The sequence below is a fragment of the Lactuca saligna genome, chromosome 9, assembly GCF_052625555.1.
Source record: "Lactuca saligna cultivar CGN05327 chromosome 9, ASM5262555v1, whole genome shotgun sequence".
In the NCBI taxonomy this organism is placed as follows: domain Eukaryota; kingdom Viridiplantae; phylum Streptophyta; class Magnoliopsida; order Asterales; family Asteraceae; genus Lactuca; species Lactuca saligna.
In genome coordinates this window covers 84,868,913-84,941,001 of record NC_136425.1, presented here as the reverse complement: position 1 = coordinate 84,941,001, position 72,089 = coordinate 84,868,913, and the positions used below count along the sequence as shown (strand labels likewise).

General features: G+C 36.4%; 4 protein-coding genes and 1 long non-coding RNA gene across 6 annotated transcripts in view; 2 read left to right on the top strand and 3 right to left on the bottom strand.

The window, feature by feature from the left end:
- The window catches only part of ATVPS33 (Sec1/munc18-like (SM) proteins superfamily), a 7,511-nt gene extending 6,406 nt beyond the window's left edge, over positions 1–1,105 (top strand). Inside the window, exon 22 of the mRNA XM_078975162.1 lies at positions 664–1,105. Coding sequence (XP_078831288.1) covers positions 664–753 — 90 coding nt within the window. The 3' untranslated portion in view covers positions 754–1,105. The remainder of the gene's footprint in view (positions 1–663) is intronic.
- Positions 1,106–2,027: 922 nt separating this feature from the next.
- LOC145015065 (U-box domain-containing protein 14-like) lies at positions 2,028–4,763 on the top strand. The gene is made up of 4 exons (XM_078973510.1): positions 2,028–2,649; positions 2,789–2,905; positions 2,972–3,385; positions 3,534–4,763. The coding sequence occupies exons 1-4, from the start codon at positions 2,374–2,376 to the stop codon at positions 4,605–4,607; spliced, it is 1,881 nt and encodes a 626-aa protein (XP_078829636.1). The 5' UTR covers positions 2,028–2,373; the 3' UTR covers positions 4,608–4,763.
- Positions 4,764–35,069: 30,306 nt separating this feature from the next.
- On the bottom strand, positions 35,070–46,949 carry LOC145016549 (uncharacterized). Its single transcript, XM_078974830.1, has 11 exons — positions 46,712–46,949; positions 45,870–46,016; positions 45,343–45,510; positions 45,132–45,212; positions 44,780–44,995; positions 44,262–44,700; positions 43,605–44,168; positions 43,228–43,544; positions 42,044–43,117; positions 40,217–41,706; positions 35,070–35,189 (listed from the first exon to the last, which is right to left on the bottom strand). The coding sequence occupies exons 1-11, from the start codon at positions 46,947–46,949 to the stop codon at positions 35,070–35,072; spliced, it is 4,854 nt and encodes a 1,617-aa protein (XP_078830956.1).
- Positions 46,950–50,709: 3,760 nt separating this feature from the next.
- Positions 50,710–51,255, bottom strand: LOC145014154 (uncharacterized). Of its 2 annotated transcripts, none has more exons than XR_013665428.1 (3): positions 51,183–51,255; positions 51,023–51,085; positions 50,710–50,823 (listed from the first exon to the last, which is right to left on the bottom strand). It is a non-coding gene; the product is annotated as an uncharacterized LOC145014154 (long non-coding RNA). The 2 variants fall into 2 exon arrangements; XR_013665429.1 differs by lacking the exon at positions 50,710–50,823 and adding an exon at positions 50,893–50,936.
- Positions 51,256–51,301: 46 nt separating this feature from the next.
- On the bottom strand, positions 51,302–64,147 carry LOC145016548 (replication protein A 70 kDa DNA-binding subunit A-like). The gene is made up of 10 exons (XM_078974829.1): positions 64,106–64,147; positions 62,382–62,537; positions 61,993–62,260; positions 52,551–52,641; positions 52,362–52,483; positions 52,185–52,269; positions 51,956–52,091; positions 51,674–51,876; positions 51,482–51,592; positions 51,302–51,374 (listed from the first exon to the last, which is right to left on the bottom strand). The coding sequence occupies exons 1-10, from the start codon at positions 64,145–64,147 to the stop codon at positions 51,302–51,304; spliced, it is 1,287 nt and encodes a 428-aa protein (XP_078830955.1).
- Positions 64,148–72,089: the final 7,942 nt, after the last annotated feature.

Genomic DNA, 72,089 nt, shown 5'->3' with positions numbered 1-72,089 from the left:
AAAAAATTTGATGCAGACAGTCCTTAAGATTTAATTTTCTTACATAGGTGGTCCTTCTGACTAACACTGTTAGAAAAACTTCGTTAAATCCATGTGAAACGACTAATCTACCCCTCATTTTGTCTTTTCTGTTGAGGAGTGTGTTGGGTGCCGCTAGGCTTTTCGGTTGAGGAGGGAACATGAATGGTTTTTATTTTTATTTTTTATTATTTCATGCTGTTTTTATTTATACTTATAATATGTAGATATAAAAAAAACACGACAAAAACAAAATGAGGGGTAAATTGGTCATTTTGCATGGCTTCAATGGAGTTTATTTAACGGTGTTAGTCAGATGGACCCCCGATGTAAGAAAATTAAACCTTAAGGACTGTCCGTGTCAAAATTTTGAAACTTGGGACCCAGAGTGCGAATTTCAGTATACCCCAGGGACCATTTCTGTAATTTACTCTGACTATTATGATAATAGTTTAGTGGCTAGATCAACAAAAAATAAAAACACGTTACACTTTTGTGAGTATATATATATATATATATATATATATATATATATATATATATATATATATATATATATATATATATATATATTAACTGGTTAAAAAAGTATAATTATTTAATCACTACAGCATAATAAAATGTTTCTTATTTTATTATTTGCAGGAAGGGATGGCATATGATATTATTATAGGGACAACAAAGATCATAAATGGTAATACCTTGACCGAAACTTTCTTGGAGAAGTTGGGTTGACTTTCTTTTTTGGGGGTTTTGCTTATTCAACTTGTACTATGAGCATTGGAGCTTGTAACTTGCATCGAGTAGCCCAATCAGGAGATGATGACCATTACCGAATGTCAGCAGTCTATGATCCATGTCCTGGTGGTGTTATTTGGCATCATATCATTTCTGCTTTCTGTTTATATGCTTTTTGAGATGTCATTTGTTTTTTCATGTTATATGTTAAAACTTATTTGTTTTATTGTGCTACAAGTTTGTAAATTTCACTATGATGCCATTCTGCTTGAGATTTTACATTTTGTTTGGGATTTGCTCATAAATTACTAAGAGGTCTTGAGCTTAATAAAATGATTATTTGTTGGTCTCCTTGGAACTTGATATAAGAAACAAAATGCTTCTTATTATACCAATGATTTTCATGTGTTTTTGGTGATGTAAAAGTGCTAAAGCATGGAAGTGTCTTTTTCTTTTCCAAATCACCAAAATGTAGACTTCTTACCTAGAGTCTACACGTGTGAAGTGTCGACACTGACAGAATCTTCAATAATTGATCACTAAGTATTTAAATCTGCATTAGCACTTTTGAAAGAATTTGCAAAAATGTTTAACTTCAATAGCTACTCTGAATAACTCGATAGAGGATAACAATATGAATCACTGAAGTGATAACAAGGAAAAACCTAAGTTTTAAACAAAAAGTTGATAATCTTGGAATTATCTCAAGTAACTTTTAGCTTTTAAGAGTTTTTTTATTTTAGCTTTTATATAGTCTTACAAGATTTAAAATTTGTAACTATTTTTGTCGAACATTTCTACAAAGTGTACAATTTTCAGCTTTCAATTTGAAGCTACTAATTACTAATTTTCAACTGTTAACTATCGGTTTTCAGCTATGAAATATCTTTTTATGAATATATTTTATGTCTAATTATAGTTCCAAATTAATGGAAGCTGCCAATAAAGAGCAAGATGCCATACTCAAGAGGGAATATTTATTATTGATTATATATTACGTCCAACTTAAGTTATTGATGATGATGCGATCAATCGCATATTACAGTTTTTTTTAATAATTTATTATTATTATTATTATTATTATTATTATTATTATTATTATCTGTGTGTTCCAGAATTCGCATTTTAGTAGTAATTAAATCAACAACAACTTTCAAAAAAAATCAACACCAACTTTTATCAAGATTACCTCTAAAAACAAAAAAGGATTAAATAATCATTTCCTCATGGTCGTTATAACAAAACAACCTTAATTAATAAAAGACTTCCTCGTTTCCATAGAAAACAACAAAAAGAAAAACAGCTCGTAGCTCTCTTTTCCTTTGTGGCCATTTTCAGTTTTTCACCAAATCATCGACCATTTCTCTTTTGGAGCCATTGTTGACTCTTTCATCGTTCCGCTTATTCCTCAATTTCAACCAAACTAATAAGTCAACCATGAATCCATAACCTACCTTTTACAATTAATTATTCTTCATGGGATTTCGTCAATTCCTCATAAACCCAGAATAAGTCTCCACTTGCAGAATCTTAGTCCCTTTAATACCCAATCTTTCTTCAATCCCATAACCGAGTGTTTCTGTGAGCTCTTAACCGTGTGATTTTGGTGGTCTAATAATGGCCAATCAAGAAGGGGGTGATTTGGTGAGTCAACTCGTTGACCTGGTCAGGGAGTTTTCAGGGTTACCTGAGTGCAGAAACGCCGTTAAAGATATGTACGTGAATTTGATGAGGAGAGTGAAGCTTTTGAACCCTTTATTTGAGGAATTAAAAGATAGCGAAGAACAACTTAACGCTGATGATGATGTTCAAGGGTTACAGTCTTTGAAAATTGCCTTGAATTTGGCTCTGGAGCTTCTCAAATCAGTCAATGGAGGAAGCAAAACCTTTCAGGTACTTCACTTTATGTGATTTAATTCGTCTTATAATTCGTAATTGGTTGTGGGATTTTGGGTTTTTTTACGTCTCTCCCACTAGTTTTTAGGGTTTAGGTTAAACTTTATTTCAGTTTCTCATTCCTTTTATGCCACAGGCGCTGCAAATTGATGGAATTGCCGACAAGTTTCGTGCAATAACTGCACAGATTGAAGAGGCATTGTGCAAAGTTCATTATGATAGATTCGATATACCTGAGGAAGTTAGAGAACAGGTGTGTACAACTTGTGCAAATTCATTATTGAAGTCTATAACCTCTTAACTAATTATAATTTCTCAGATACAACTTGTGCACCTACAATTCAAACGAGCGAAAAGACAAATCGAGTCTCCAGATTTACAGTTCCAAACAGATTTGGCCATGGTGAAAAAGGGAAAAGAACCCGATCTAGAAATGATCAAACGACTTTCAGCAAAACTGCATCTCACGACAATAAATGATCTTAGGAGAGAGTCTCTTGCAATTCACGATATGGTGATGTCAGCCGATGGAGTTCCTGAAAATTGCTTCGAGTTAATGTCGTTTCTTCTTAAAAAGATAAACGATTTCGTGATGCTTGGAAATCCCAAACTTGATTCCTCTGATCATGAATTGAGCTTCGTGAGGCATAGATCTCCGGTGATTCCAGATGATTTCAGGTGCCCGATATCACTCGAATTAATGAAAGATCCTGTGATTGTCTCCACTGGGCAGGTATTGTGCTAGATTTGACATCCCTAATTGGGAAGTGTGTACAATCTTTATGGGTTGTTGGAAAAATAACATTTTTACAAATATTACGTTTTCCATTAATCAAATGTGGTTAATGTCGCAAATGAATATAAATCTCTCTATTTTGCAGACATATGAACGTTCTTGTATTCAAAAATGGCTAGACGCGGGACACAAAACATGCCCAAAAACTCAACAAACATTACTCCACACAGCGTTAACACCGAACTATGTCTTGAAGAGTCTAATCGCCTTATGGTGTGATAGTAACGGAATCGAGTTGCCACAACCGCAAGGCAACTCAAGAAACCCTAAAACCGCTAAAATCGGATCGGAATGTGACCAAACCGCCATTACCGGATTACTCGAGAAACTCGGAAACGGTAATTCCGACGAGCAACGGGCGGCCGCCGGTGAACTCCGGTTACTAGCGAAACGGAATGCCGATAGCCGGATTTGCATCGCGGATGCCGGTGCGATTCCGTTGTTAGTTGAGTTACTATCTTCCCAAGATAACCGGACTCAAGAACATGCGGTCACCGCACTTTTGAACTTATCAATAAACGAGGTGAATAAAGGGATAATCGTGGGTGTTGGAGCCATACCCGATATAGTAGACGTATTGAAGAACGGAACCATGGAGGGGCGGGAAAACGCGGCGGCAACGCTTTTTAGCTTGTCGGTTTTGGACGAAAACAAGGTGGCGATTGGGGCGGCCGGTGCGATTCCGCCGCTTATCGATTTGCTTCGAGACGGGACTCCGAGAGGGAAAAAAGACGCGGCGACCGCCATTTTTAACCTATGTATCTATCAAGGGAACAAGGTGAGAGCGGTACGGGCGGGAATCGTGATTCCGTTGATGGAATTGGTGAAAGACGCGAGCGGTGGAATGATGGATGAGGCTTTAGCGATTTTGGCGATAATCGCTAGTCATCATGAAGGGAAAGCGGCGATTGGGCAAGCCGATCCGATTCCGGTTTTGGTGGAGGTGGTTCGAACGGGGTCTCCTAGGAATCGTGAGAATGGAGTGGCGGTTTTGTGGTGTGTGTGTGCGGGTGATATTGAGTGTTTGAAGATGATGAAAGAGCTTGGAGCGGAGGAGGTTTTGAAGGAATTATTGGAGAATGGAACCGATAGAGCAAAGCGGAAGGCGGGAAGTTTGTTGGAACTTCTCCAACAAGTTGAGATTTGGGCGAATGTATGACATGTTGGTAGTGTGTGCCTGAATACATACTATGAAGAAGTAGTACGCATTAGGCACAAGTCAATTTGTGCTTGATACATAATATTGTATGCATTCGTATATATTTATACGTGTATATATGTACTATGGAATAAAAATCAGCAATCTTTATACGTATTTTTGTGTAACCATTTTTTTTTTAACAAGTGTTGATAGATTCGCAGAAGAAAACAAGATACTTTACACTACAAATCGTTTTGGAAGGGAGGTGAAATGTTCTTTGTACAAAGAACAACATAAATATAATGTAAAATTACTTTTCAGTTATTACAAATTTGATGTTCTTGTATAAACAACATAAATATAAGAGTAAATTGCAGAAATTATATGAACATAAATATAAGAAAATATAGGAGTAAATTATAGAAATGGCTTTTGGTGGTTATTTATTTATTGTGTAATGGACTCAACTTTTCTTTGTTAATCATCAGATTGATGGTTTAATTTTTTTTTACCATTTTTTGTATATGTTGGAATATGATGGTTTTTTCAAACAAATATAGTGGAAGCAAAATCTAAAACTTTAGAGAGAGATGGTAGAATGGTATACCTTTCTTGTTTATGACTAAATGCAAACAAATGTAGTGGAAGCAAAATCAAATTTTTTGCCACCATATTGCACCAATGATCACAAGTTCATGATTAAATGGCTAAACGCAACAAAATCTAAAACCTTAGAGAGAGATGGTAGAATGATATACCTTTCTTGTTGAAACTGTTTATTGCTTTCTTTTGGATGACTGAAGAGCCTAAACCAATACTCCTCTAATGTGGATGCATCTCAAGACAATGACCAAGAAAAAGACAACAACCCTTCTCTTTATTGATGTCAAATAGTGAAGAAAATGTTGATGTCAAACAAACAAAAGCAAAGTTTCCTGAGCCTAAACCAATACTCCTCTAATGTGGATGCATCTCAAGACAATGACCAAGCAAAAGACAACAACCCTTCTCTTTCTTGATGTCAAATAGTGAAGAAAATGTTGATGTCCAACAAACAAAAGCAAAGTTTCCTGAGCCTACGAATATGATCCAACATTACAAAATGTTGGTATGGATGTTAGAGAACTTTTGCACAAACATGAAGATATTCTGATTGTTGGATATTTAGGAAATAACCAAACCATGCAACCAGGTCTTCAAAACCGAGAATTGAAGAGAAAGCCGAGAGGGAGAGAGGATATAGTACTTTATTTATAAAACCTACAATAAGGTAAAACAAATTTACAACTATATATACAATACAAAATAACAACAATATAGCTAATTTGTAGGAATACTTATAGTTAATATGTTCTCTAAGGTTTATCGTTAATACTCCCCCTCAAGCGAAGAGGTGGTGGCAATCCAACATGAAGCTTGGCACGAAAATGCCTGAGTAGCGGGCCTGGTAGACTCTAGGTGAATATGTCAGCTAACTATAAAGAAGTTGGAACAAAACGAGTTTGCAATCTTCCAGAAGCAACTGAATCACAGACAAAATGATAGTTAATGTATACATGCTTTGCTCGTTTGTGAGAGATTGGGTTGAGCACTCTTGTTGTCACATAAGATAGGAGATCCAGAGGCAAAGCATGTAGCTCACACAAGGGATGAGTAATCTAAATAATTTCAGCAACAGTATTTGCCATCGCTCGATATTTAGACTCACAGATGGAGCGATAAACAGTTGGTTGCTTTTTAGCGCTCCAAGAGACTACGTTGCCACCTAGAAAAATAAAATAGCCATAAGTAGAAAGTCAAGTCTCGATACATTTTTCCCAGTCTGCATCAAAATATCATACCAACTTTGAGGATCCTAGACAAATGAAATAAAGTCCATAGGATAAAGTGCCTTTAAGATATCTTAAAATTCTTTTAACCTCTTGAAAATGATTAGTGGTAGGAGCATGTAAAAACTAGCTGCTTGATTTACGGAATATGACTAGTCAGGACAAGTGATGGTAAAATATTGCAAAGCACCAACTAAGGAACGATATAAAATCGAATCAGATCATGGTGAACCAGAATTGACAAAATAATATGATGTGGATAAGGGTGTTAAGGTTGATTTGGCGTAAAGAAGACCTGCTCGAGAAAGTATGTGATTAGTGTATTTGGCTTAAGTAAGAAACAAACAATTTTTCATATATAAGACCTCAAGACCCAATAAATAGTTTAGCCGACCAAGATCCTTTATGGAAAAATTTGAGTGTAGTCTATAGACTTGGCAATGGAGTAGGTTTTGACCCTGATCCGCTCCAAACCCATGCAAAATTAATGGGTTTGGATCATATTTTATGATTTGTTTACCCGTTAACGACCCATACCCGTTAACCCTTTTATTAAAAGGGTCGGGTATGGATCACTATCGATCCGATCCGTTTATGACCCGCCCCATCTAAAATTTTGAAATATAAATTAATTATTTGTAAGTAATAATACAGTTATCAATCTTCACATATAGGAATCAAGGAGTTAGACTGTTAGACGTTCTACTTCAACTTCCCAGTTCAGTTCCTAAATCCAAATGGCCGATTACAGTCGACTCCCAAAAGAATCGACTCTATAATCTTTTATAATCGAATATGAAATCAATATTCCACAATCAACACTTAAGAGCAATAAGAAAAGGGTTCAGTCAAGATTCAAGAAGAAGAAGAAAAGGTTGTAATCGAGTGATCGACATTCCACAGTCATAAGACATTGAAAGAGTTATTTATATATCTATAATTGATGTTTGTTTTGGATATGTTATCTGGTTTTAGTGATCAATGATCATGTTATATATGTTTTAATGAATAATTATAGCCTAAACTTAATATTGTAAATGGGTCGGGTAAAAGGGTTGAAATATGTTGATCCAGTGGATAAGGGTATGGGTTGAATCATTCAAAACCCTGTGGGTTACAGGTCATGTTTGGATCATCATTTGGAAACTGCTTAAAGGGTTTGGATCAAGGCTAATCCGCTCCAAACCCGCTCCATTGCCAGACCTAGTAGTCTAGATAGAAACTACTTAATGAGAGGTAGATGATTATTGGTTAGTATTATATCATCAATATAGACTAGTAAATATGCGATGTAAGATTCTTGTTTGAAGATAAAAGGCGATGTATCCGCTCTATTACAAATAAAAATCGAGATTGACCAGAAAAGTGCTAATTCGTTGGAACCAGGCACGCGATGATTGTTTAAGACCATATAATGCATTCTTCAAACGAAAAACATGATTAGCAAATCTTGGATCAGTGAAACCCAGAGGTTGTGTAACGTCCTAAAAACTTATAACCATTTTTTTTGTTTTTATATTAAATAAAGCATCAACCAAATGTGATTATCAAAACCATAAGGAAATTACAGTGTATCCATAATTATCCAAAATACATCAGAGTCAAATAAGTGAAAAGTCATGGTGTGTATGATGCGATCGTCCCGAGCTCTTCCCATTCGATCTGGAAGTACCTAAAACATAAGCTGGAAACCGTAAGCACACAGCTTAGTGACTTTCCCAAAATACCACATACCATACATATATGCTAGCTCAAGGCTATGCCGGGTCTATTTCATCCCTGAGTCTATTTCACCTCAAGTTTATTTTAACTCATATGTCAGCACAAGGATGTACCAGGTCTATTTCACCCCCGAGTCTATTTCAACTCATATGTTAGCACAAGGTTGTACCGGGTCTATTTCACCCCACATACATATAACAAACAGACATACATACATAAAACACATACAACATGAGTCACACAGACTATAAGCATATACAATCCCTAGTGCCCTATAGTATAGTGAGAAAACTCACCTCAGTCTGCTGTCAGTCAAATAGATGCTCGCGCTATTGAACCGAAGGATACCTACGCTAACCAATCAAAATGAAACCCTAATTAATAATCGAGTTATAAACCATAATCGGGACTTAATTAACTAATCTCGACTCCCCAGGGTAAAATACCATTTTACCCTTCCCTTAATTGGCCCAAAAGTCATGGCCCAAACTCAAAGGCATAAAAGCCCAATAATGTCCTAATTCCTAAAAGACACTTAAAGCCAAAATACAAGAAGGAACAAGGCCTAACAGTGGCCCAAATTCAAAAGACCTTTGGACCAACAAGGTCCCAAAACCCTAAATCCTAATGGAAGCCCAAGATCCAAAAGTCCACCTAGTTGCGGCACTAAGCCTTCCCTTAGTACGCCCGACATACTAGTTACTATGTCTGTAACGCCCGTAGATCCGGGCTAGTCAATTTAGAGATAATAGGGGTCGAAAACGAGTTTTTGACAAAGGATTATTTAGAATAAATAATCTTAACTAAGTTTTAGAATACGTCTCAAGGGTTCCGTACATATAAAGAACGTTGAAATCCGAGTTATAACGGAAAAGTTATGGTCCGTCGAAGTTTTACGACAAAATCGACATGACACCGGGAGACGTAAATAGTGAATTTATGATGGAGGAATTTTTAGCCTTATAAATATAAGCAAAAGTTTTAGTATACGTTAAACCGAGAACATACAAAAAAAGAACGCCCAAATCTGATTTTGTATGAGGAAGTTATGAATTTTCTAAGATTTGGCTTAGCAGTGCACAACCCGAAACTCGAATTTTAGATCGAGCGGTTTTTGGCCTATGCGACCTAAATGAGAATTTAAGTTCTCATTAATAGGAACTCAACGGTAAAATGACAGACGAAAACAGAGTCCGTATGTAGAAGTTATGAATTTTATGCGGACATTTACCAGTATAATCTCCTCGTGCTGTTAAACTTAAGATCGGTGGAAAGTTAGCTGACGGAGTCAAAATTAAAGTTGTAGATCTTATTTTTACCTACGCGTGGATATAAATAATGTCAAAAACGGAGGTCGTATGTGTAAGTTACGGATTTTAGAAGTCGAAAGTGTGCTGTGCGAAAATGGATGATGTGACACAATCTTGGTCATTGCTTTCTCCCCAAGTCTTGCCACTAGATGGTGATGTGTGACACCAAGTTCAACCATTTTTCACCCTATAAATAGAACCTCTCCCACCCTCATTTTCTTCACACCTTTCCTATTCTTTTTTCTCTTTACTTTCTCTCTAGAACCTCTCTCTAGCCTTGAAACCCCCGAAAAGCCTAGGGAACCTCCCTAGCACGAGGCGGAAGCCCTGGAGTGCTCTATGGCTCCGAGAAGAAGAGCTTTTAGGCTCGGGAACGCTGCTTCAAGCAAAGCCCGGTTTTCTATAAAACCCGCTGTAAGTGAGCTACGCCTACACTATTTTTAATATAGTTTTTATTTAATTATAGTAACGTTATTAAGAACTTATAATGAGTACTTGGGCTATTATTATGGGTTATATAAGTATTGTTTAACGCTTATATAATAGTAATAATAGCTATACTATTAATTATTCTCGATGAGTAATAGACTAAACTCTACTGGTAATAATACTAGGTTTCGTCGAAACTCTAGTGGTAATAATACTAGGTTTCGTTGAAGGAAATTATTTTTAATTAAGAAGCGAAGTGCTGTTTGAGTTCAAAATCACCACCTTTTCAAGTGAGTGCATAGTTACTTTCAGCTTACACATAGATATGAAGTATTTTATATAAATTACGTGCTGTGTGTGCATATTATTTGTATATTTGTTATCTATGGTGGATGAACAATTTTATACATGTCTTAAATAATTTAAACTGTATATGTATTTTATATCTACAAAATGTGTTGGGTAAAATATGGGTAGATGTAATAATTGTTGTGTGACAAAATAAAATAATGAGAGGTCTCGTTAGAGATGTTATTGATGATCCAGTCATCTAGCGGAGTATAGATGACAACCACAGACTATTCTAGACAGTCTAGTGGAACGCTAGCAGGCTCGCAACCTGTAGGTGTTTATTTGAATTGTGTGTTTATTTGAACTGTGTGCTCACCAACAGTACTCCATCCCCCACATGGTTTCCTTATTTGACATGAATTGCTAAGGAGCCCCCGAAGCATGTGTTGTCACCCCGATGAAAGTCCTTAGACTAAGTCCCTTGTGTTAGATGTTTTAGGGACGTAAAGTGAGGATAACGAGAATGAGTAATCAGGTTTGTTTGGTTTGATAAAGTTAATAAACTTATTTATTGTGGGTTGAAAACCCTATGTACTCACCAGGTTTCCCAACCTGACCCACTCAGTTTATTTATATCATAGGTGTTGATATAAAGTCACATTATACTGAGAGATTAAGGAGATATAAATCACTAGTGATAATGATGTAAGTTCTGTTTATGCTTATGTTTATGTATTGACGATGACATCCCAAATGTTTTAAAATGAATAAAAATACTTTTCTTCGGAAATGCCCTGATAACGTATTTATCATGTTTTACTGGGAACAAATTTCGCACATTTTTATTAAAAAGAGGTACTCTGATTTTTATAAAGCATAGACAAAATGGGTATTTTCTGACCGTGAAAATGGGGATGTCACAGTTGGTATCAGAGCTTTAGTTTAAGCAAACTAGGAATAAGGATTTATTTCTAGACTTAAACTTAGAATGCTAAGTGATGATCGTGAGGAATGTGTCTAATATATTTTAGGAAGTGCACCTGAATAGACACAAGCACTAGCTTAATTAGGGAGGATGCCTAAAATGGTTTTATGTGCTAAATGATTTGTGATGCTTTATGCTATTATTTGATCAGATCTATGGTCTGTTGCCGACTAGATCTGAAAATTTTATGTGCTCAGGTTTCTAAACATTTAATTCTGATATTAGAACTGGCATGTAACTTTTTGGAGTAATATAGAGGAATATGCGTCTAAATCTTCCTCTATCTATATTCTCGTCTCGATACACCAAACGTCTACTTTTGTGTATAGAATGTCATGATAAGGATTCAAAGCAGACTGAGCAAATGGAGGAAATAAGAGTGATATTTTAAGAGTGATATCTTGCCTTTAGAATGCATCTAATAAATAATACGTCTAGTACAGGAGAAGCTCACTTTCGATTAGAAGAAAGAAAGATTTTTGGTAGAATCCATGAAGTTATCCCATTGTCTGACATTTCCACCACCAACCGGGTCGAAGTAGAATTGTTGATTGAAGATACGCATGGAAGAAGTCCTAGCAGAGTCTAGGGAAAATTATATGATTGTTCGGACACATTTGTATGTGTTAAAGATTGTTTTTTGTGATAATGACTTGGAAAACGGCGAGTCAATACCTGAGAAGAGTATGAGTAGGTGTGAAAGGTAGTAGAGGCCTATACTACTGGAAGCACAGGACTCACACTTGGATCAGGGAAAGTCACAAGGTTACCAAGAAGCTAGTAATTGATACTGTTTTATTCAAATATGTCGTTACCATCGTTTCGGTAATGACTAAAAGGATGATTGTTATTTCGACCCTAGTGGTCATATCGAATTGAGTCCGACTACGATGAGTATGTTACGTGGTTCAGAGAACCAAGTTTGATGTAGCATCTGACTTAAGCTGGAAGATTGAAATAAAAGATAATCAAAGCGATCGGTAGAAGTATTGCTATAGTTGCTTGTAGATAGAAATGCTACCTTTAAGATGAGATTAGAACATGAAGGAAAGTATAGTATGTTCTGGAAGACTCTAAGAGACCTGAGTCTAAGAATTACAACATACGATGATAGGTCATTAGAATATGACACATCGTTCCATTGTAGTAGTAAAAGAACTTATCTTAAATTCGTATCCAATGAGGATTGAGCTTGTGACTTGACGGTCATAATTTGGAGTCTAACGTGAGATAGAGAGCAAGTGCAAGATCGAGCACCGCCTGCAGTCAAGGAGTCCAAGGGTTAGATACTCATTCGAAGAAACAAGGAAGTTACGATTATCACCTAGGATGAAGAGATAACATATGTAATCATTATACTAACCTGTTTCGTTTATGATTCCGGGACGTAATCATCCTAAGGGGGAGATAATTGTAACGCCCGCAGATCCGGGCTAGTCAATTTAGAGATAATAGGGGTCGAAAATGACTTTTTGACAAAGGATTATTTAGAATAAATAATCTTAACTAAGTGGTAGAATACGTCTCAAGGGTTCCGTACATACAAAGAGTCAGTTCATTCATGAGTCGATACTTACTATTATGAGAAACTATACAACTATACTATGATGAGAAACTATACAATGATACAATGATGAGAAACTATACAACGATACTATTATGAGAAACTATACAATGATAGTATGATGAGAAACTATACAACGATACTATTATGAGAAACTATACAACTATACTATGATGAGAAACAGATAGAGAATACTATAACGAGAAACAATACATTCAATACTTCTAGTACATACAATACATTTACAAATATACTATAACATAAATGTGAACCACTGTTTCGCGGCATGTCATCACTGCCATGGCCCGATTTGTAGCCAAAGTGTAACAGCCCGGAATTTCAGGTATTTCTTTAAATTATTTTTGGGGCATATTTAGGAGGGGACTCGGCGAGTGGGTGCCTGAATCGCCGAGTAGGACCACGGTCTTGGTCACAGATTCGCGACTGGACTCGACGAGTCCATTAGGGACTCGGCGAGTCGACGCTGTTCAGCTGAAACCCTAGCCGTTTTGATTCTGAATCGTATATAATGTCTTAAGGGCCGTCATGTCTCGTCTTTTGGCCGATTGAAGATAACTTAGGAGTCTGTGGGCATCTGGAGCAAGGGTGAGGGCTAGTGGAAGCTTGAAGAGGTTGTTAGACAAGGAGAGGCAAGGTGGTGATCAAAGGAGGTTCAAGGGGTCGAGTTCTGAAGGTTGGGGACACAGGGAACACGTTTTCCAGGTAATCCTCGGATCATATCTGTAGCTTTTACGTTGTATGCGAATCTAGGGTTTAGGAAACCTATTTAAGGATTTGATAGATTATAGTGTTGTTATAAGTGTTTAAATCCCAGTAATAGAATGTGTAAAGGTCCAGGAAGCCCCATATTTATATATTACGGAATCATGCGAATTACAGGAGGCAGTTGTTTGACTGCATGGCGAGGACTCGCCGAGTCCAATGATCAGACTCGGCGAGTAGCTTGAAGATTCACTAGGACTCGCCGAGTTGTTCTTCAGACTCGGCGAGTAGCTTGAAGACTTACTGGGACTCGTCGAGTCGTTCTTTAGACTCGGTGAGTGGAGTCGGGGTGTCTAGACTCGCCGAGTTGCCTTTGCACTCGACGAGTCCGGTCAAATTGACCGTTGACCTGTATGTAATTTAGTAGGGTCAGTTGTCTTGTTTGATAAGATCATTAATAAAGGTATGTGGTATTATAGGGAGCCTGCAGATTAGCGGATCGAGTGCGAGTGACTCGAAGGGTTTATAGCTTGCATACTACGAGGTGAGTCTTCTCACTATACTTCACCCGTAAGGGTTGACTGCGTGACCGGAAGGTTGTATGTGTTATATTTATGCTATGTCTAGAGAGGTAGATGCTTTATATGTGATGTATGCTTATATGTGATGTATGCTTATACGGGCCGGAAGGCGTGACTTTATGTGATAGAAAGAACGGTATGAGGTATGACTATGTGTTATGTGTGATATGTTATATGTGTTATATTTTATACTATTATGGGCCGGAAGGCAAAATATTATGGGCCGGAAGGCAATGTAATACGGGCCGGAAGGCAATATATTATGGGCCGGAAGGAGATTATGTTACGGGCCGGAAGGCAATGTTATGTGGACCGAAAGGTCCGGGCCGGAAGGCGTATGTGGGTAAGTCGTATACTGGGGAACTCACTAAGCATTTATGCTTACTAGTTGTGTTTATGTTTTACAGGTACTAGCGATGACCGTGGGAAGGCGCCGGCGTGACACGTACACACTGCCATTGTTGAAGATCTTGAGGAATTGTTATTTATACTTTTGCAATAAACTTGGAATAAGCTCTTTTGTCGAATAATGATGTTTTATTTTAAATGAAAATTTTATTTGAAAATTTGAGCTGTTACAATTGGTATCAGAGCCTTGGTTTGAGGGATTCGGGTGTACTTTCGGGTGCAACTGAACTCAGCCGTGGATTTGAGGAAAAACCTTTTTAAAATAATAAGGACACAACATTTCATAAATGGTAAGGCGGTAAAACAAGAACGGAGCAGTGTGTACGATCAGCCAGCGCCCGAACGGTAAAGATCCCCAGAATACCTTACAAAGTTATGTTATGCACTGAATTATGAATTGTTATGCATGCTAGAAGACTAGGTATACATGATAGGACTAGAATTGCCTGTTTTGTGATGCCTTAGTCTAGGGAGATTGCTTATATGAGATATTTGGTAGCGTGCAAGTAGATAGTGCATACTAGAGGTAGAGTACTCATTATTCGGGATTTGGGGAGGGAGATTTGGGACGAATACTGATACGGTGTGGTCGGTAGTATTGGGCCCGTACTACCGAAGGCACCGGATCAGTGGAAGACCCAAGTAAGAATCCCTGGAAATCGGAGACTGAGTAGGGCGCGTATCGAGTACAATTGTACTTGGTGGAGTCTCTGATGATTTTATATTGTATTTCAGAGACATCATGGTCATCACACGCAATGGGGCGAGTTCGAGCGGTGCGAGTGACGAGGAGATTCGTCAGATTATTCAGGAAGAGGTAGCTGCGGCAGTCCGGGCTGAGATCCCGGAGATGTTTGGGTCTATTAAGACCACCCTGATGGAGGAGTTTGAGGAGCGGTACGCCGCACTTACTGAAGCTGTAGTCGCTGCCGCTACCGCAGCTGTGGCTGCTGCTAGGCCGCAAGGGGCTGATTCGTTGTTATTCAGGGAATTCAGCAACACGAAACCCCCTGAGTTCGATGGGATGCAGGATCCGATTGCGGCTATGAGGTGGATCGCCGACATTGAGGGGTGTTTCTATACTTGCTCATGCCCGGATCACTTGAGGGTACGGTTCGCCTTGAACCAGCTCCGTCTGGGAGCGAAGGATTGGTGGAAGTTCGTGACGGCGAACTTCACTCAGGCGGAGATTTCAGCGGTAACATGGGAGAGGTTTACAGAGATGTTCAGAGACGAGTACGTTCCCCCGGTGGAGAGGGAGCGATTGATTCAGGAGTTCTTGACCCTTAAGCAGGGTACTGATTCCGTGGCGGTGATCACGCGGAAGTTTCATGAGAGGGCAATGTTCTGCCCCGAGCTGGTATCTACGGAGCAGTCACGGATGAGCCGGTATTTGGGCGTTTTGAAGAGGGAGATCCGGGAGTTTGTGTCAAACTCCACCTATCGTACTTTCACTGAGCTTCAGGCGAACGCCAGGAAGCGCGAGATCGAGTTGGAGACTCAGGCGAGGGAGGAGGCTGAGTCTCGGCAGGTGGATCGGCGGCCGGCTCAGTCTCAGCCGGCAGCCAAGCGGACTAAGTTCGCTGATTCGAGGATGGGAGATCCGAAGGGTCGCACTTGCGTGAAGTGCGGCAGGAGTCACGAGGGGGTGTGTCGAGCTGGTGGTTGCTACAAGTGTGGCAAGGAGGGACATATTGCCAGGGATTGCCCTAAGGGGTTTATGGTTTGCTTTCACTGCAACCAGACAGGCCATCGGAAGGCCGAGTGTCCGCAGCTTCGTCAGGGAGCTACACCTACTACCAGGACTACTGAGACCCGACCGGCGAAGGTCGAGGCCCCGAGGGCTCGCGGGAGAGCCTTTCAGCTGACTGCGGAGGAGGTCCGCATTGCGCCCGATGTTGTGGCAGGTATGTTATCATTCACGTATTTACTTAAAGGTCGAAATGCTATGCTTATGTTAATGTATGTGTAGGTACTTTCCTTGTGAACTCTATGCCTGCTCTAGTGTTATTTGATTCGGGTGCGAGTAGATCGTTTGTATCGTTAGCTTTTAGTCAGCACATCGACATTAGTCGTGAGCCGTTAAGTCGACCTTTGAGTGTCTCTATTGCGGCCGAGAGGGTGGTTTGTGCTACGGAGGTCCTTCGGGGATGTGTGCTAGAGATCTTCGGGGTCGCGTTCCCGATTGACCTAGTTCCTATTGCGATGGGGGACGTCTGTGTCATCGTAGGCATGGACTGGTTGAGCCGATTCAGCGCTGTCATCGACTGCGAGCGTCAGCTGGTGACTATACGAGACCCTAGTGGGGGAGTTCTTACGGTATACGGCGAGGGTACCCGTTCGGGATCAGCTTTTTGTTCGGCCGCTAGGGCGAGGCAATGCCTACAGCGGGGATGTAACGGTTTTGTGGCGTATGTGATGGATACGCGGGAGATTTCCGAGAGACCGAAGACACTGAAGGAGGTTCCAGTGGTGCGCGAGTTTCCAGATGTTTTTCCCGAGGATTTGCCGGGAGTACCTCCTGCGAGGCAAGTGGAGTTTGGTATCGATCTAGTTCCAGGGGCTGCGCCTATTGCGAAGGTGCCTTATCGTCTTGCACCTCCAGAGATGCAAGAGTTGTCCTCGCAACTTCAAGAGTTGTTGGGAAAGGGATTTATTCGGCCGAGTAGCTCGCCGTGGGGAGCACCGATTCTGTTCGTCAAGAAGAAGGATGGTTCACACCGGATGTGTATCGATTACCGGGAGCTGAACAAGGTGACGGTCAAGAACCGCTATCCGTTACCAAGGATCGATGATCTATTCGATCAGTTGCAAGGGGCATCTTGGTTTTCCAAGATTGATTTGAGATCAGGGTACCATCAGGTAAGAGTGCGGGATGAGGACGTCCAGAAGACAGCATTTAGGATGCGATATGGGCATTACGAGTTCGTGGTGATGCCTTTTGGGCTCACCAATGCCCCAGCAGTGTTCATGGACCTCATGAACAGGGTATGCAGGCCGATGCTGGATCGGTCTGTGATAGTATTTATCGACGACATTCTGGTGTATTCGCGGTCTAGAGAGCAGCATGAGGGACATTTGAGGGAGGTCCTTGAGGTACTGAGGTCAGAGAAACTATATGCAAAATTCTCCAAATGCGACTTCTGGTTACGGGAGGTCCAATTTCTAGGGCACGTTGTAAATCAGGCAGGGATATTGGTCGATCCGGCCAAGGTGGAAGCGGTGATGAGTTGGGAGGCACCGAAGTCACCCTCTGAGATCAGGAGTTTCCTTGGGTTGGCGGGGTACTATCGGAGGTTCATTAGGGACTTCTCCAAAATCGCGGTGCCGCTCACCAGATTGACCCGGAAGGGTGTTACATTTTCATGGGGACCCGAGCAGCAGACTTCCTTCGAGACACTTCGTCAGAGACTGTGCGAAGCCCCAGTATTAGCTCTCCCGGAAGGGATGGAGGACTTTGTCGTATATTGCGACGCATCGATTTCGGGACTGGGTGCAGTGTTGATGCAGAGGGGCCATGTGATAGCCTATGCATCGAGGCACCTGAAGCCTCACGAGGCGAGGTATCCCACGCATGACTTAGAGTTGGGGGCAGTAGTGTTCGCCCTCAAAATTTGGCGGCACTACCTGTACGGAGTTCGTTGTACCATATATACGGACCATAAGAGTTTGAAGTATTTGATGGATCAACCCAACCTAAATATGCGTCAGAGGAGATGGTTAGACGTGGTTAAGGATTATGACTGTGAGATCCTATACCACCCAGGTAAGGCTAATGTGGTAGCCGATGCATTGAGTCGTAGGGCGGAGAGCACTCCATTGCGGGACGTATGTTTGAGATTGACGGTGATGACTCTGGTATTAGATGCTATTCGTGGGGCACAGGCCGAGGTTGTGAAATCTGGGATGCAGAAACAGGAGCGGGTCGTCGGGTTGATTTCAGAGTTCGTTATGGATGGACGGGGACTTCTGACGTTTCAGGGTCGGACCTGGGTACCATTCGTGGGCGGTACGCGTGTTACTTTGATGGAGGAGGCACACAGATCGAAATTCTCGATCCATCCCGGTGCTACGAAAATGTATTTGGATTTGAGAAAGGAGTACTGGTGGCCTTGCATGAAGAGAGACGTCGCCTGGTTCGTTGAGAGGTGTTTGACCTGCCGTAGGGTTAAGGCCGAGCACCAGAGACCGCACGGTAAGTTGCAACCCTTGGAGATTCCTGAGTGGAAGTGGGAACAGATCACGATGGATTTCATCACCAAATTGCCGAGAACTGCCAGGGGAGTCGATGCGATTTGGGTGATTGTGGATAGGCTAACAAAGAGTGCACACTTCCTTGCCATTAGCGAAAGTTCTTCAGCAGAGAAGTTGGCAGAGTTATACGTGAGAGAGATAGTATCTCGGCATGGAGTGCCGACCTCGACTGTTTCGGACCGCGATGTACGTTTCACTTCCAGGTTCTGGAAGAAATTCCATGAGGAGTTGGGTACTAGACTGCATTTTAGTACCGCATACCATCCCCAGACCGACGGTCAGAGCGAGCGGACGATTCAAACATTGGAAGACATGCTTAGAGCGTGTGTGTTAGACTTCGGGGGTAGCTGGGATGCGCATCTGCCGTTGGCTGAGTTTTCCTACAACAACAGCCATCATTCGAGCATTGGTATGCCACCTTTTGAGTTGTTGTATGGTAGGAGGTGTCGGACTCCCATTTGCTGGGGAGAAGTGGGACAGAGAGTGATGGGCAGTACAGAGATCGTACTTCAGACGACCGAACAGATTCAACAGGTGAGGCAGAGGTTATTGACCGCCCAGAGCCGACAGAAGAGTTATGCGGACAGACGTCGGTCCGAGCTCGAATTCCAGGTTGGCGACTTCGTCCTCCTAAAGGTTTCTCCTTGGAAAGGAGTGATTCGGTTCAGAAAGAGGGGCAAATTAGGGCCCCGGTTCATAGGTCCATTCTGGGTAATTGCAAGGGTAGGTCGGGTAGCTTATCAGTTGGAGTTGCCAGCGGAGCTGAGTCAGATTCACAATACCTTCCACGTATCACAGTTGAGGAAGTGTATAGCCGATGAAGCGGCAGTGGTTCCGTTAGGGGATATTCAGGTGGATGCAAGCCTGAATTACGCTGAGAGACCAGTAGATATCAGGGATCAGAAGATCAAGGTTCTACGGAACAAGGAGATACCCCTGGTGTTGGTTCAGTGGCAACATCGGAAGGGATCGGAGATGACTTGGGAGCCGGAAAGTGAAATGCGGGAGCAACATCCGGAGTTATTCGCAGAATGAGACTTCGAGGGCGAAGTCTAGTTCTAGTGGGGGAGAGTTGTAACAGCCCGGAATTTCAGGTATTTCTTTAAATTATTTTTGGGGCATATTTAGGAGGGGACTCGGCGAGTGGGTGCCTGACTCGCCGAGTAGGACCACGGTCTTGGTCACAGATTCGCGACTGGACTCGACGAGTCCATTAGGGACTCGGCGAGTCGACGCTGTTCAGCTGAAACCCTAGCCGTTTTGATTCTGAATCGTATATAATGTCTTAAGGGCCGTCATGTCTCGTCTTTTGGCCGATTGAAGATAACTTAGGAGTCTGTGGGCATCTGGAGCAAGGGTGAGGGCTAGTGGAAGCTTGAAGAGGTTGTTAGACAAGGAGAGGCAAGGTGGTGATCAAAGGAGGTTCAAGGGGTCGAGTTCTGAAGGTTGGGGACACATGGAACACGTTTTCCAGGTAATCCTCGGATCATATCTGTAGCTTTTACGTTGTATGCGAATCTAGGATTTAGGAAACCCATTTAAGGATTTGATAGATTATAGTGTTGTTATAAGTGTTTAAATCCCAGTAATAGAATGTGTAAAGGTCCAGGAAGCCCCATATTTATATATTACGGAATCATGCGAATTACAGGAGGCAGTTGTTTGACTGCATGGCGAGGACTCGCTGAGTCCAATGATCAGACTCGGCGAGTAGCTTGAAGATTCACTAGGACTCGCCGAGTTGTTCTTCAGACTCGGCGAGTAGCTTGAAGACTTACTGGGACTCGTCGAGTCGTTCTTTAGACTCGGCGAGTGGAGTCGGGGTGTCTAGACTCGCCGAGTTGCCTTTGCACTCGACGAGTCCGGTCAAATTGACCGTTGACCTGTATGTAATTTAGTAGGGTCAGCTGTCTTGTTTGATAAGATCATTAATAAAGGTATGTGGTATTATAGGGAGCCTGCAGATTAGCGGATCGAGTGCGAGTGACTCGAAGGGTTTATAGCTTGCATACTACGAGGTGAGTCTTCTCACTATACTTCACCCGTAAGGGTTGACTGCGTGACCGGAAGGTTGTATGTGTTATATTTATGCTATGTCTAGAGAGGTAGATGCTTTATATGTGATGTATGCTTATATGTGATGTATGCTTATACGGGCCGGAAGGCGTGACTTTATGTGATAGAAAGAACGGTATGAGGTATGACTATGTGTTATGTGTGATATGTTATATGTGTTATATTTTATACTATTATGGGCCGGAAGGCAAAATATTATGGGCCGGAAGGCAATGTAATACGGGCCGGAAGGCAATATATTATGGGCCGGAAGGCGATTATGTTACGGGCCGGAAGGCAATGTTATGTGGACCGAAAGGTCCGGGCCGGAAGGCGTATGTGGGTAAGTCGTATACTGGGGAACTCACTAAGCATTTATGCTTACTAGTTGTGTTTATGTTTTACAGGTACTAGCAATGACCGTGGGAAGGCGCCGGCGTGACACATACACACTGCCATTGTTGAAGATCTTGAGGAATTGTTATTTATACTTTTGCAATAAACTTGGAATAAGCTCTTTTGTCGAATAATGATGTTTTATTTTAAATGAAAAATTTATTTGAAAATTTGAGCTGTTACACAAAGTCTCCTGGAGGGAGAGCATGAATTTGCGTATAAATCTATATTGGATTGACTATCCTACACCTTTGCTACTAGTTATAGTGGGACCTGCAGGTCTTTGGGTGCCAAATGTCATTACATCCAACATCTTTCATCGTCGTGTTTATAGTCGATAGTATGGTACAATCAAATCACATAATACCTTGATATAAATCCGGTTTAAGGTAGTTAGTAGCAGTAGTTACTATAATACAACACTACATTACTACATTAATTTCCCCTTTGCATTCACTTTGTGATCATTTCACATAAACGATAATGTATAAACTATATTTTGTTAATGATAGTTACACTTCAGAAAATTGCACACTTTTACAAGAAACGAACATACAAAACAGTCGGGCCTTGTTAGAAGGCTACTTTTAGTAGAAAATATAGGAGTTACAAACATTTACAAACATTCACTTACTTTTACTACAAACTCATACTTTAAACATTGTTACAAACATTTTGATACAAACAATGATACTAATATGCTTATGATCACAAACATTAAAGCTGATAAACTCTTTCAGAATAACTTGTATTCTCAGGTCATCAGTAGACATGTACCGATGCTAGCTTCTGAGAAGATGGAGTGCATTCAAGACTCATCTTTTATTTTGATTCATATTTTTGGTGTCTTATAAACTATATAGAACACACTTGTATTAAGTTATATTATTAATGCAATGGATGATGTTGTTTTCTTGTTTACTATTGTTCTGTGTTGTGATACTGTATATGACGTCCTCCACCCCCAAACATTTTCGCCGTTCCGGTTTTGGGGTGTAACAGTTTAGAACTCATTAGAAGGACCTTTAACAAGGCTAAAAGGAAATAGAATTACGTATGAATTTTTGTTGATTGGCTTGACTTTACAAGGTAGATATTTTGGGTTGTCACACATAACACGTAATGGGCCGACATTGGTGCCTTCGAGCCATGGATATTGTGAGAAGACTCACCTCGCACTGCTAAATCATACAGAAATACTCTTGGCTGCTAGCTGTCAGATCCACGAACTATCAATAGCAATGTAACACCTAATTAACAATTGGGTTCCAATCCATAACCACAACTCCCTACTTGAGGTAAAAAGACCATTTTACCCCTAACCTAGCCTTGTCCAAAACTAAGACCCAGACTCAGAATCTGAAACGTCCAAAGGCCAATAAATCAACCAATGGCCCGATTTTCTAAATTGGGCGCAAACCCCTTACACGGGCCTTACCTTAAGGCCCAACCATTCTTTCTAGTCCAATACACTTTGCATTCCGATAGCCCATTAACCAATAATCATCTAAAGCCTAATTATGGCCCACTTATGGCCCAATTTTCCAAAGTGGACCTAGACCTCTCCAATTGGACTTGCCCTAAAGCCCAATAATTTCCTTAGTCCAAAAGCATGCTTCTAGATGACCCACAGAGGCCCACAACAATTAGGTCCAAGAAATGGCCCAACCCGAGGCCCAAAAATGTGAAGTCCATTATGGCTGAGTACGTAGGGCATACTCAGCTATACGTTGCATATACTTTCTTGGTGGCTTGTACGCTGTGTGTACAGGCTTGTACACATAACGTATTCCTTTCTTAATTCCATTTTTGCCATTAAGCACTTAATGCTTAGCCCAAAGGTCCAAACCAGATATCTGAGTCCTAAACAATGTCTAGACCCATAAAGTCACTCACTTGATGACTTTGCATGGCCCAAAAGAACCAAAATCAAAATATAATATTCTACTATCATGAAAATGGACCTAACTCATGCATGAATGGATTTAAACCCCAAAGATGGCAACTTTATAACTTAAGAACCAAAATAAAACCAAGAGTGGAAACTCTAAGCTTCAGAAATGATATGAACTCATAAGATCTCATCAATGGAACTAAAAAGGTTCATAAAACCAAACCAAAAGAGATCTAAGCTAAGAAGCATCAAGTTCAAGACTTTATACCTCAAATGAGTGCCAAATGCTGATGGGATTTTGGATCTATAAGCCTTCACTCCTCTAGTGAAGCTTCAAGGATGACCACCTTCCTTCAAAGCACTAAAATCCACCTTACAATAACCTTCGAAGCTCAAAACACACAAGCATGGAGTCAGGGTTCGAGTGTAGGGTAAGGAGGACAAAGAGGCTGGTAAAATAAGGGGTTCAAGTCCATAAGGATGCTTAAATAGTGGCCAACCCCGGAAATTAGGGTTTTCAAGATCTTACCGTACGCCCTGCGTAAGCTTATGTACGCCCAACGTACACCTTCAGATCCCCGATAAACACCCTCGCATGAGTAAGCTAAGCGTACCACTTGGTATACCACGCATACTCGCTTCACTCCTTGTACGCTAAGCGTACCTTGTTGTACGCCCCGTATACTTCTTAACCCCTTAACACTAAACACTCCAAAGATCATAACTCCTTCGTTATAAACCCAATTATGACGATCCTTATATCCATAAAAAGGTAGCCAACAACTCTACCCTTCAATAAACTCGTACCCGTCTTATCATAGCCCGAACTAACATCCCTTTCCATAGAAGTCCAAGCTGACAAATTACCGAAATACCCTTTTAACTCCAACATACAAACCGAATACTCGAATCATCCACTATACATCATCCACCTCCGGACGAGGCTCCGAAACTAACTTCTTCAAGGATCCTAAGCCTACTAATACCCAATCCTTGATCACCACCTCGAAATGGAAACGATCTGAAACAGGGTGTTACACAAAGTCATTGGAAGTTAAGATGGTTATGCATATAGATTTGTATAGTAGAGGCATTGTGCTCGATTCTTGCATTTGTCATTTTTTTTTACTTAGCTTATTATTTTATTTATTTTTGTTTTTGGTATACCTTTACTATAGATAACGCTTCAGTTTTCAAGAAGCAATCATGAATGTATGATGAAGTCCCCTCGTTATTCCTGACTTCACAACTGTTTCAAGAAGTGAATAATTCATCATGACATCTTGCTTGTTTTATAAGTATGTAAGAAAAAAAAAATTGAAAATCTGGCATCTTGTTTCTCCATTCTTTTGTTTCTCTTTGTGCCATGTTTTTTTTAATACATACAGATACATTATTGCTTGATCCGAGTTGGATTTTTTTATTGATAAATTAATCTACAAGTACTTAATTTTGATTTAGATTGATTTATGATTCCTACTTACTTGCATAGATGGTCTTCGGTTCTTTATACATATCTTGTTTAGTTTGGGTCAAGATGCTATAAATATGTTCCTTATCGGCAAAATGATGGTTCATGAAAGTCCTCATGAATTTTTTTGGCTTATGACTCAAATTCATTGGTGTTGCTGCAACATTTTAATGCCTCGTACAAAGCTCCTTCCTATATAGCAGTAAAGCACACTTTGGTGGTTTTTTATTTTTGTTTCAGGTATGGACCATTTTGCCTTTGGGGATTATTCAGTCCTGTTATGTGTTACCTGGAGATGTGTATAGAGTTAAAGCAATCGTGAATCTCTAATCGCATTTACAATGTCAATTCATAAAGTCTGATGTATTTTACCTACCATTTACCAGTTTATCCTAGATGCTATTTAGAGGCGTTCTGGGCCTAATATGCTGTTGTTGATGTGCTAAAATGTTAAGCTACCTACATAAAATTCATTTCGTAGTGTTCAAGTTGTTGGCCTAATTCTTTTTCGTTGGTGTCTTTACCATTTTGCCCTTAGGGGTAGTTTTTTTTTATAATACTCCTTGATGTTGTAAGAGTGGGTGCAATTGACTCGATGGTTTTTTGAACTTAATATATGTTATGTGTTTCAATTAAATCGGTAAAAAAGCATCTAAAATTTGTTGTAATTAACTATTTATCTTTTGTGTTTTTTAAATGGGTTTACAAGAATCATTTTATCCAAATCCAACATCTTTACATACAAATCTTTTCAAATTTCTGTTTCTCGTATTAATTTATTTAGTTAATATATTTTTTTGAAATAACTTATTTTCCATATCTTTTTATATTTAAAGGACCTTATTTTTTATTTTGCCCCGGGCTTCAGATTGGTCCGTCTTGGACCGATCGTATTATTGCATTATCCCTTATCAATTTCTTTTCAAAAAGACATAAAACAAACCAATAACATTTGCACTCACATATAACAAGAACAATGAAATTACCCGAACAACAATTGCATGAACAATGACTAATAACTAATTTGCATACACGATGTTTTAAAAAAACCTAATGGAATTTGCAATGAAAATGCCATCGTAATATCGTATCTTAAAATTATCCATTTAAATATGGTATCTAATTTAGATTATTTGTTAAACAAAACTCTTCTCAATGAGCAATTGTGTAAACGATCAAATATTGCTCTGCAATTATATTTTCATAAGTTAATATTTTCTTTATGCAAATTTTTGCATATCATGTTTTCTCAAATAAGGAATAGAACAGAATATAAAGATTTTGAAAAGTTAATTAACTACGTATATAATATTATCCACATTGTTGGTGAGTCATCTCCAACGAACATAAAATTTTAATTTTTACATTATTTGTTACCTAATTTTAGTTTTCAAATCAACATATTTTTTGCATAAATTTAATTGCTGTTATATTAACTTTTTACACCAAAATAATATTAAATTTTGATATGGCTATTTTAGTACTTCAATTTTTTTAGTTTTATATATTTCTAGTATATTTAATTCTATAGACGTTAAGAAAAGTTTAAGTCTATACTGTATAAATGTTACAACTATTTCCTATAATATTATTTTAGATAGTGATATATATATATATATATTAGTCGTTACCCGCGCAAAGCGACGATGACAAATAGTTTCATTTAGTAGTTAGTTCTATTTGGAAACATATTATATACTAGTTGTTACCCGCGCAAAAGGACGATGACAAATAGTTTCATTTGACACTTAGTTCTATTTGGAAACATGTTACACTTCAAGGAATACAAAACAAATATATTGTTATCCGTGTGTTGTAACTTGTAACTCTCACAATAAATTTTTAGTGTACATGGTATTTTGATACCCCTTCTGTCGGTTATTTGTTTCTTTCGGCAAGTTGATTATGGATAAAAGTAAAAGGACGTTCGAAAAACACAAAATATCATTAGCATTCTGTGATTATGTCAAATTACAAAATACACACAACACACCGAAGAAATATCAATTATTAAAAGAATAAATGTCTTTATCTATCGTAATGGTATATTTAGATTTGTTCAAGTAATGTTACATAGTTGTGAATGTTAGAAGAGTATACCAGCTCTTGAAACCAGAATCATTTTGGAATTATTGATTTTGAAACCGGAACCCATGTTGATAGGTGTTTGTTACTTAAATTTGGAGTTGCTATGGATCAAACTCAATTTTATTTTTCGTTCCTTTTTTGGATTCGCTACTGGTTAGCTATCCACTAGGACAGGTTGTGGAACTGATATTTAAAAACCATTGAATATTTATAACCGAAGAGATTAAGTATAAAATAATAAAGAACAATTTTGATTTTTTATATACGAAAACTAACATAACTAAAAAAAAATCTCCATTAGTCATAAATTTAATTCACTTTTCCATTATTCTCTTATTTTTCTTTCAACAAATGGTAATTTATTTCATTTTTTTATTACAACATCATTTTCATATTTGCAAACGTAATGTTTTCAGTTTCTTATTATTATAAGCATTTTTATCTTTGAAAATATGCTCAATTATAGCATTTGTGATAAAATTTATACCAAGCCTAAGATTTGAACTTTGTTGATTAACAGCCGGATTCAACTATACTCTTCATTAGAATTACATTATTGTTTTCCATCCTTTCATCCACTGCCAGCTTTCTTTAGGTTTTTTCAGCTAATCAAAATGCTCTTTTTTTTTTTTTTTTTTTTTTATGCAAGAGATAAACATAGATGTCATTTATTTAATTAATAGAGCATCTTATTTTAATTTCTTTCAATTACACGATTGTGCTTTTATGAATGTCCTGAAGTACATTGCATTTATTGCTTTAATTGATAGGTGTCCAAAGGTGTTCAGGTGATATAGCACAAAACGAGTCAGAACCTATCAAGAAAAGTAAGAACTTATAAATAACAATAACTCTAACGTTAGCTCATATTAGTCATTATAAAGTAAGAACTTATAAATATGCCTCCAATCCAGGTTTGGCCTTATTTTCTGTAAACATGGAAAAACTTATATCAAAATTGAATTCTGAAACCCCAACAGTTTTTGGTGTCACTAAAACCCACTCCGAGTTTACATGTAGTTCCAAAGTTGAAAACTAACTACATGTTTTATAATCTTCAGTAGATCATAAATTATGTGTACGATGATTAGGGTCTAAGGAAAGATCCTTCTACAATACGCAATTTCCTTTTCTTGTCATTATCTTGTGGCTGCAAATAAAAATAAAGTTTAAATATGGAACAAAATTACAATAGGTGTACAGAAAAGTCTAATTAGTTTCTTTATTTTACACTTTTGGTCTTAAGAAAATTAATTCTTTAGTCCAAAATATGTTTTTTTTTTAGTTCACTGTGTTCTGGGTCAAGGCGCAGCCCTTTCTGTAATGCATGTGAAAAATAATTAGATAGATGTTTAGTAATCACTATAAGAAAACACTTAAATTATTATTTTGATTTAGTTTCGGATTATAAGGAAAATAACTTTGTAGCAACATCACGGTCGGCTAAATAAAAATAGGCACGACCACGCAATAAGCAATGCCTCTAGATTATCCTCATGGTCTTTAAGCATATATCACGATTCCAAAATTACCCCTGAATAATCCTTGGCAGCTAATAATAGCTTGAGCTTAAATAGTTTGTCCTGCCACATGGATGTTGTATTGTAATATAAAGAAGAAACACACTAAATGAAATGAAAAATGAAAAGGTTGGAATATACGACTTATTACTTGTGAGTATGGAGGAGAAAAACAAGAACCACTTTATTAATGAAATCCAAAGCTTTAGTGTAATTGTAATCGCCATGTTGAAAAAGATTTTTGGTTGTATTTGTCTGTGGAAATAATCTCCGTTAGGGTTTGCATTATATTCTCATTAGTATTTATACAAGATACAATACATAAGATGCACAAAGGACCCTTATACTATACATGAATACGAAACCTACACTAAAATAGGTAAATAAATAAATAGGTACATTAACACTCCCCCTCAGTTTGAGCAGGGGGTTCCCGAATGTTTAAACTGTCACGAAAATCCAAAAATAAAGGTGTAGGTAGTCCTTCGGTGAAGATATCTCCGAACCGATGAGCCGAAGGAACATGCAATAAACGAACCTCACCTATGGCAACACGTTCCCTAACAAAATGTAAGTCTATTTCCATATGTTTAGTTCGTTGGTGCTGAACTGGGTTAGAAGCTAAGTACATGGCACTCATATTTTCACAAAACACAACCGTAGATCGAGTTAGAGGGCACGACAGTTCTAGAAGGAGATTTCGGAGACAAGTGATTTCAGCAACAACATTAGCTACCCCCCGATACTCAGCTTCGACATTAGACCGAGAGACGACATGTTGACGTTTGGAATACCAAGAGATAAGATTATCACCGAGATAAACGCAAAACCCAAAGGTGGACCGACATGTCGAGGGACAGCCAGCCCAGTCAACATCAGAATAAGAAACTAAACGATCAACATGAGACAGACGAATGAACAAACCATGATGAAGAGTACCCTGAACATAACGCAAGATATGCTTAAGAGCTAGGAAGTGGGGTTCACGCGGATCATGCATGTATAAACATATTTGTTAAACTGGATAAGCAATATCTGGTTGAGTAAATGTCAGATACTGAAGTGCCCCAGCTAAACTTCTATATAGGGTCGGATCAGAAACCGAATTTCCCGAGGAAGAGAGTTTTGGTTTGGAGCCCGTAGGAGTGCTACACGGGTTGCAGGACGTCATATCAGCTCGGGATAGAATCTCCTTGGCAAAGGCAGTTTGAGACAAGAACAGACTATCTGTAGAACAAGTAGTTGTAATATCGAGAAAAAAAGATAGGGGACCTAAGTCCGTCATAGCAAACTCATACGAGAGTCGAGTAATCACTCGCGTGATGAGGGATGGGCTAGAAGCCGTGAGAATGATATCATCCACATAAAGAAGTAGATAGATAGTCTCTGAGGCACGGTGGAAAGTAAAAAGAGAGGTGTCCGAGCGACTACTAGTAAAGTCGAGCGAAGAGATATATACAGCAAACCAGTGGTACCATGCATGAGGGGCCTGTTTGATACCATATAAGGCCTTGTGTAGGCAACACACGTGGTGTGTATGAGTTGGATGAACATAGCCCGGTGGCTGTTTCATATAAACCTCTTCGCTCAAGTCACCATGAAGAAAAGCATTTTTGACATCAAGTTGATGAATGGGCCAGTGACGTGAGACAGCAATACTGAGAACAGTACGAATGGTAGCATGTTTCACAACCGGACTAAATGTGTCATCAAAATCTAGATCAGGTTGTTGAGAGAAACCTTGAGCAACTAATCGAGCTTTGTAACGGTCAAGATTACCGTGAGAGTCAAATTTGTGACGATATAGCCATCGACAACCAACAATGTTGGCATTAGGAGGACGAGGAACAAGATCCCACGTATGATTGTCAAGGAGATCTGACATTTCCACATCCATAGCTAGCTTCCAATTTGGACCAGTCATGCTCTGAGCTGTGGATTGGGGGATAAGGGAGATGTCGGAAGTAGTAGAAAGATTAAGAATAGTACGTGGTGTGACATCCCCAAAATCACGGCCAGAAAAGACTGATTTTCATTTATGCTTTTAAAATAATTTCAGAGTAAATCCTTTTGATTTGAAAGAGTTGCGGAATTTGTTCCCAAAAACAAAGTATGATAAGATAAGATTTACCAAAGCATTTCTTAAAGAAATGTATTTTTCATTATATAATCAAAACTCGGGATCTCATGTTCCGATACAGACCGTAAAGTATAAACGATAACATTACAAGTCATTCAACAAATATATACATATACAAACTTGTAAACAAAACAACTTGATGATTCATCCATCTTATGCCCTTGCGCCACTTCCTGTAATACAAATAAAACTGAGTGGGTCAGGCTTGGGATCCTGGTGAGCATATAGGGTTTTCAACCCACAATAAATAATTATATTTAATTCCACCAACCAACAATAACCCAATTACCCGTTCTCGTTATTCTCACATTACGTCCCTAAAACAACTAACACAAGGGACCTAGTCTTAGAATATTTCATCGGGGCGACAACACATGCTTCGGGGGTTCCTCAGCAATATAAGTCAAATAAGGCAACCATGAGGGGGATGGAGTACAACGAATCAACACCCAAGTTCATTAACACCTATAGGTGGTGAACCTGCTAGTGTTCCACAAGACTGTCTAGAAAAGTTTGTGATCGTCATCTAAACTCTGCTAGATGACTGAATCAAAACAACATCGAGGCCTCTCATCTGTTTATCACATAACTATCTACCCATGTTCTACCTAACATATTAGTAGATAAATATATATATTTTTATACATAGTTTAAAACCTGTATAGCATTCTCATTCATTACATATTCCAAACAACAGATGAGACACATACACATAACACGTATTTCATAGAGAATAAATCATATCTATGAGATAGAAGAACGGGAATATACATTCATACATATAACAACAAAATATACACATAACACGTATTTCGTATAAAATACTTCATAATTATGCGTTAGAAGAAAGTAACTACACACTCACTTGATCAGAAGATGATCAGACAACACTACAGCTTGTAGAAGTAGTGTTCTTCGGTAGATCTGGAAGACCTTCACAAAAAAACCGGACTCCTCGCGGGCAGAGCTTCGACTCAGAAACTCTTTTCTTCTCGGGGTCTTCGGGCTTCGAGACTCGCTTCGGGTCTCGGGATGATACCGGGGCTTCGGGATATTTCTTGCACGTAAATCGAGGTAAAATGGGAGAGAGAAGAGAGAAAATAGTAACCCTAAACAGCTGGCCCTTCAAATCTATTTATAGGGCAAAACTGGCCCTTGCCACGTTGTGGCACCTTTTTCCATGTCGTGGGCTTGGTCGTCACTGCATGCGTCATCGCAAGTTGCGTCTGGGGGACTCCCGGAGGTGTCAGAAGACCTGCCACATTGTGGCACTGCTTGCCACGTCGTGGTCTCTGACACAGCTTTGGGGTTCGCGCCCCAAACTTCAGAAATTCATAACTTTCGCATACGAACTCCGTTTTCGACGTTCTTTATATCGACGCGAAGGTCCCAACAGAAGAATAAGTCAAAACCTTGAAAAGCCCCTTGCTCCAAGCCTCTTAATCTTCAAAGATCTCTTTAACAAACACCCCTTTAAGATCCAAATGTTCTCTAATTCTCTCACAACGAATATTAGGGTTTCTGGACTTCAAGGGAGAGGAAAGAGGCTGGGGAGAGGGTATTATGTTCTTTATATAGGGCCAAATCCCTGGGATTAGGGTTTTCTCCACACAACACCAACTCGCCGAGTCCAGCCACCGACTTGACGAGTTGGCCACTAGAAACGCGACCCTACTCGCCGAGTCTCCCCATGGACTCGCCGAGTTGACCATTCACATTTTCACTTTGAACCCTGAACTTTGCACCCCTGAACTTGGGATGTTACAATTCTCCCCCACTTAAATTAGGCTTTGTCCTTGAAGCCTGCGACAACATAACTCCAGAAACTACTCTCGTAATGCACCACCTAGCATTAACCAAACCAGGTTCCTTAAAACACTACCACCGAAACCCAAAACCTAACTCTTCCCCTGCGCTGCCCAGACCACCACCTCATCCTCTGATACCCACACTTATCAACCAAGTATCACTCCATGATACTTCACTCGTCCAAATCACAATGATCGCTTGACCCTTACACAGCTAGACATCACCCCGAACCACCGGGTTCTCACCCGATACCAAACTGCTATCCCTTTACTTGATTAGCGTAACCTTTATCAAATTCACTTCTGGGACTCATCCCGCTTTCAATCTGAATCCAACACTTTTCTTTCCGTGATGACATGATGACCCATCCTACAGATCCTGAACAACTCTCCTGATCTCTCCTCTGCAATCGCATACACATGCTGATCCTGCTCTACATCCTCGGGTTGGAAAAACCCGACATGCTGACGATACCATCCGTCATCCCTAGGATGAATTACCACTATATACATAACCTCCTAATCACAACCATACTTAAATCCAAGGCTCTATTCTTACATTTCTTCCGAACTCCTCTGGTCCTAAAGCACCGGAGATTCTTCCGCAACCTTAACAGACACCCAACTCGGATGCGCTTCCATACCACTGGCACAGACACAGTGTTCAACCACCATACTCTTAATCATCCATTCTCACCATGACTTTCACTTTCGTGAACCAACACTCCTCCCGGAGTTACATACCTTTCTCTTTCCTTACCCAAGGAAATCTACTTGTCAACCTTGCCACTTCGGACAAGTGCCACGGTGCTCACACCCCACTCTACACTATCCCTAGTAGAGTAACCACTACACCATATATTGCACATGCTCCGAATCTGCTCGCAAGGACTCTCGGGTCCATACACCACCTCTTCCGAGAAAATTGGGGTCCGACACCTCCTCCTATAAAACAACTCAAAGGGTGGCATACCAAAGCTCGAATGATGGTTGTTGTAAACTCAGCCAAGAGTATATACGTGTCCCAACTCCCTCCAAAATCTAATACACATGCTCGAAGCATTTCCTCGAGCATCTGAATCGTCTGCTCGCCCTGAAGTGTCGTCAGACATCACCATGATAAACTGTAGCTCATTTCTCATATTTCACTTCGATACTGAGCACCAGGTCAGCTTCTGAATCCATAGCTGAACCTCCAAAGATCACCTATAACATGATCTAAGATATCTCACTAGCTTCCTCCCCGTGACCACTATCTCGGCCCAGTGACTCACAAGTCACGAACTTCTCTTTTCCTCATACGAAAAATACAATCCAACCAAGGATTGACTCAACTCTCCAGTTCCGCCATTGGTTCAACCACTAGGCTCCAAAAACTCTATACTAAGGATACTCAAGCCTAAAACTCTTCTGCATCATACCCTGATCGAGGAACACTCCAACCTCACACTCTTTTGCCGTCTGGTGAGTATTACGGCTCCTCGCAATAACACGACAACCTATGACTAGTGAGTACTATGGCTCCCCGTAGCACCACAACACCAACTGACTAGTGAGTACTACGGCTCCCCATAGTAACACGACTCCCTCTCTCTGAATTGTGAGTACTACGGCTCCCCGTAGCATCACAACACCCTCTGACTAGTGAGTACTACGGATCCCCATAGCTTCACCCCATACTCTCATTCTCATCCCAACGACACACTATGTCCACTAACTCATGCTCCGCAGACTATCATAGATAGCTACACACACTTGTCCCACATATGCATCACAGACTCGGGCGACAACCGTTATAACAAAAATACTTACCTCTGCGGAGATCCCCTTTCTTAAATAATCCCTCTTGATGTTAATACCCAAAGGGCTCCCACTGGAACCGAAAATACATAATTCACCACTGGTCGTCTCAAACTTAAGATTCTAAATAACTCCAAGATCGGGACATTATTCTCGGTCACCACGAAACACCATTACAGGACATCACGATGTCCTGCCTCAACCACTGATCTCCTACTCCCAGCACCATACAGTACAACAATTTGTTCCCTCTGAACTCCATAAATAATTCTCCTTTTTTACCCAATGCGCAAATTCAGTGTATCCAAACACTCAATTGGAATACAAAGAAAGCACTAACGCTTCAGAACACGCTGGTGATCCTCCGAAACCCTTTTCCCCTACTGCTCAAATCCAAGCAAGAATACACATTCCGGCCCGGGGATTAACTGCTCGATAATCTTCTATCCAGAAGTTCTCAACCGTCCATACCATCATTATGAGTCTTCCCTTTGAAACGACCCTGGCCACCACCAGATTCCTGACCGTTTGCCAACTGCCGAGGAGACACCCATCCTTTCTCAGACACATACCACATGCATTATCTCGCTCTGCTCCGTTCCTTGATCATCAATGACCCTAGCCTCATGAATTCGAGCCGCAGATTTTTGTATGCACCCCCTAAACTCTCTTGCACAAATCTATGGTTCCCTCAATAACATACCTGGTTCTCCCCTACTTAGGGTTCGAACCATCACCAATTGACGCACACACCATCCCACAGACTGCTTCCACTAGCAATATCACACCTGCCCTTGGAAGGTGCTACGCAATGCCCAATAATCTCCATTAAAGAGATCAAGCAACCTCTAATACCCTGAATCTCAGAAGAAATCCTTAGGAACTTCTCATCATGACTGACTCTAGTCGTTCAAAGTCTCATACCATCCCAATATCGAACATCTTAACTGTCCAATAATATCACCGAATCTTATACTGAAACAATAAATCATCATACTCCTCAACCTCGACTTATCAACCCAAGTTCCAACACCTGAATCATCACAAGAACATGGACTCCACTCCCATACTCAATATCCATCATAGACAGAAGAGCCGCCGCCCTGATATACTCGTCTGGATTGCCCACTGATACCGCTACCACACGCCCTACTATACTCAAATAGGGTGCAACGTGGTCCTTGACCACCTCAGTCCCAACCGACTACCTGCTCATGATATAACTTTACCTCGCGGCAGACATGCTGCCTGATACTCTGGTGGAAAATCGTCATAAATGCCAATCCGCAAGGTTTTACTCTTAAACCCCAAAACCGAAATATCACGTTTCTCCTGTTTCCAACAGAAACATAAATAGCACCCATCAGGTCACAGAAGGTGACATCTCCTCCATTGATTGATCGCTCACTCAAGCCGCAATCCCCCATAAATGCCTTCTCTACAAATCCCTGAGTCTTGCGACTACATCTGACATCTTACCAATAATACTCTGAAACGCTCCTGGCCTCCCTCTCAAGGGATGCCTCTTCGGACTCAATCATGGCCCTTAGGCCTAAAACACCATCGCGTCCAAACTCCACCAATCAATCCTGATCGGACAACCGGAGAATCACAAGCATCAATTGCTAAGAACCATGGTACTTAGCCCCTGACATCTCTTCTTAATCTGCTACAATGTATGGTACTCGAACCATGACATCACTCCTCAATCTGCTACGATGTATGGTACTTGAACCATGACATCACCCCTCAATCTGCTACGATGTATGGTACTCGAACCATGACATCACTCCTCAATCTGCTACGATGTATGGTACTCGAACCATGACATCACTCCTCAATCTGCTACTTAGAACCTCCAGAATACTCCCTGTATCGAGTATGGGTCCTCTGCTTTCGGTAGTATGGGCCCATAATACTTGCCACATCTACCCATACTTTCCACACGGACCATTCCAGAGCTCCTAAATAGCTGCTCAACCTTCTCGTTCACTAATTCCGCCACGCGTGCTCGCTCCTCAGCGAAATGCTCTACTCCGCCAGCTAAGGTCACCCCCACTTCTCCGCCATCAGCTGCTGAAGAGATCCTAATGATGCCAGTCATCTACCTCCTGAATATCGTCATATTCACTTGGTAGCTGACTCCCATCATCGAGAGTTCCACAAAGCACGAAGCAAGCAACATTTGGGCATCGAAGAATACATAGAGCTCACTCTGGATGATAACTTCGCTTGCTCTGCTCAAGATACCACCAAACTCTGCAACTCTGCCCCTCGCGGGTTCTAACTATTCTTCGATAAACACCACAATACTCATCTAGGCGTCTCTCCTAGATTACTCCTCTACTCAAATCCCTTAAAAGGATTCCAACTGAATACTCTCACTCATACTCAAAAGCACATCAGATATAACAGCAACTCCTAGGCTAAGGCATCACAAATCAGGCCACTCTAGTCCTAAGATATGAAATACCTAGCCTGTCTCTAGCATGCATAATATCTTATAAAATGTATCATAAATATCTCATAACACAAAAGTAAGGGTATTTTGGGAAATTACCGTTCGGGCTCTGGCTGAGTGTACACACTACTGTTTCTTGCTTTCTCTTTGAACTCTTATTCATCTTTTAGAAAATCATTTCTTGAAAACTTTTCTTACTTCCTCAGTTTGAGTCCATATTTACTCGAAGGTGCATCCAAATCCCTCAAACCAAGGCTCTGATAGCAACTAGTAACACCGTAATTTTTCAAACAAATTTTTGAAAATTAAAATAGTTTATCTCTTTAACACTTTTCATAAAAATCCCATTTGTTTAAGTTGCAATACATAACTCTTTTGTTCAATCAATTAATAAACCAGGATCTTCAAAACAAACGCTTCCCCTGGTGTGTACAATCGAGCCGGTGTCGTCCCGTGAAACTGAGAAACCTGAAACACAAAACACAAAACACAAAACACTATAAGCACGAAGCTTAGTGAGTTCCTCAAAATACCACTCTAACACATATTATCCACTCAAGGCTATAACTTTATGGGCCCTTGGGCCCTAACTCTGTGTGTCTCAGTGGGACCCTCCAGTCCCAACTCTCTGTGGACCCTCTGGTCCTAACTCTATGGACCCAAAGGTCCTAACTCTGATAACTCAGAATCATGCATATCACATATCACAATAAATCTAAAAAAATAAATACATACAATTGCACTGGCACATAACTCTAAACCTAACTCTGTGGACCCTCTGGTCCTAGCTCTATGGACCTTCTGGTCCTAACTCTGATATACACACAACATAAATCACATAGAAATAATGCAGTGCAACACATCACATAACTAGCATACAATAACTCTGTCACATAACTCTAGTTACCACTCAAGGTAAAGTATAGTGAGAAGACTCACCTGCTACTGCCGACTGAAGAACAAGATCACGCTGCTCCGACCACCGACATGAACTCCACCACTGAATCACCGAAACCAATAAATACCAATAACAACCAAAATACCCCTGGAAGTCAACTGGTCAAGTCTTGGTCAAAGTCAAAGTCCTCAGTCAAAGCCAACCCTCCTAACTGACTCTACTCACCGAGTCAACCCGCTGACTCGTCGAGTCCCGAATCTCTGAAACTCCCATAACACGACTCAACTCACCGAGTCTCCCCAAGACTCGCCGAGTCCCACAACTCTGAGTCAAACCGTATTAAACTCACTGAGTCATCCCTTGACTCAACGATTCTCAGCTTAACCAAAAAAGGTTAGGACCTCAAGACTAGACTCCCTGAGTCCAAGAACAGACTCGCTGAGTCCAAGGCTATCTTCAACCAACTCGCCAAGTTGTTCTTCCAACTCGCTGAGTTTCTGCCTATCTTCATGAAACTCACTGAGTGCACCTATGTGACTCGCCGAGTACCACTAGCTCTTAACCCATACAGAGGCTTTCCAAGCCATGCAGGGTTTCCAATCCATAGATCTACTCTTACACAAGCCATCCATCACGTAAAGTGGCAAAATTTACGTGAATCCAAGGAGATCTAAGCATAATACACTCTTGGGCTAAGGTTTGGGGCTAAAAGACTTCATCAACAGCTCTTGAATTGGGACTTTATGCTCTTTTGGATCATCAATACTTTAGATCTGAGGTAGCAACCTCAGATCTAACCTCCAAACTCAAGATAACACTATATATACACCCTAAACTCCCACAAATGATGGATCTAGATGGATAACAGCTCAAGCAACGAATCATTACCTCAAAAGAAGGATCCAACAGAAGAATAAGTCAAAACCTTGAAAAGCCCCTTGCTCCAAGCCTCTTAATCTTCAAAGATCTCTTCAACAAACACCCCCTTCAAGATCCAAATGTTCTCTAATTCTCTCACAACGAATATTAGGGTTTTTGGACTTCAAGTGAGAGCAAAGAGGCTGGGGAGAGGGTATTATGTTCTTTATATAGGGCCTAATCCCTAGGACTAGGGTTTTCTCCACACAACACCAACTCACCGAGTCCAACCACCGACTCGCTGAGTTGGCCACTAGACACACGACCAGAATCGCGACCTTACTCGCCGAGTCTCCCCATGGACTCGCCGAGTTGACCATTCACATTTTCACTTTGAACCCTGAACTTTGCACCCCTGAACTCGGGATGTTACAAATTGGCTGAATGAGACACGTGGATAGTTGAACCAAAATGAACACGTAAGATATTTTTCTAGGAGGGTTGTCATAGAAATTTTGTTGGTGGAATATCGGGTGCAGGTTAGCAACAAAGCTTCGGATATGATTTGTTGGTTACAAGGTGAGTCATCTCAATCTCCAAAATGATGAACGAACCCAATCACGCTAAAAGAAAATGGATTCAAGATTCAAATATACCTGTACGAATTGAGAGCGTCACAAATTGATTATAGACTAATGAATTGTTGATAACCGCTGGTGATAAGACGAATGAAGACGGGTTGTCCTTTTGATAATCTCCCAAGTAAGAAGGGTTAATATTATAAAAGCCCTAAATTTTTAACGCGTAATTGGAAAAAGCCCTGATAATTTTTTTTATTATTGTTGTGGCCACAACTTTCTCGCAGCATTATCACTCTAACCCACTTAACGAGTTTCATGGTTAAGTTGGATAACTTTTTTGCAAAATTAGTCCTAAAAAGTTCAACTTTAGTCCCTGAGGTTTGAAAAAAATTACACCACATGGTTTTTTAACTTTATTTTTCGTTTTTTGTATACTTTATTTATTTTCAATTTTTTATAAATATATGTACATTTTTTTATTTTCTTTTATATATACTTTATTTATTTTCATTTTTTAACTTTATTTTTCAACAATTTTTTTAAAACTTTTTACCTTTTGTTTTCTATTTTTTAGTGTATATATAGAGTATATTAGAGTTTATTTTAGGTTTTTTCATATTTCTTTTCGTATTATAGTTTTTTTTTTCACCTTTTTATTTATTTTATTTTATTTTTCTATTTTTTGTTATTTATGGTTTTTTCATATTAAAATTTTTGTTTTCTAATTTTTTCTTATTGTAGTTATTTATGGTTTTTCTAATGTTTTTATTTACTTTGATTCAAGTAAAAGAACTTGAATTCAATATAAATTACTATAACAAGTTTTTTTTTTTAATAAATATCGACTATTACTAAGTTTTTTTTTTTTTTTTTTTTTTTTTTTTTTTTTTTTTGTTTTTGTTTTTTTTTTTTTAGTCTGTTATCAAATTGAAAAATATTATCTTGAATTTAATCTATTGATATCACATATAGAAATATGATTTAATTTGCAAGTTATATAACACCTTGAAACACTAATTCTTAGTAAACAAACTATTTTTTTTTAATTTTCATGTTTTCGTAACATAAGTATAATAGCACTAAAGAAAATAAGTTGGATCGAAATTACAAATATAAACATAACTACTTTATTTAACTGAATAAAAATAAAAAACAATTACAAAAACTATAAATTATCAAAATTGTAATATACTCTAATATATTAAATACACTAGGTGTAATACCCGTGTGTTACACGGGTTTCTTGAAAAAAATAATATAAAATTTCGAACATCAACGAATTATTAAAATAATACAACACATATAAGTGAAAAGTTTATTGAATAAGTGTGTAATTGAACTCAAAATACCAAAAAGAAATCATTAATGAAATGTTCTAAATAATTTTTACAAATCACAAATTTCCAAATACTTCTTTGAATACAACATTAGATGTCTTATTGGTAGGGTTTCCTTCGTTGTCTAAAATTAATATTTTCAATCCATCTCTGCTTTTAACTCTAGACAATGCAACATACAACTGTCCATGAGTAAACACTGGTTGTCTTAAAAACAAACCAACCTTTGATAGCGACTGTCCTTGACTTTTGTTTATTGTCATCGCAAAGCATACAGCAAGTGGAAACTGTCTTCGCTGAAATGTGAAAGGAATCCTTTTATCCGAAGGGGTCAGTGACATTCTTGGAATAAACGTACGTTTTCCTATATTACTTCCAGAAATAATCTCTGCTTCTATAACACGCTTACCCAATGCTATAACTCGTAGCCTTGTTCCATTACACAAACCGTATTTTTGGTCAATATTCCTCAATAACATAACTGGAACACCGACTTTTAATACCAATTTATGAATTGGCATACCTGAAGGTCTAAGGCCATTTAGAACATCAGGAGTGTATAAAGATTCGTCAAAGTCATCGTGTACAAACTCCGATTGACAAAGACTGTCTGAACTTAAGTATTCTTTTTCATCTCCAGGAAATAATTTTAACAAACGATTGTTTATTTCTTGAACAACTTCATTTTTCGGTGCAAGGATTGCTCTTTCTTGGAAAAACATCGGATTATTGGCATTTTCAACAATAGAAGGATAGACAAATGTAATTAATGAACCAATAGGATCCGATGAATCTGTAATGAGAATATCATCTGGTATATCAACAATTGCCTCGCCGTCGTTTAAGCCACCAACCTTTCCTTCACCTATATTCAAAATCCAGTTTGCAAATGTGGCTGTTTCTTCAATATTAGATGTATGAAGACTTAACCTCATGTTTTTTGTTAATCTTAAGACCTTGAAATCTGACCAAATATAGGAGGAACTTATTGAAGCATTGACGATGTCTTGTCTACTTCCATTAGGAACAACAGGTAGAATTTGTCTGAAATCACCTCCAAAAACAATTGCTTTTCCTCCAAATGGCAATTTGGAGTTGCTACGAAGATGACAACCCAATATATCCTTCAAAGATCTATCCAAAGCTTCAAAGGCATGCTTATGAATCATAGGTGCCTCATCCCATATAATCAATGATGTTTTTTTTAACAATTCAGCAACATCACTCTCCGGCGTTATAGAACAAAACGAATCCTCGGTAAGATTTAAAGGGATTATAAATCGAGAGTGCGCTGTCCTACCTCCTGTCAATAATAAGGAAGCAATACCACTTGAAGCAACATTTAACACGATTTCACCCTCCGATCTTAAAGCAGCGGATAATGTTTTCCAGAGAAATGTTTTCCCTGTACCTCCGTAACCGTAAACAAAAAAGACACCTCCTTTCTTTTTTTTAACATTTGTGATAATATCGTCGAAAACACCTCTTTGTTCATCTGTTAATGAACCAAGTAGCTGATAAAACTCTTGTAATAGAATCGTCCTGTCAAAATCTAGCTCCTCAGTAATCAATCGATTATTTGAAGAAGATATAGACTCATGATCAGGGTAAGGCATCCCATCAAAATCTTTGAGGCTTGAATTGTTTTGGAGTAAAATTTTTTCAATCTCATAAAGTGTCAAGTTCTTAACTTGATCCTCATCAAGCGATAAACCTGTAGAAATTTGCAAGTTAATTTTTATAAATATATAACTTTATAAAATTAAAACTTAACGATAATAATAAGGTTAATAAGTTTTAGTTAAATATAAAAAAATATATAATAAATTTTATTTAATAAATATAATATATTATGTAAGAATTATTAAGTAAAACATTAATTTAAATAATGAAAAATAACATATTAACTGGTGCCTTTAATCTTAGTTGTTGATTGTAGAGAATTCCATCTGATAAGTATTGCCAAGTTTTTTCCCAGACAAAGTACGGTCTCGACAAACTATTAGACTTCAACATAGTTGCAAATAAATAACGCAAATAATATCCAGAACCTGAATGACTTGCCTCCTCAATTGCTTCAATATATTCCCTATCATCTTCCAAAAGTCCAAAAGCATAACACGCCTCTCTAAAAGTAGGACACACATGTCCATTAACCGTACGAATGTCTGCAAAACATTTCGGACCTTTGACTTTATTTAAAAGGATTCTCAAAAAATATGCTTCGCCAACATTAGGAGAGACGGTGTGAATTCGACCGATAGAAAATCCTTTTTCTCTTGGCTTCCAACAACGATCATTCAATTTCCAAACAAACTTGGTAGGAAATTCAACATAAGAAAGCTTGCGTGCTTCCTTATTATGTTCATTACACTCCATCCAAGCTAAGAACATCGAAGAAGAAACAGACTGTTTATTGAGGACATCCTCAATATCATCGTCAGCACCGTATACAACATTTTGTTGTCCAGGAAGATGAAAAGGAAGCCTCATAACAGAAGGAGTCCTGAAATGAACATCAAATTTGAATATACGCCACGAAGCTTCACATGCAGATAAATATCTACAATCGTAGTAGTTTTTTATTTCGTCAACTACATCGTCATTATCATCTGCATTGTTGTTTGGTACAACCAAAACAGTAGCCCTATCAGGACCCTTGTTAATATATTTGAACAAATATTTGATGGAAGCACCCTGATTGCACCACTCAACATTAATGTGAGCTTGGTATCTTTTCAAAAGCAGTTTGTGATATGGAACCACACTTCTATTGTCTAACTTAACACCAGACTTTTCAACAAAAGATCCATCATTACGTCTCCTATATATTGGATAACCATTTTCATCAACCGAAGTATGCTCTGTGAATGTCTTTGGGAAGTTTTTTGAACACTTGTTATCAATCATGCATGGGCATTTAGGATTATCACTACCACAAGGACCATGCATCATGAACTCGCTGACAAGTGCATACAATTCTGGATCGTCATTTTTGTTTGGAATTTCAGCAGAAATAACACGATCAATATGTTCAACGGTTGGGAGCTTGTAATCAGAGTGCATGAATAGACATATATGAGCATGAGGTAGGCCGCGCTTTTGAAACTCCACCGTATAAACAACTGACAATTTATTTAAATAGAGTCGTATTATAAGAATTTGAAAAAAATAAAAAAACATATTAACAAAATATATAAAAACACTTTAACAATGCATTATTAATATAAATTACCTGCTTCGACCGAACCCAATAATGAATTTTTCTTTAAGTCTTTAATCAATGAATCTAGCTTCATTTTGAACAACCTAGATAGGATATCCGGTCTGTCTTCGGGTTTGAGGTTTGTGTCAGCAATAAACCTTTGAATCTCGGGCCACTTTGGATTGCATGTTACAGTTATGAAATAATCTGGGTAGCCAAACCACTTACAAAGTGACATGGCATCTAAATAATTTTGCATCATGTAGCGTGCACCACCAGTAAAAGAAGAAGGCAATATCACACGCTGTCCAATATTCGAAATATCTGTATTTCCATTGTTTTTCACGCTGCGTAAAGTTTCATAGGACTCGCATCGAAGAACTTTTTGTTGGTTTCATATGTAATACAGCCTCTCGCTTTCAATCATCGTATAAGCATCAACCATAAATTGTTGAAAAAGCCTTCTTGAATTCAGAATTAATGAGAAAATATTAACTCTGTCTTGAATCCTATATGAAAAGAATTCTCTCATTGTACAGTAACATCGTTTGTTATTCGTTGAACACGTAACACCTCTATGAGGGATGTCAACTCGATATCCATCATCCCCATAAGGAAAGAGCAGTGGGTATTGAAGAGCAAGGTAAGCAGGATGCAATTCATTTATACGTTGTAGATTGCCTGATTTAGTTTTTACGATGATATCTCTATTATCAATTGAATTACCAATGTCACCAACAATTAAAGCAGCAACCTCAGAAGCGGTAGGTAGGTTATATGTCCTTCCATCTTGTTGTCTTCTTCCTATAAGACGTAACTTTAGATCTATATTAGGACTTGCATTAAAACAATCTCTTGCCATTCTATAACACTTAACCAACTCATTTGTTGAATCCAACATAACCTTTAAAAATCTTATGATATCGATATCAAGTTGCTGAGAAGTTGAATTGCACCCATCTTTTTGTGTACTGTTAATAATGACAATTATATTTAATATTTAGTAGGTAAATAAGTGGTATGAAAAAAAAGGAATTGTTAAGAAAAATAAACATGAAATATACCTGAAAGCGTGTTGTCTATTTGAAAGTTCGTTGTCAGTATCATATATGTATAGCTGAGAGAACTTTGGTTTTGATCCATCTATAGGTAGAAGGCTGCCCATACAATGGTAATTTTGACCACTAAGTCTAAAAATATATGGACCTTTGCCTTTGTTAACGGAAGAATCAACTTTTCCACCCATCGATGTAAATGAAAACATCGAATTGTACAGACGAATGTTGTTCAAAAAATGTTTCCCTTTGGGATGAACAGAACGATAAATATTTTGGTAATCTACAGGTGCTTCTTTTAATTCAGGAAGCTCGACCTTTCCGTTACCACAACACATTGAAAAAGATGTTTTGTTGCCATCTTTATTGCCTTTAAGGGCTTCATTTTGCCATAATTTTGCATGACAACTCGTACACACAAAACTCTGATCACCATGGTCGAAATAATCTGTTTAAAAAAACTTGATTAAAGATATAAATATATTATTCTTAAATGAGTAATATTTTAATATAATCATTAGTGTTACCTTTTGAGATACCCGAAATCAATTGAACATGATTATGCTGAACATTTAAGTGTTCATCTGATGTTAAGTCTATGGGTATACTCGATATATTTGAGATCTTCCTTTTTGACTTTTTGTTTCTTAAAGATAAACCGATAGAATTATCTCGAGTGACTGCTAACGAAGATGTGGCTGTGATATCATTAGACAATATAGAATATTGTCTATTTTCTGACACTGAAAGTATAAATGTTAGTATTGAATTTTGAAATAAAAATGATAATAGTATGATTTAAATTGTATACAATACATACATAATATTTTATGTAACTTATATAGTAGGAAAACTGATGTGAAAATAAATTAGATATACCATTGGTAATGTTAGATAACGGTGTTGTTGCCGTATAATTGGAAGTAGATTTGAAACTTTGCTGAGCATACTCCATACACGCTACGAAATAAAAAAAAATTAATTAATATAAAAAATAAAATAAACATAATAAACATTGGAATTTATTATTAGACAATTAATTATATATTATATGGATGAGATGTAAATTATATAATATATAGCATATTACCGTTTGGTGTGGTGCAAGTCTGAATGGATCTTCTATTATCCAAATAATATTTTCTCTGTTTTCGCTTATCTTTATAAACGTTTGGGTTGACATTTTGATTGTCAGCGGTAACATTATTGAACGTGCTTGATGACAAGGTTTGACATTTGCTGTTGTCATTAGTAAGCACTGAGAAAATTATATAAGAAAAAATTTATTATAACACTCAAAGTATTTATAAGTTAACATATATAGGAAGAAATAAAATATATATGCATACTTATATCATTGAAACGAAATATAAGAAATATGTTTAAATAAAATATTAAAAAATTAAAACAATGTTGATTGTTATGACCATTACTTGTGAAATACTAAGAGTGTTACAAGGAAATATGCATTATTTATGTCGTAAAACGTTAACACAAAATAAAAACTGATAAACAAAATTAAAAATATTATGTGAAAAGAATACTCTCGTAGCAAACTAACTATAAAAGCATGATAGAAAAAAAATATACCATTTGGCGTGGTGGTCATATGTTTACATTTTTTGTTATCCAAATATAACTTTCTAAGTTTTCTTTTATCTTTAGCATCATTGGATAATGAACTTGTAATAACATCCAAAGTAGATTGACAACTTGTGTGCTGGTATCCACCTGAAATATTTGAATTTATATTTTCATTGTTACCTGTAAGATATATAGAATAATTTGAAGTGGTTAGATGTTGATAAGGATAAATGATTTGTGTCCATATACTGAAAGTATAAATGTCAGTATTGAGATTTGAAATAGAAAGGATAATTGTATGAATTAAATTGTATATAACGCATAGATATTAATTTATATAACTTATATAGTAGGATAACTGATATGAAAAGTTATTCGATATACCATTGGTAATGTTAAATAACGGAGTTCTTGTCGTATAATTGGAAGTAGATTTGAAACTTTGTTGAGCACACTCCATATAAATGTTTTGGTTGACATTTTGATTGTCCCCAACAACATTATTGAATTTGGTTGATGACATGCTTTGACTTTTGCTAATGTCATTAGTAAGCACTGAGAAAAATATATAAGAAAAAAGTTATTAAGACCCTCAAAACATTTATAATTAATATATACAAAGAAAAAAAATATATGCATATTTATTTCATCGAAAACGAAATTTATTTAAATAAAATATTAAAAAATAAAAACAATGTTGATTGGAAAAATAGTTACCTGTGAAATACTAAGAATGTTATAAGGGAATATCATGCATTTATGTTGCAAAAGAGTAATAGAAAATATAAACTAATAAACAAAATTAAAATTTTTATGTAAAAACAATACTCTCGTAACAAAGTAATTATAAATGCATTATAGAAAAAAAAATATACCATTTGCCGTGGTGGTTTTATCTTTACATTTTTTGTTATCCAAATATAACTTTCTGAGTTTTCTTTTATCTTTAGCATCATTGGATAATGAACTTGTAATATTCCCAGAATATGTCAAAGTAGATTGAAAACTTGTAGGCTGATATCCATCTGAAATATTTGAATTTATATTTTTATTGTTACCTGCAAGATATATAGAATAAAATGAAGTGGTTAGATTTTTATAAGGATATTTCATATACGGTAAAGTAGTTATTTTTATAAGGAAAAACAACATTTAATATATAATATTGTACCAGATTAATAATAAAATTTATTGATTATGTGTAATACAAATTTCAATAAGACTTAATCAAAATTTTTATCAAAATTTTTATAAATTAAATTAAATAAAAGAGTAATGATAATAAAACAAAATGGACACGTTGAAATATAATTACCAATTGAAGTGGTTGTCACGCCATTGGAGTTTTTTTATCCAAATTTAACTTTCTTTGTCTGCGCCGGTCTTTAGAATGATTTGAATCCATACGATGTTTATATCATAAAAAACAATAGATCCTGTAATCAAACTATAATAAACCAATGTTATATAAATTGATAGTATATATTATGAATTAGTAAAATTGACACATTATAAAAATACGTATATGTAAAAAAATTGTTAATAAAAAAATTGTTAATTTAACATGTTATGAAGCTTATATTTAATAAAAATAAATGGACGTGGAGTTATTATAAAGAATTTGTACTTATATAGTTATATTTAATATACATTATTGGATGATATAAAAAATATTGGAAAAAGAAAGACAAACCTTATGTAGAAATATTGGAAGAAAAATAGATTTCGGTAGTTAAACCAGGAAATTTAAATAGAAATAAAATAAAACTATAGTGATTCTTATTGAAAGTTTATTTACTTCTTTTACTTTTAATTCAAAAAATTTTTCACAGTTTTATTTTATCATAGAAATTTGAATATTAAACATTAGTTATCTTAAATATAAAAAAAAAAAGGTTTACGTAAAGAATGAGGATAAAAAAGTAAAACAACACCGTGAGCAACGAAGGAGGCGTTGAAAATGTGAATATCGATTCTTGACCTAAGCAGAATGCAAGATGCGATTTGGATGGGCAGACGACCATACGTTGGAGATCGAAGGAACTAAAAGGGGTTCGTTAAACAACGACAGTAGAAGGAAATCACAGATGATACCGTCGGAGTTTATGGGTGCTGAGATGGAAATAAAGTGATCGACAAAGGATTTCCGATGGGCAGACGACCAGACGTAGTGGAACATGAATTGTTAAGGTCTGTTGTATAATAAAAGTTATTAATTGAATATGATTTTAATTTAGGTTCAGATTTTTTTTACTAATTGGAGATTATTTAGCCAGATTTTGTGCTGAATATTTGGTGGATTTAGGTATATATATAATGCAGGGGCATAATGGGAAAAGTAGTGAAAATCCGAGTAGAAAATAGAACAGATAGGACCAGGGCATGGGTAGCATCGATATAGAAAACGAAAATATTGTTGGAATCATATTCTCTATACCATTATAATCATATTCTTTAGAATATGACCCATGATATACTGCTGTTAAGTGATTAAAATGATAATTACATTATTAATTGTAAAGGAGATTACAAAAAGATGTGTGTTCTGATCACTGGGACATGCTTCCTGAAAAGACACCTTCTGTATTGATTTTGCCTGTGCTTAAAGGGAACAACTTTCAAGTAAAGATTACAGGAAAGCTTATACTTTGATGATAATGTGTAACCATGTTCCAAGAAAAGACATAAGAATCAAGAAAAAAACATATTTTTTAACATTAATTAATACATAAAGAGCTTTATAACCTATTATTTATCATCCTTATTTACCATCTGTGGGTAGTGATGTGTGTATAGATAATCATTCCCATATAGACAAAGTCTGTTTATTTGTTGCATCGATTGAGCTGTTTGAATATAATCAAATCAAATGACCATTTTACCATTGTATATACAGGAGACATAGGGGAACAACTTTCAAGACAAGATTGGTTTGTGTTGTTTGGATCTAGCATTAGTGATGCATATACCGACAAAGATAGAGCCTGTTCATCAGCAATTGCTAAAAAGTTTTGAGCTAATACTAAAAGTCCCTGTTAGTTTTTGAGCTAATGAGTTAAGCAGTTAATGCCATATGGTTGTTACCTGTTGACTTAATTTGGACAAAATTACTTAACAGGTTAAGCCAAGAAAAACCTTGGTTGAATGTCATTTGTCTAAATTATTTTACCTATCTAAATTATATTCATTACTAAATTAAGCATTACTAATCAGGAAAATTAAGCATTACTAATTTAAGCATTACAATAATACCATTTGTCTAAACGCATCTAGACACCAATCATTTACCTGTCTACATATTTTCATTTCTTCTTTTTCCCTCCAAAATCATGTTAATTAAAATTGATGAATGTTGTGAACCTACTCTGATTTATCAAGATTCCCTGTCTACCTATTTTCCTTTTTTTGTTTTCCCTCCAATTATTTATCATCATCTCTTTGGTATACAGTTCCTCCTCATGATAAAGGGTGGCTTTGCCCTGTTTGTGATTGCAAGGTTGACTGTGTTGACTTGTTAAATGATTCCATGGGGACAGATTTGTCCATCAACGATACTTGGGAGGTCAGTTTGGTCATTTTTTTAAAAATATTACATTTGGGTTTTTACAAAAATCTTGATTTTCATATCTTGCAGAAGGTGTTTCCTGAAACTGCAGTGTATGGGGATAAATTTAATGACATTTCAGGGCTTCCTGATGATTCTGAAGATGACAATGATAACCCTGATGCTCCACAGGTAGCAGAAGATGAGGTGGATGTAGAGGATCCAAGCTCTAATGAGTCTGATGAATCTGATTTCTCTTCTGCATCTTCAGATTTTGGAGCCATATCTAATAAAACTAATAACTGTTTATCTGTTTATCAATCTTTTATTTTTTATTAAGTTTATTTATGTAAAAATAATTGTAAATTGAAAGAAAAAATATTGTGTAAATAATAAGCATAAAAAAAGTAAAACACAATCGTGTTTGTGGAGGGAGGCGTTGAAACTGTTGTTGTGCATACCGACTATTCAGCTAAGCAAAAAAAATTGCGAGCTTTAGATTGTATGATGTAGAACTGATGAACAGACAAATGTTGAAGTCTTTGTTAAATAATGACAATGAAGAAAAAACTGAAAATTAACACATCTTTGATTTAGATATGAAAGAAATAAAAAAAGACTGTTATACCCCTGCAACATATAAGGCGACTACATAGTAAAAACAGTAAAATAAGCATCTTGCAGCTACAAATGTAAATGGTTCCTATCACTTTAAACACATAAAGACTACATAAATGATGCTAATTTTACACAACAATTCCCCATCCTTTACAGAAGTTACAGTAATTAACACATCAAGCAAAGCATCACAGAAATAGTAATTAATGTAAATGGTTCCTATCACTTTAAACACAAAAAGAATACATCAATGCTATATATGACAAAGTAGAATCGTATATGTTCACTCAATATAAGCAATAATATCTGGTTTTGTATAGATTCAATAGTAATTAACACATCAAACCTTGTTAACTGCTTATCAATCTTTTATTTTTTATTAAGTTTATGTGATACATCAATGCTATATGTTCATTCAAAATCCATTCTTAACATAAAAATAAAGAAAACAGAATATGTGAAACCAATTACGAAAATATTCTTGACAAACCATAAAATCTAAAAATTGATGTTCGACTTGAATGATAAATAAAAAACGAAAAACTTAAAATTGTTTGAAACGTTCATAAGATCTCACTTCTCGACTTTAGAAATCAATAGTTGGGTGGACGCAACAGTTTCCTTGATTCCAATGGATATTTTTGAAGGTTTTGTTGATGACTCACAAACAGTATCTTCAAGATCGTAAACATCTACAAGTTTACATTTCACATTGGTAGTTGGTGAGAGCAGGCTAGTGGTGTCATGGTTGGTTGATGGAGTCATTGAGATGGCATTTGGAAAAGTAGAGATAGGAGTATTATCAGCAACGAAGGAAGCAGAACCCTTAAATGCAAGAATTAACATATGTTAATGATTGACTTAGGAGTAATGTAAAATGAGTGACGGGCAAAAAAAGTAGAGATAGGAGTATTATCAGCAACGAAGGAAGCAGAACCCTTAAATGCAAGAATTAACATATGTTAATGATTGACTTAGGAGTAATGTAAAATGAGTGACGGGCAAAAAAAGTAGGAAATTATACCTTAAAACCAATTGTATCCTGAGAGTTGAAATCTGAGACCACGACATTAACAGACTCAGTGTCCTATATGTAACAGTTTGTAAAGTGCAATTTAGATTGGTAAATATCAAGTATATAAAACATAATTTGTAGACGGATTAAGACTTATTTGTAGGTATACCTGTTCAATGTGGTTTGCTTTTTCAAGTTTCTCGAGTGCAGAAATTATGTCAACATCATCACTTATCTTTGATATTTTGTAACTACGAATGTATTTTCTTCCAGCGGTAAAGCCTCTAACTATAATTTTGAAAGCCATTTTTCTACCAATAAGTTCATTGATCTCAACAGGAAAAGCAACAGTGTCACCCATCTAAAAAAAAAGTAAACGAAACAAAATTAGACTTAAAATGTAGAAATCATTAGAATAAATTATGAATTTTATATAATGGATTCTTTATAATATATACCTTTTCATACTTTTCTATCAAATCTGATGCTGAAATGTTTAGAATACTTCTAACATCCCGATCAAACAGAGTAAGTGTCACTACTCCCACCAAGCCTTGTACTCGAATTTTGAGCATAAAACTAAGGTATTTAAAAAACAAATAAAAACCATACAAATTAGATAAATACAATAATGAAAGAATATTAAATTTCTTATTATACCTTGGTTCAACAACTATGACTTGGTTTTTGCACTTCTGTTGTGTACATACCCAAGATTCATTCTCAGCCACATGATCTAAAAGATTAGCCTGTTCAATGGGCATTTTATGAACCTTTCTCTTACAGTTCTTGCAAGCCGGGTAGTACCATTCTTGATTATCTGTAAACATCTTAATTGTTCCAAGAATGATGGCATAACTCCCCTATTATTAGTAATAACCAATGATGTTGAATCAGGAAAATTAAGCATTACTAATTTAAGATTTAATAATGTAAATATACCTCATCTAATTCGTGGATCATGGAAATCTGGTAGAATTTAGTATTTTTCAGAAAGTCATCATGTACAGTATACATGATAGAAGATGTTGTAGCACGAGAACATGAAGAAGCCGATCCACTTTCTTTTTCTTTAAACCTGTTTACAAATAAAGTGTAAGCAAACTATCAATAAAAAATAAATTTAGTTTAATAGTAATATATAAAGGACTTGATTGAAACGTTATCAAACTTTTTTTTGAAATCAATAATTTCTTGAACTTGCTCATCAATGAATAGCTTTGTTGCTAAATATGTGTTATTCACATATACACGCCCTGAAAATTGAATGAAAAAAATATTGGATTAAATAATTTCTTAGATAAACATTGAAAATGGTAAAGATAGAAAATTGTATTAATAAAAGGACCTCGGTAATCCTTCCACCTAGCACACTGAATAATCATTACAAAATTCACCCAATGTTTGGATACATAGGAATCAATTTGTTCAGCATAATCTCCCCACAAAGTAGCAAGCACTTGTCGTCCCCTAAATGTATATGAATTAAAACAACAATTTTTAAAGTAATAATACACAAGTTTTAAAAGAAACATACTCTAAATCTTCCAATTTCAATGTAATCCTCTTATCAAGTTTTTGGGTTGCAGGTTCCAGTGGATAGCATTGGAAAACATTACCGATCACATCTATAATATACATTATGTAAGATGTTAGTATATAATTAGTGTTAGGATGGAAAAATTATATATGTAACGCCCGTGTTTCTAGGCTTGCCATTTTTAGCAATGTAATAGTCTAGGTTAACCTTTGTAACTCAACTTGAAATAATAAGAATGTATTATTTGTGAATTATGTGAATTATGTGATTTATGTGTTTATTTTCTTGATTTTTATAATTTAATGAATTAAGAATAAAATAAGCATCAAAATTTAAGTGTGAGATAAGCCCGATATCTTTGCATAAAGTTGTAGTGGTCGAAACAAGGATTTCGGAGATATAAGGAATGCCAAAATCCGAGTTATAACGAAGAAGTTATGACCTGTCGAAGTTTCGAGACAGAACCGACACGACGCCGAGTGACGTAAAATATGAATTTACATTAGAGCGATATTTAGCCGTAGTGATCTAAACGAGAATCGAAGATCTCTTTGTTAGCATCAAAGCGATAAAAAGTTAGGCGAGAACGGACGTCGGACGAAGAAGTTATGATTTAATAACGAAGTTTTTCCTGTCCGAGCCTTCTAAAAATAAATAATAAAAATAAATTCAAAATTAGCCGACGGAGTCTAAACGAAAGTTGTAGATCGTAGTCTCACCTTTCCGTGGATATAAGGAACGTCAAAAACGGAGTTCGTATGAAGAAGATATGAATTTCCGAAGTTTATTAATTAATTTATAATTATTTTTCGGAAGCATTATCCGAAGGCGAGTCACAGATCTTATCCGACTTACGCGCCGCGTAAGTGAGTACGCCCCGCGTACTCCGAAAATGTCAACATCGCAGCAAGTGGCTTCGGATGACGCAAGGGCTTACGTCTCTGAGGCAGTACGCCCCGCGTACCCCGAAGTTACGCCCCGCGTAATCCTGAGGTTCAGCAACTATAAAAGGAGGTCCGAAGCAGCCGAGTTTTCTTTTACAAATTCTTCATTTTCTCTCATCTTTTGCCTCGATTTGCGTGCCGATTCCATCCCGAAGCCCTGGTAATATTCCCGAGTCCCGAAGCGAGTCCCGAGATCCCGAAGATCCCGAGAAGTGCGGTTTCCGAGCCGAAGCTCTGCCCGCGAGAAGTTCGATTTTCGTAGAGATCTTCCAGATCTGCAGAGGATTACTACTTCTGCAAGCCGTAGTGCTGCCCGATCATCTTCTGATCAGGTGAGTGTGTAGTTACTTTCATTCCAACACAATATTATGAAGTATTTCCTATAAAATACGTGTTATGTGTATATATTTGGTTGTTATACGTGTGAGTGTATATTCACTCTCTTCTATCTTATAGATCTGAAGTATTCTCTATGAAATACGTGTTATGTGTGTATGCCTCATCTGTTATGTAAAAAAAAATGTTTTGATTGAGCATGCTATACAGGTTTTGAAACTACGTATAAAAATGTATATTTTATCTACTAATATGTTGGGTAGAATATGGGTAGATAGTTGGTGTGTAATAAATAGATGAGAGGCCTCGTTGTTGTTTGATCCAGTCATCTAGCGGAATTTAGATGACGACCACAGACTTTTCTAGATAGTCATGTGGAACGCTAGCAGGCTCATAACCTGTAGGTGTTAATGAACTTGGGTGTTCATTCGATGTATTCCATCCCCCCCATGGTTGCCTTATTTGACTTATATTGCTGAGGAACCCCCGAAGCATGTGTAGTCGCCCCGATGAAATATTCTTAGACTAGGTCCCTTGTGTTAGTTATTTTAGGGACATAAAGTGAGAATAACGGGAATGGGTAACTGGGTTATTGTTGGTTGATAATAATTAATTTAATTATTTATTGTGGGTTGAAAACCCTATATGCTCACCAGGCTCCCAAGCCTGACCCACTCAGTTGATTTATTTTACAGGAAGTGGCGCAAGAGCTTAAGATGGGCAAACATCAAGTTGTTTTGTTTACAAGTCTGTATATGTATATATTTGTTGAAAGACTTGTAATGCTATCGTTTATGCTTTATGATCTGTATCGGAACATGACATCCCGACTTTTGATTATGAAATGAAATCATATTTCTTTATGAAATGTTTTGATAAATATCTATTTTATCATGTTTTGTTTTTGGGAACAAATTCCGCATCTCTTTTAAAATTAAAAGGATTTACTCTGAAAATTATTTTAAAAAGCATAAATGAAATCGGTCTTTTCTGGCCGAGATTTTGGGGATGTCACAGTTGGTATCAGAGCATTAGTTTAAGCGAACTAGGAATTTGTAGGATTTCTAGACTTAAACTTAGAATGCTAAGTGGAATTTTGAGATGTGTCTATTATGTTATAAGACACAAGCACTAGTTTATTTTAGGAAAGTTGCCTAAAATGCTTTATGTGCTAAATGTTATATTTTGCCATATATGATATTATTTGTTCGGATCTATGGTCTGTTGCCGACCGGATCTAGAAACCTTATGTGTGTAGGATTCTAAGCGTACGTCTACGATATTAGAACTAGCATGTAAACGTTTCGGAGTGATAAGGATGATTTGAATATCTATCGTGAATAAGGATCTAATTTCACCTTATTCGGTGTGTAGATCAAAAATGGTGAGAACAAGAAGTGGAGTTGGAAATGCTGATGAAAATAGGAATCAACCACCAGTGATTGAACAAAGACCTGTTGTAGCAGCAGCACCTGAGCCAATAACCATGGCTGGTGTGCAATTGATGATTCAGACGATGTTGGATCGTCAGATGGAGGAAACTAGACGGTTGCTTCAACAAAATCGTGAAGAATTGTCGATTCGTGTGGAAGAGCCTGAATTAAATGAAGGGCACTCGGAAGGTGGAAACTTCAGTGGATCAGTTGGTCAAGCCAACCCACCGATAGTTAGGCAAGATAACCGCGATGGAAGGAATGATGGAATGGGATGCAAGTACAAGGACTTTTTGACTTGCAAACCATCGACCTTCAATGGAAAGGAGGATCCGATTGGGGTTATGGATTGGATCTCCGAAATGGAGCTAGCCTTCATGACGTGTGGCTGCAGAGGTAAGTTGCAAACTATCTATGCCGTGCGTCAATTCTGAGGTGGAGCCGTTCGTTGGTGGAACACTCTAGGGAAGACTTTGAGCCATAATGAGCCACTGCAATTGTCATGGGCAGAGTTCTTGGTGCAGTTTAAGCGCAAGTTCTGCTCGGCTCAAAATCTGTTGGAGTTGGAGAACAAGTTCCTGACATTGACTAAGGGCAGTATGTCAGTTGATGAATACACCAATAACTTCACCGATAAGATGGAGTTTGCCTTGCGTATCGTTCCAGACGAGCTGACGAAGGTGGACCGGTATGCGAAGGGACTCCCATGGGAGTATGAGGTGCCAGTACGTCAGGCACATACTTTAGAGGCAGCTATCTGGGCTGCCAAGTCTGTTGAGAACATGATAAAGGGGAGAACCACCAACAAGGTTGAGGTTGGTGAGAAGAGGAAGTTTGAGGGAACATCTGGTTCCGGCAAGAAAAGCAAATTTTCAAAATCTGATTCGAAAAGGTTTGGTGGGGGTAAAGGAGGGGAAGCGAAGTGGTGTGAAAAGTGTAAGAAAAAGCACTTCGGGAAATGTAGCGAGGATGTAACTTGCTACAAGTGTGGAAAGGTTGGACATTTTGCCAATGAATGTCCGAACAACAAAAGGATGTGTTTTGGTTGTAATGAAGAGGGGCATATTTTGAAAGACTGTCCGAAGAAGAAGGAGGCAGCTAAGCCCAACATTCCACCAAAGCCGAAGGCGAGAGCATTCCAGATGACACTGGAAGCTGCTAAGGATGAAGCTGATGTCGCTTCAGGTACCTTTCTCGTTAACAATTTGCCTGCCCAAATTTTATTTGATTCTGGAGCCAACTACTCCTTTATATCGCATGAATTTGGTAGAAAACTAGCTTTGCCTGTTGATAGACTAGATAATGCTTTATTAGTCGAAGTCGCTAGTGGCAAGTTTGTACCTGTTAGCCATCGTATGAAAAACATCTTAATTGACTTGAATGGGAATAAGTTCTGCGAGGAATTATTGCCTATCGAACTTAACGGTTTCGACATCATGTTGGGAATGGATTGGCTCAGCGCCAATGATGCTGAAATTTTATGCAAGAAGAAGATTGTTAAAGTAAACCCGCCTGGGAAGGAATCATTTATGGTGTATGGGGACAAACGCCGAGTGAATTCTGGAATCATTTCCCTAATGAAAGCTAGAAAGTGTTTGACCAAGGGATGTACATCATATTTAGCATTCGTGATTGATGCTAAGAAGGAAAAGAAGGTGATGCAGAGTATTCCTGTGGTGTGTGATTATCCGGAAGTATTTCCCGAAGATCTTCCTGGATTACCACCTGATCGACAAGTGGAATTCCGTATTGACTTGTTACCAGGAACCACGCCAATAGCAAAAGCACCTTATCGATTAGCACCAACGGAGATGAAGGAGCTGATGATGCAACTTCAAGAGTTGTTGGACAAAGGTTTCATTAGACCTAGTTCATCACCCTGGGGAGCTCCGGTGTTATTCGTGAAGAAGAAAGATGGAAGTATGAGAATGTGCATTGATTACAGAGAGCTGAACAAGGCAACAATAAAGAATAGATATCCGTTGCCAAGGATTGATGACCTATTTGATCAATTGCAAGGTTCGAGCTATTTCTCGAAGATCGATCTTAGGTCAGGATATCATCAGCTGAAAGTAAGAGAGCAGGATATAGAGAAGACTGCGTTCAGAACTAGATATGGACACTACGAGTTCTTGGTTATGTCGTTTGGACTAACCAATGCTCCGGCAGCATTCATGGATTTAATGAATAGGGTTTGTAATCCGTTCCTTGATAAATCCGTGATAGTGTTCATCGACGACATTCTGATTTACTCAAAAAGCCAGGAGGAGCATGGCAGACACTTGCGAGAAGTGTTAGAAGTTTTGAAGAAGGAGAAGCTGTATGCTAAGTTCTCAAAATGTGATTTTTGGATTCGTGAAGTCCAATTCTTGGGTCACGTGGTCAACCAAGAAGGGATAATGGTTGATCCAGCAAAGATTGAAGCTGTAATGAAGTGGGAACAACCGAAAAGTCCCACGGAGATTCGAAGCTTTTTAGGATTAGCCGGATATTACCGAAGGTTTATCCAAGGCTTTTCTTCGATTGCTACTCCATTGACAGCTTTGACCCACAAAGGAGCTGCTTATACTTGGAGTGAGAAGCATAAAGAAGCATTCGAGAAGCTAAAGAAGAAACTATGTGAGGCACCGATACTTTCTCTACCCGAAGGAGTTGAAGACTTCGCTGTTTATAGCGATGCGTCTGGGGTTGGATTGGGTTGTGTTTTAACCCAAAGAGAAAAGGTGATAGCATATGCGTCTCGACAACTGAAAGAGCATGAAAAGAACTACCCGACTCATGATTTGGAGTTGGCAGCAGTAGTTTTCGCTCTGAAGATATGGAGGCATTACCTCTATGGCACTAAGTGCAAACTTTTCACTGATCATAAGAGTCTCCAATATCTCTTTAATCAGAAGGAATTGAATATGAGGCAACGACGCTGGCTGGAATTACTCAAGGACTACGACTGCGAGATACTTTACCACCCCGGTAAGGCTAATATTGTTGCTGATGCTCTCAGTCGGAAAGTCAATCTTGAAAGGAAAAGGCCAAGATCGTTGAGAATTGAAGTTGTCTCGACCATTGTGGAAAGTATAAAGAAAGCTCAAGAGGAAGCTTATGAGAAAAATGACCGAAAGGAGGAACGTTTGGGTAAAACGTTGGTGTTTGGTACAAACGGTCATGGACTGAAGGTATTCCAAAATCGTATTTGGGTACCTAAGTCAGGAGGAGTTAGAGATCTTCTGATGGAAGAAGCTCACAAGACCATGTATTCGATTCATCCCGGTAGCACTAAAATGTATAGGGACCTGAAACCCTACTACTGGTGGCCGACGATGAAGCTTGATGTTGCAAAGTATGTGGCCGAGTGTGTGACTTGTGCGAGAGTCAAGACACAACATCAGAAACCGTACGGGAGTTTAGAACCTTTACTTGTGCCTATGGGTAAGTGGGAAGACATTGCCATGGATTTTGTCACTAAACTGCCCAGAACAAAGAATGGTCACGACATGATTTGGGTGGTCATTGATCGATTCACTAAGAGTGCGCATTTCATAGCAGCCAAGGAGAAATGGTCTATGGAAAAGCTTGCGAATTCTTACGTAAAGGAAATTGTGAGGCTTCACGGTGTTCCGTTAACAATTGTGTCGGATCGTGATAGTCGTTTCACCTCGCGATTTTGGAAAAGTCTACAAGAAGAATTGGGTACCAAGTTGTGTTTAAGTACAGCTTACCATCCGCAGACCGATGGTCAGAGCGAACGAACGATACAAACACTTGAAGATATGCTGAGAGCATGTACCTTGGAATTGCTAGGTAATTGGGATGAACATTTACCATTGGTAGAATTTTCCTATAACAATAGTTTTCACTCGAGCATTAAGATGGCACCTTACCAAGCTTTGTATGGACAAAAGTGTCGTACGCCGTCTTGTTGGCTTGAGGCTGGGGAAAAGCAGTTTATGGGACCGGAGATGGTTCATCAGACTGCTGAAAAGTTGAAAATAATTAGGGAAAGAATGTTAGCAGCTCAAGATCGTCAAAAGAGTTATGCTGACAAAAAGCGAAGACCGATGACTTTTGAAGTTGGGGATTCGGTTTTGCTTAAAGTCTCGCCGTGGAAGGGACTTATAAGATTTGGTAAAAGGGGAAAGTTGAGTCCAAGGTTTATTGGACCGTTTAAAGTTCTTCAGAGGATTGGGAACCAAGCTTACAAGCTCGAACTACCAGAAGAACTAAATGGGATTCATAACACTTTCCATGTGTGTTATTTGAGGAAGTTCACGGGGGAAGTTCCCGACATGATTCCACTTTCGGAGTTGAGAATCGATGAGAACAAAAGGTTGATTGAGGAACCAGAGGCAATTGTTGACCGAAAGACTAAGAAATTGCGACGTAAGATGGTGGAGTTAGTGCTTGTCCGATGGAAACACACGAATGGGCCAAACCTCACCTGGGAGACGGAGAGTGACATGAGGAGTCGCTATCCGCATTTGTTTGTTGATGTGTGATTCCGGGGACGGAATCATTCTAAGGTGGAGAGAATTGTAACGCCCGTGTTTCTAGGCTTGCCATTTTTAGCAATGTAATAGTCTAGGTTAACCTTTGTAACTCAACTTGAAATAATAAGAATGTATTATTTGTGAATTATGTGAATTATGTGATTTATGTGTTTATTTTCTTGATTTTTATAATTTAATGAATTAAGAATAAAATAAGCGTCAAAATTTAAGTGTGAGATAAGCCCGATATCTTTGCATAAAGTTGTAGTGGTCGAAACAAGGATTTCGGAGATATAAGGAATGCCAAAATCCGAGTTATAACGAAGAAGTTATGACCTGTCGAAGTTTCGAGACAGAACCGACACGACGCCGAGTGACGTAAAATATGAATTTACGTTAGAGCGATATTTAGCCGTAGTGATCTAAACGAGAATCGAAGATCTCGTTGTTAGCATCAAAGCGATAAAAAGTTAGGCGAGAACGGACGTCGGACGAAGAAGTTATGATTTAATAACGAAGTTTTTCCTGTCCGAGCCTTCTAAATATAAATAATAAAAATAAATTCAAAATTAGCCGACGGAGTCTAAACGAAAGTTGTAGATCGTAGTCTCACCTTTCCGTGGATATAAGGAACGTCGAAAACGGAGTTCGTATGAAGAAGATATGAATTTCCGAAGTTTATTAATTAATTTATAATTATTTTTCGGAAGCATTATCCGAAGGCGAGTCACAGATCTTATCCGACTTACGCGCCGCGTAAGTGAGTACGCCCCGCGTACTCCGAAAATGTCGACATCGCAGCAAGTGGCTTCGGATGACGCAAGCGCTTACGTCTCTGAGGCAGTACGCCCCGCGTACCCCGAAGTTACGCCCCGCGTAATCCCGAGGTTCAGCAACTATAAAAGGAGGTCCGAAGCAGCCGAGTTTTCTTTTACAAATTCTTCATTTTCTCTCATCTTTTGCCTCGATTTGCGTGCCGATTCCATCCCGAAGCCCTGGTAATATTCCCGAGTCCCGAAGCGAGTCCCGAGATCCCGAAGATCCCGAGAAGTGCGGTTTCCGAGCCGAAGCTCTGCCCGCGAGAAGTTCGATTTTCGTAGAGATCTTCCAGATCTGCAGAGGATTACTACTTCTGCAAGCCGTAGTGCTGCCCGATCATCTTCTGATCAGGTGAGTGTGTAGTTACTTTCATTCCAACACAATATTATGAAGTATTTCCTATAAAATACGTGTTATGTGTATATATTTGGTTGTTATACGTGTGAGTGTATATTCACTCTCTTCTATCTTATAGATCTGAAGTATTCTCTATGAAATACGTGTTATGTGTGTATGCCTCATCTGTTATGTAAAAAAAAATGTTTTGATTGAGCATGCTATACAGGTTTTGAAACTACGTATAAAAATGTATATTTTATCTACTAATATGTTGGGTAGAATATGGGTAGATAGTTGGTGTGTAATAAACAGATGAGAGGCCTCGTTGTTGTTTGATCCAGTCATCTAGCGGAATTTAGATGACGACCACGGACTTTTCTAGATAGTCATGTGGAACGCTAGCAGGCTCATAACCTGTAGGTGTTAATGAACTTGGGTGTTCATTCGCTGTATTCCATCCCCCCCATGGTTGCCTTATTTGACTTATATTGCTGAGGAACCCCCGAAGCATGTGTAGTCGCCCCGATGAAATATTCTTAGACTAGGTCCCTTGTGTTAGTTATTTTAGGGACATAAAGTGAGAATAACGGGAATGGGTAACTGGGTTATTGTTGGTTGATAATAATTAATTTAATTATTTATTGTGGGTTGAAAACCCTATATGCTCACCAGGCTCCCAAGCCTGACCCACTCAGTTGATTTATTTTACAGGAAGTGGCGCAAGAGCTTAAGATGGGCAAACATCAAGTTGTTTTGTTTACAAGTCTGTATATGTATATATTTGTTGAAAGACTTGTAATGCTATCGTTTATGCTTTATGATCTGTATCGGAACATGACATCCCGACTTTTGATTATGAAATGAAATCATATTTCTTTATGAAATGTTTTGATAAATATCTATTTTATCATGTTTTGTTTTTGGGAACAAATTCCGCATCTCTTTTAAAATTAAAAGGATTTACTCTGAAAATTATTTTAAAAAGCATAAATGAAATCGGTCTTTTCTGGCCGAGATTTTGGGGATGTCACAATATACAAATATTATAAGAAGTAAAATGTCAAATCAAAGTTGTGAACTTTACCAAAAGAAATAGTTGAAGGGATCGCCTTATCGATAACATCTTGGAAGTTTGCAAAAGCGAAAGAATTCAAGGGCCCATTAAAACCAATGCACTTGTTTACTTTAGTGGTATATTGAAAAAACAATTTGTTTTGAATGTCAACAAACTTCATGGCATCATCAACATACAAACCAAGTGTTGGCTTATGAATGTAAACATCAGCATATTCTTCAAGTGCTTTTCCCAGTATAACATATGGTTTGTCCACAGTGCATTCAATTTTATTACCCTTCAAAAAACGATTAAATAAATAAGACACAAACAACTATATGATTAATATAATAGTGTATAACTAATAATATGATAAGTTGAAATCATTAAAAATGTTTAAAGCAATTATTTATAAATACCTCTTCATCCATTAAAATCATTCCGATTTGTCGTGTCTCGTGTGGTTTCGACCAAGTTGTTTGTTTCCAAAGCCGGATTATTCGCACTTTAATTGTGTAGTTGTCATTTGAGAGACCTAGATCATTAATCATTGTAATTTCTGTTGGATCCATGAGCTGTAAGATAAAAATTAAACATTCATTATATAATGGAAAAAATTGAGAATGATAAACAAATTAGATTTGAGAATAATAAGCAAAGTAATCAGGATACAATTTTTTATTTATTCCACTGTTTAGATAATTGTTTGTGTAAGTCATAAAATTTCTTCTCAAAATTTAAGTTGCATCGACAATTTTTGTAATGTTAGTATGATACATGGTTAAATTTAACAAAAATGACAATTCTGCCCCTGCTCATACAGAAATGACAATTACAAACACACAGACCACAGTTCATCCTCACCCGGGTTGATTAAAAAGGCACAAATAGATATCGATACAGAGAGATAAAAAATCGTACATCAATGCTATATACGACAAAGTAGAATCATATATGTTCACTCAATATAAGCAATAATATCTGGTCCACATATTACATATACACAACAGGGGCATAACAGTCCTTCTGGTCCACATCTTTCAAAGAATGTTGTATTGTGTTGTGATTATTATTTCTGGAGTGTCTAAACACACATTCAATTACCTGTCCAGGTTGTTTTTTCAGATTTGGTTGAACTTATATTCATCTAATACTTCATGTACTACATAGAAGTAATCTTTGTTCACATGCTCAAGAATCATATCCAAGTTCAATGAAAGAAGCGTTGATCAAAATGTAAAAATATCCAAAATCAAGAAGATTAGAGTCAACAATCAGGCACAATAAACTTTAGTTTTTTTCTGTATTATCTCCACATTCAACTACTTGGACAAAAATGCCCTTTTTAAGTCAAAAAAAATCGATAACCGTTTTTTTTTTTTGACATAAAGTGATATTCTCAATAAAGTTACAGTACGAAGTGAATTAAACAGTCACACTGAAATTGAAAAAAATAAGAAATAACCACTAACTACTGGTTTCTTGTATGGATATATGCAAATCAAGCAAAGCATCACAGAAATCCAACAGGAAATCCTAGCTACATACTCTGCACATATGAATACCATGTTTTTTGATGATCAAAACAATAACTAAAGACATGCTAGCAAACAACAAAGCTTTTTTATGTAAAAATATCCAAAATCAAGAAGATTAGAGTCAACAATCAGGCACATTAAATCTTAGTTTTTTTCTGTATTATCTCCACATTCAACTACTTGGACAAAAATGCCCTTTTTAAGTCAAAAAAAAACTCGATAACCGTTAAAATATTCACCTGTATTTCTTCTTTTCAACTTTCACAGAAGCTTAAATTTCAAATATAACATCAAAAAAATCAAAATATAAAAATATCCAAAATCAAGAAGATTAGAGTCAACAATCAGGCACATTAAAACTTAGTTTTTCTGTATTATATCCACATTCAACTACTTGGACAAAAATGCCCTTTTTAAGTCCAAAAAAACTCAATAACCATGTTTTCTGATGATCAAAACAATAACTAAAGACATGCTAGCAAACAGCAAAGCTTTTTTATGGTAGTTGGCATTACATCGAACAGGATGTTTTTTCAGATTTGGTCGAACAGCAAAGCTTTGTTGTGATTATTATTTCTGGAGTGTCTAAACACACATTCAATTACCTGTCCAGGTTGTTTTTCAGATTTGGTTGAACTTATATTCATCTAATACTTCATGTACTACATAGAAGTAATCTTTGTTCACATGCTCAAGAATCATATCCAAGTTCAATGAAAGAAGCGTTGATCAAAATGTAAAAATATCCAAAATCAAGAAGATTAGAGTCAACAATCAGGCACAATAAACTTTAGTGTGATTCTGTATTATCTCCGCATTCAACTACTTGGACAAAAATGCCCTTTTTAAGTCAAAAAAAAATCGATAACCGTTTTTTTTTTTTGACATAAAGTGATATTCTCAATAAAGTTACAGTAGGAAGTGAATTAAACAGTCACACTGAAATTGAAAAAAATAAGAAATAACCACTAACTACTGGTTTCTTGTATGGATATATGCAAATCAAGCAAAGCATCACAGAAATCCAACAGGAAATCCTAGCTACATACTCTGTGCACATATGAATACCATGTGTTTTGATGATCAAAACAATAACTAAAGACATGCTAGCAAACAACAAAGCTTTTTTATGTAAAAATATCCAAAATCAAGAAGATTAGAGTCAACAATCAGGCACATTAAATCTTAGTTTTTTTCTGTATTATCTCCACATTCAACTACTTGGACAAAAATGCCCTTTTTAAGTCAAAAAAAACTCGATAACCGTTAAAATATTCACCTGTATTTCTTCTTTTCAACTTTCACAGAAGCTTAAATTTCAAATATAACATCAAAAAAATCAAAATATAAAAATATCCAAAATCAAGAAGATTAGAGTCAACAATCAGGCACATTAAAACTTAGTTTTTCTGTATTATATCCACATTCAACTACTTGGACAAAAATGCCCTTTTTAAGTCCAAAAAAACTCAATAACCATGTTTTCTGATGATCAAAACAATAACTAAAGACATGCTAGCAAACAGCAAAGCTTTTTTATGGTAGTTGGCATTACATCGAACAGTTGGCGGACATTATACAAATGACCTTGTTACAATGTGTTAAAAAAAAGAAAATAATTGAAAATAAAAGGAAATGCATCACTGGGCATAATACTAACCTTATGTAGTTGTTGGGATGGTAATGCAGATTCTTAAAGACAATTGATTCCAGCGTGAAGAAGACGAGTCGTGCATGTATAAACGAAATTGAAAAGAAACGACTCATGAATGTATTATAGATGTAATAATAAGTAATTTTTGGAAATTATTACCTGCTATAAGTAAAGGACGAAGGATTACGCATGATTGATGCGATTCTAAATAGATTTCCAGTTAACATTCCATTTAAGTACAGGCCATACACAGAGAAGATTATGTTGAAAGAAACCGATATGATTTTAAAATCGAATCCTTGAATCCACCATGATATGATTTTGAAATCGAATCCTTCAATCCACCGTTGAATTCTGCTCTGAACGCCAATCCTTCAAACATCATAACCGATATGATTTTGAAATCGAATCCTTCAATCCACCGTGATTGAAGGCTAATCAGTTGGCAAACGTATCTTTGTTGTTCTGTATAAGGACTTAATTAAGGAAACAAATTATTTATTATTTATATTTTTATTATTATAGTAGATATACGTGTGTTCAACAATTTAGCTGCATTCCATGTGGCATTCTAATACATTTACACGTGGAATATTTGAAAAGTAATAAATTAAGAAAATGCCATTTGTCTAAACGCATAATAATTTGCCAAGTGTCAAAAAGATGTTGATTTATTAGGGTAGATTTTATATTTTTTGAAAAATGGCAATAAAAAGATAAAAATACAAAAAAAAAAACAAAAAAAAAAACAAATAATTGGAAAACAAATAAGAAAAAAATAAAAAAATAAAAAGATGAAAAAAATAAAATATAAAAAACGAAAATAAAAAATGTACATATACACGAAAAAATAGAAAACAAAAGGTAAAAAGGTTTTAAAAAAATTGTTGAAAAATAAAGTTAAAGAATGAAAATAAGTATATATATATATATATATATATATATATATATATATATATATATATATATATATATATATATATAAAGAAAATAAAAAATGTACATATATTTATAAAAAAACCGAAAATAAATAAAGTATACAAAAAACGAAAAATAAATTTAAAAAACCATGTGGTGTAATTTTTTTAAAACTCAGAGACTAAATTTGAACTTTTTAGGACTGATTTTGCAAAAAAGTTAACCAACTTAACCATGAAATTCGTTAAGTGGGCTAGAGTGATAATTCTGCAAGAAAGTTGTGGCCACAACAATAAAAAAAATAATATTAGAGCTTTTTTTAATTACACGTTAAAAAATTAGAGCTTTTATAATATTAACTTAAGTAAGAACAGAAGTCTTTGATTTTTTGGTCAGCGATTGAAGAAATTGGAAGCCTTTTTGGTGGAAAAGAGTAACAAAGGCATCGATCATAGGAGGAAGTCATTCATACTCTTTAGGGTTAGGAATGTTGGTTTTGTAAGGTTTAACTAATTAAGTAGAGATTAATTGAATGATTTTTTTTACCATAATTAGATATTCTAATTACCGTTGTACCCTTTTAACTTATTTAATGATATATTATTTCTTCAATTCTCATTGGTACATACAATAATTACTAGAAACATTTGAATCTAAATCTCTATCTCTCTCTATCTCTCTCTCTCTCTCTCTCTCTCTATATATATATATATATATATATATATATATATATATATATATATATATATATATATATATATATTAAGTTTATTCTTTTATGTGTCGAATTTCTTTGAAAGGCTAAATACAGATTAACAATTGAAGGCACATATATAATATTTAATAAATACACAGGGTGTTCTTAAAATTTATATAAATTAACAAAAATTTATTAGAATTATAATTGTTAATATAATAATATAATAAATTGGAGACGAAATATTATTTACATAATTTATTACATATTTTAATATAACAAATGTGTTAGCGACTCGATCGAGACGGTCTAACAGAAGTTGGACTTTGTAAACATACTAACTATCTATAATTATTATGTATAATTATTATGATGGATAAAGTTTGATTTTATTGGCAACTAATAGAAAATCCGTATATATATTATATACCAATTAATACTTAAGATACTTTCTCACGTTAATTTTGATCTAAAACTTATACGAAAACTTGAAAAAGTTGATTTTTAAGGCAATTATAAAACAGGGAAACGTATTTTATCACTTAATCGATCTAAAACTTATATGAAAACGAGAAGTATGTCTTCACCCCGACCAACCATATAATATTGGGTAATATAGAAGTATGGGAGTCATTAGAGATGGAGCCATAATTTTAGAATAATGGGAGCAAAACTGAGATAACTTTTGTTGGCCAGTTCGACGTTAATTTTACTTTGATATAAATATTCATTTAAAGTTGTTATCATGTATTATTAAAACCTTCCATAATAATATATTAATACAATACCATTATAGTCATAAAAATGTTCTTTTCATTATGAGAAGCCAAATAACCATTACAACGTACGTGTATAAGAATTAAGGAAACGTGTATAAGGAATTGAAGAGTGCAAAATATGAAGAACCTTAACCCCTCTCGACGCCGTACTAGTAATTTTATGTTTTACTTTTTTGTATTAGACATTTATGTATGTATGTGTGTAAAAGTATTTATCAACGTGGTTTGTAGTAAATCTGCGTTTGTTTTGTTATAATAAGTTTTGTTTTTTGTATTATTGGTTTTTTTGGTAGTATATTAGTTAAAAACAAAACAGTTAAATTAACGACCATAAAAATCAAAATCTATGGCTAATTAATCTGATGGTTATTCATAACATGTGTATCCGTCACCAGTGACCATCATCTGTCACTCACAATTTAAACGCAAAAGCCGTTGCATACTAAAACAATAATGGAATTCTGTTAAAATTAACCATTATATTTATTTATTCTAATAAATAAAACCTAAAAATACAACATATCTATTTTTTAGAATGACTCTCTGACACACGATATTGTTTTATGATTACCAGGATTTTCCCTATTTTGATAAAAGTCAACTTCAATTCAAAATTTGAAAATACAAAATCTTATCCTAATAATATTTTCAAAATACATTATAAATTATTATATTTATTTTAGTTAACAAATTAATTCCGAATTGCTTGTAAGCAATTTTTTTTTTTGTGACATTTTCTTTATTTAATATAATAATTTTAAATACACCGAGTATAGCTTGGACGATTTATAACGTAATATATTATATGCCGTCGATTTTTTTCCTGCGCTACTGTTGGGAAACTGCTTCCCACATAGAAAAGCGACTGATTATGCCTATGTTTAAAGTGAGTTGATAATTCCATTTGAAACTTTTATCCATCCACTTAATCAAAATATATTTTCCTTTTATGCCCCTTAAAAACAACCCTTTTCCCCTTACATGATTTTGCCACATATTTCTGATTTTGATTCTTACATATTTCATTTGGAAACTCAAGATTTACCTACGTTAGTCTAACATTTTTTTTTTAGTTTAATTCGTATATTATTATATAATATTAAAATATAGCATATGTACATAACAGTAATATTGAAGTATTTGAAGCAAAAAATCAGATAAAAAATCATATGGATACGTTATAAATACCACACTGACGTATTATTATCGGAATAAGTTAAATTCCATGCATAGTGACATATTATTATTGGAATAACTTAAATATATTTTTTGATTTATTTAATATCATACCGTAAGTTAAAAATAATAAAAATAATAATAATAATAATAATAATAATAATAATAGAGGAGATGATACTTCCATTTGATATTTTTGTGATCCGCTAAATTCATTTCACCTTTTATATTGATTTTGTTCCGTTATTAACTTTGATTTTTACTTTTATGTTTTGTTTTATATTTACTAAAGTGTATATAAATATATTTTTTAAATAACTGAAACAAGCACTAAATAAAAAAAAAACATATAGATATGATATACCACATTAATATAGTATTATCGGAATTGGTAAAAATTTTTGTTTGATTTAATAAGTCTCATAACATACATTAATAATAAAAAACTATTAGTAGTACAATTTAAGTTGGTATCACGCTCACAAATAAAATAACGGCCACAAACCACAATTTGAAAAAATAGTTCTTGTGACATAATAGCATAGACGGATCCAAGGGGATCGCAGGGTAGCTCGGGATACCCCTCAAAAAAATTTCGGTAGTTTAATTTTTGTTTACGAATCTTTTAATTTTTTTTCGATATAATGTATATATACGCATCCCTTCAGTTATAACACAAAACAAATAGTAGAGCTACTGGTTAAGGTGTTGGTTTATTGAACTAAAGCTCTCAGGTTTAATTCTTTCTCCTTACATTTCTTTTGTCTATTTTTTTATTTTCCCAGCTATTTTATCTCACATCGGTAAACATATGTAAACTCAACCATTCATTTTTGTGTATTATATAAGCCTGCTATCATCATACTTCATTTGATGTCTATTTTGAATCACATATCGATTCAAGTATCAAAATATACTTCAACTTCATGTTTATATAACAAGATTTGAGGTTAGCTAAGGATTTGATTAAGGTTTGGGTTTAAAACCGAAACGGAACCAGGGAGAGCCAAGTACACCGGAAAAAAATTTTGGATTACCTGAAATATAAAATTGGGATACCCCTTTACTTTAGTATTGGCTTTACCACTGCATAATAGTGGTGGTAAAGATACATTCACCACATAAGATTTTGCCCTTTAAAAACATTCAAAAGAATGCATATAAAAATATACTAATTAACGCATCGTGAGAACTATTATTTTAAATCTCGGTCTGCGACTGCCATTTTATTTGCGACCATGATAGTTGTTTAGATTACACGAAGGTTGTCAAATCGAGAATCTACATATGATCGTTTTAGGGTTTGCAAGATCGAGATCGTTAGATCGGGATCAGGATCCTTAGATCCCACAAAACATCACATAAAAAGGTAACATGTCATACATAAAACTTTTTTTTTCATATATCATGGTTAAATAACTCAAAAAAGAAAAGTAACTGGTCATATATAGTGGTTAATGACATAGTTAAATAGCCAAAAAAAAAATATTAATACTACAAAAATAGCAATTCACAACCTTCATGTTGTTTGCTTTAACTATAAGGAGGAAATCAATAACAATATCAACTTTTGAAACTCAAATAAAAACTGTAATTTCTCAAGCTCTCAAGGAAAAATGCTTAAATAGTAAAAGAATATAAATCGAAAGAAATGTTCACCTTTATTGTTGAGCATGAATTATTGAAGAAAGAAATTAATAATAAGCCAAAGCTAAATCTCAAATTCTACAATTGATGAAAGTAAAAAAAATCTATGGTTGTTTAGCAATTTACAATTCAAAAAACAGTATAAGAATAATTATTCTTGATTACTCATTGGATAAGGACTAAGGATATCAAATCAACCAGTAAATGAGTAATGATAATAAAAACCGAATCTAAATTTGACAATTTTCATGAAATGGTAGAATCAGATCGGATATTGATATTACGATCTTGATCCCGATCCCGATCCTACGTTTCTGTCTGTAATCTTACATATAAAACGATTCTATTACGTTCAGACAATGTTTTATAGGTAAGATCTTACAATCAAGATCTCGATCTTGACAACTTTGAATTACACCACTAATATTGTTTTATTTTAATTTTTTAGCTTATGATATGACAGTGAATAAATAAAACAAAAATATTTAACCTATTTCAACAATAATATGACCGTGTGGTATTTGTATTATATCTATGTGACTTTTTATCTAAATTTTGCTTCAAATGTCTAAATATTATATATATATATATATATATATATATATATATATATATATATATATATATATATATTATTTTAATAACATATAATGAAATAAAAATTATATTAAAACACAAAAAAGAATAGAAATGAAAAAAATAAGAATAACATGGGGAAATCTTGAATTTCCAATAAAATATATAAAAATGAAAATTAGAAACAGTGGCACAATAAGTAAGGGAGCAGGTTGTTTTAGGGTGTATAAAAAGAAAACCATATATCTACATTCTAATAAATAAATAGTTTTAATTTTATTTTGTAAGTATCACTTTAATACAACTCATCATTAATATTATGATATGTGTCATTAGATATATCAGACAACTCATTTTAAAATTCAAATTTACATTGTCTAATTATATGTTAAATTTGAAGTTTTAATAACTTTAAAAATTTGATATATCTTTAAATTAATTATTTATTTAAAATGACTTATTTAAAATAATTGATTAATAATTATAAATTTTTATTATAAAAGTTTAATTAATTTTATAACCGTGATTTCCACAAGTTATAAACTAATATATTTTAATTAAATGGATGGATAAAAATTTCAAATGGAATTATCACGCTCCATGTTTAAAAGTCTATTTTATGGTAGTGTATTTAAATAGTATCATCATAAACAGCTGCGTCAATTACCTATTTTCAGTAAGTCAAAATATAGTGTTTACGCACTAACAAAAAAAGTTGAATAGTATATCAATAAAATAGTGAAGATGCACTATATTCTTATATATTTTGACAATTAGTAGTGTTATTTTATAACTGAACAACACAATCATGTCCATAACGAAAAAACTCAGGTTTCCTTCATATCAAAGTTTCCTAATTATCAGATTTTCGCTTATCGGAAAATGTGAACTTGATAGATAACCAAACTCTAAGATGTTAACTACATGAGAGTAGTACGTAAAGCAATGTGTTGTTAAAGCATTTGTGGTTGGTTGACTAATCACCATAGAACTACATTAAAAAGCTATGGTAGTCAATTTATTCATCCGACTGAAAGACAAATGACGTTGAGATGTGGGGATTAGAATGCGACATTCGTTCTGTATTTTTGTATGTGTTATTAGAATACGCCAAAACGCCTTGTTAAATTAATAATTTGAAA

Coding starts and splice junctions, on each gene's coding strand:
- LOC145016548 (XM_078974829.1), bottom strand. CDS start 64,147: ATGAATATAAGTTCAACCAAATCTGAAAAACAACCTGGACAG. Junction 52,642..61,992: donor CCCTTCAACTATTTCTTTTG/GTAAAGTTCACA, acceptor TGTATATTATAG/ATGTGATCGGTAATGTTTTC. Junction 51,877..51,955: donor TGATCCACGAATTAGATGAG/GTATATTTACAT, acceptor TACTAATAATAG/GGGAGTTATGCCATCATTCT.
- LOC145016549 (XM_078974830.1), bottom strand. CDS start 46,949: ATGAAATATCCTTATAAAAATCTAACCACTTCATTTTATTCTATATAT. Junction 44,996..45,131: donor GTTATCTAACATTACCAATG/GTATATCTAATT, acceptor TTATACTTTCAG/TGTCAGAAAATAGACAATAT. Junction 43,545..43,604: donor ATGATTGAAAGCGAGAGGCT/GTATTACATATG, acceptor AACTTTACGCAG/CGTGAAAAACAATGGAAATA.
- LOC145015065 (XM_078973510.1), top strand. CDS start 2,374: ATGGCCAATCAAGAAGGGGGTGATTTGGTGAGTCAACTCGTTGACCTG. Junction 2,650..2,788: donor GAGGAAGCAAAACCTTTCAG/GTACTTCACTTT, acceptor TTTATGCCACAG/GCGCTGCAAATTGATGGAAT. Junction 3,386..3,533: donor TGATTGTCTCCACTGGGCAG/GTATTGTGCTAG, acceptor TCTATTTTGCAG/ACATATGAACGTTCTTGTAT.